At 40.5% G+C, this 72,089-nt stretch overlaps 9 pseudogenes; all 9 read right to left on the bottom strand.

The window, feature by feature from the left end:
* Positions 1-5,001: 5,001 nt before the first annotated feature.
* On the bottom strand, positions 5,002-6,205 carry LOC134610350 (4-hydroxyphenylpyruvate dioxygenase-like protein; annotated as a pseudogene).
* Positions 6,206-11,765: 5,560 nt separating this feature from the next.
* On the bottom strand, positions 11,766-12,948 carry LOC134612268 (4-hydroxyphenylpyruvate dioxygenase-like protein; annotated as a pseudogene).
* Positions 12,949-18,494: 5,546 nt separating this feature from the next.
* Positions 18,495-19,677, bottom strand: LOC134612269 (4-hydroxyphenylpyruvate dioxygenase-like protein; annotated as a pseudogene).
* A 5,587-nt stretch (positions 19,678-25,264) lies between these two features.
* Positions 25,265-26,447, bottom strand: LOC134612270 (4-hydroxyphenylpyruvate dioxygenase-like protein; annotated as a pseudogene).
* A 5,584-nt stretch (positions 26,448-32,031) lies between these two features.
* On the bottom strand, positions 32,032-33,214 carry LOC134612271 (4-hydroxyphenylpyruvate dioxygenase-like protein; annotated as a pseudogene).
* A 5,582-nt stretch (positions 33,215-38,796) lies between these two features.
* LOC134612272 (4-hydroxyphenylpyruvate dioxygenase-like protein) lies at positions 38,797-39,979 on the bottom strand (annotated as a pseudogene).
* Positions 39,980-45,560: 5,581 nt separating this feature from the next.
* Positions 45,561-46,743, bottom strand: LOC134612273 (4-hydroxyphenylpyruvate dioxygenase-like protein; annotated as a pseudogene).
* Positions 46,744-52,324: 5,581 nt separating this feature from the next.
* On the bottom strand, positions 52,325-53,507 carry LOC134612274 (4-hydroxyphenylpyruvate dioxygenase-like protein; annotated as a pseudogene).
* A 5,570-nt stretch (positions 53,508-59,077) lies between these two features.
* On the bottom strand, positions 59,078-60,260 carry LOC134612275 (4-hydroxyphenylpyruvate dioxygenase-like protein; annotated as a pseudogene).
* Between the last annotated feature and the right edge of the window lie 11,829 nt (positions 60,261-72,089).

Consider the following 72,089-nt stretch of genomic DNA (forward strand, 5'->3'; position numbering starts at 1 on the left):
GATTCCCTGTCTAATAGTTCCCCTAAAGAGCAGTGTTTTTAATTAATTTCTCTAATAGAGGGAGCACACCTTTCCCTGCCTCAACATTACTACCATATCTGCAAGATTTACTAGTTCCACAATACATTTGCAGTATGAACGGTTATGCCAACATTAATCCACTAAATTCAGGTTCTGGTTTTAGTTAGGTGCGCATAAGATCTTGTTAGGAAATCAACTTGCTGTAATTCTTGCTCATTCATAGCTACATTAGGATAGTGCAACTCTTCAACACGTGATTCTGGGACCTATATTCCTGTTGACTATTCTGATAAACACCACTAGATGGCATCAGTGAAGCGTATTTATAGGTTTTACCCTGATATCCCACCCAACTGTTGGCCCACAGATCTATGATAGGAAAACCTACTTATTTCTGGTTGCTCCCCATTCCCCAGTGGTGTATGGTTTAGGTTTGCGCCATGATTTTGTTGCATAGACACACAATCCCATGAAAGTAAAAAATAATAGAAATACAGTGAGAAAGTGTGTGGTAGCTAAACAGCCACAAGCCACCTAAGTGCGAACCCCTTCTACCACTTATATAGAAATACAAATAATACATACAATAGGTGGAACACACTTCTGTAAATTAAGCCTAGAGCCAAAATGACATGGCTATTATGTGCAGCACGGTGGGACTCAATAGGATGTCCCCATCCTTCTTGGTATTACTTCTTGTGTAGTTGGAAGGCAGCAGTAGGAAAATGCAGTATTCCAATGTGTTTTTCCAATAAGGAAATTTTATTGTTGATGGAAATAAATCTTCCCAGTTAAAATACTATATATATATATATATATATATATATATATATATGTAATAGACAAATTTGTCCAAATAAAAGTTCAAGATGTAGACTGTATATGTCCAAAATGCGTTTCGCCCTATGGTGGGGGCTTCCTCAGTTGGTATCAGTCGATATTATAAATACAGGCCTTTCAGCGTCTTTATATACTATAAATCTCTTTTACTTCCGGGTTTTCTCCGTGTGGAACGCATCATGCGTTCCACCGCTGGTTCCATGCGCGTCACTTCCGGTTCCTGTTCTCGGAATGCGCCAATGATATCCCGCCGTCGGTTTAGGCACGTCACTTCCGGTTTCTGTTCCTGGGACGCACCTATGACGTCACTGGAACGCATAGTACCGAATCTATGCGTTCCACTGCGGATAGATCAGTTTTCTATATTGTCCCAAGGCTACTATGCATATATCTATCTGAATCATGTAAATTAAGAAGCAATGTATCACCACAACGTTGTGTATTAAAAAGTACAGTATATACAATATACATTATATAGATATCCTGTGTAAAACATTTTATTGAACATAAATAGATATATAAACCATTAATTGATACCCACATGCAGTGTGTTTTATTGGAAGTGACAACTCAAAGTGTGAGTGCAAACATAAAATTCTCCCAATTTGAAACGGGTATAAAAACAATATATAAAAGGGGAACTAAAACCCAAGCATTAAAGTTAAATAAAATGACAGATCACAGTCTGAATTAAGACCATGGGGTATTAAAATCAAAGATGAATTTCATCTCTTCAGAGCCTATTTTTTTTTTTTTATTGTAATCTCCACCTCTCCAATCCTTTTTCACTTTTTAATGGGTAAAAGAGGTGTTCTGGATTAAGATTGTGATGGGTTTTGAAATGATTAGAAACACTATGGGTTTCTAGACCTTTTTTAAATGTTTCGAACATGTTCAGAGATTCGAACGTTTAAATTTCTAATGGTTCTACCTATATATAATAAATCACAGGGACATTTCAGTAAATAAATAACTCCTTTAGAGAAACAAGTTAGTTGATCTTTTAAAATAAAATCAATCTTCGTATGTTCGTTAAGATTATTTATGTGCCTTTTAGGATTTTTAGTTCTGCAGGCTAAACATGTCCCACGCCCAAAGAAACCTTTACTTTGATTTAAAAAATGTGATATATTTTTGGATGGGCCCTCACTACTGTGAACTAAAGATCTTCTTAGGTTAGCTGCGCCTCTATAAATAATTTTTGGTCCTGTTGGTAATAGGCTTTTTAGGATAGGATCTCTCTGTAAAATGTACCAGTGTTTATTAATGACTGTTTATTTTTATTTATTGTTCCCGTTGAAATTACATATAAAATGTGCTTCATTATTATTAGGATTTCTTTGATGTTTATAGACTAATAATCGTTCTCTAGGGGTATCTTGAATTTCCTTCATAGCTTCAATTAATTTGGTCTCTTCATAGCCCTTTTCTAAAAATTGTTTCTTAATCATATTCGCTTGGTTGATCTTGTTCGTTCGTACAATTTCGGCGAATTCGTAAGAACTGACCACACAATCCCATGAAACTGGTCTTAATATCTTAATTGCACTGATTTCTTCTGTGTATTGCTGAACTCTCTCTATTACCTTGTGTAAGCCCCTCCATTAATGTATTGATGGTTCTCTGAGCTCTTATACCTTTTGGGATTTAACATTCCCCTTTAGAGTGAAGTGTTGTAGTTCATGCTAAATATGTCAATTGAAGGGGGGAGGGGGGGGGGAGGGGGTGTAGCAAAAGCACATGGGGAAGAAAAGTTTTTTAAAAAACATGGCACAAAGAATTTATTTTTTAGGAATAGAAGTGCACTTACCGTTTCTTCACCACGTATTCAGTGCGGTTGTTCCCTCCAACAGTGTTCACCGCTGCCGCAATCTTCCTCCACATTTTGTTTTTCGTTGCACGTGTTGTCTTTTTGGCTGCTCCCCCAAACATACATTGGTAGTACTGGCAAAGCTTGTTTACCAGTACTGTATTCTCCTCTGCACCAAAGCTATCTGCGTACTTATTCTTCCTCCCAGGACATACTGATTTTAAGATTCTAGGCTTTCTTTGCCTTTTCTTGCTTCTCCTTCATCCTGGCCAGAGTGACCAATGCCCCCCTCCACTATATCCATGGGTGGATCACTTGAGGAGCTGGAGGAGGACATGACCACTTCTGGCAAGGTCCCTATGAAAGTGCCTAAAATGGCTGACAGGGTGGTGGTCTGGCTGAGCTCCAAAATGGCTGAATGGCTGGCCTATTGAAAATCTGGATAGATTTTGCATTGAAGGACTGCCTTGAGTTGATACTTTTATTTTTTACAGTTTTGTCTGGCAGTATGTAAAAGCCTATTTAATTGGCTCCTACTTTCCCACTCCCTGCTAAAATGATACTGTGTTGCCAGTACCACCTGTCAGGGAAGCATGATGACTCATGAGCCCCCAAAAACTAAGCAAAAGCAATGCATTGCATTTGCAATGTCATTCGACATGCGAATGACTATAGTAAGTGGTGTTTGGTAGTTTACTAATAGTGCCAATACATTTTCATGCGATTGGCAGCGTTCGTGCATTTGACGGTTCGGGAGTTTTAGGCGTAAATTAAACGAAATACAGCATTCAATGCCATGTTAGAGAAATGTACAAAATTTGAAACGAATGGGTTTTACTGAGTTCGGTTGAAGCTATTCGGTATTTAGGGATTAGGGAACATAGTTTTATGAATTCATTTGGTTCAATTAAAGGAACAAGCCGAATGAACAAACGAGTTTACCCGAAACGAAAATACTAACTAATATCGTACGAAAACTAATGGAATAATTGACGAATTTCGGTTCTGACTAAACTACTTTATTTTTCGTGCGAATACATTCGTACGAAACGAAAATTTCTGAAGTGCCCAAGTATAAATATATACCAGGTAGACCAAAAGTAGACCGACATACAGTGGCATCAATGAATGTCACAACAGGAGTCATTTTAATTGCAGGCATTTAAATATATGTGGCATTTGGAAAGAAAATAGTGGAGGGCAGGTATAAAAATGGATTCTGCAGCATATTCATTGATTTAACTGTATACCTACTTTTTGGCAACCCTATATAGAGCAAATGAGCATTGTGGTGTCATAGGGTTGTAGTTAAATATACACTGCACAAAGAAATGGAACACCAAAAGGACACATCCTAGATCTGAATGAATTAAATATTCTTCTGAAATTACTTTGTTCTTTACTTAGTTGAATGTGCTGACAACAAAACCACTGTCAGTCCCTTCGGGATCCATCCCTCATTCATCTTAATAAAGGTGAGGTAATCTAGACTTTTTTGACCTAGGCGACTTCTCTTCTCAGTGACAATACCTCCTGCTGCACTGAAGGTCCTTTCTGACAGGACACTTGAAGCGGGGCAGGCCAGAAGTTCTATCGCAAATTGGGATAGCACAGGCCGCAGGTCAAGCCTGCACACCCAGTAGTCAAGGGGTTCATTGCTCCTCAGTGTCTATCTGCAGTTAAGGCGAGGTAGTCTGCTACCTGTCGGTCGAGTCGTTCTCTGAGGGTGGATCCCGAAGGGCTGTGGCGATGCATAGGACTTAAAAAGCTCTGCATGTCCTCCATCAACAACACGTCTGTAAAGCGTCCTGTCCTTGCCGTCGTGGGAGGAGGAGGAGGATTACTTTCACCTCTTCCCCGTTAGATTCCCGTTGTGCTGTGACATCACCCTTATACGCTGTGTAAAGCATACTTTTTTTTTATAACAAATAAGGAGAGGTTTGAGGTTTTTTTTTTTAAAAATAAGAACATGTGGTGCGGGAAGAGCAACAAGACATTAATTAAGGAGTGTTGTTGAGTGCATCTCTCATGGATCAAATTGTAGAACATGCGGGCAATGTACTTATAACCGAAGAGGTCAGTTGGTCCATAAGTCGATTTGTCATCGATTTTCACATCCAATATAAAGCAGGATCTCTAGTTTAAGCCGGTTTGCCTTCAACATTCTCCTGGCCGCTAGAGTAAGTTCAAAGTCTTTGGAAGTAATGGTAATCTGAAGCAATCACGAAATGTCATTTTTATAAATCACCCCCATTTTTTCTGCTATAATAAAAAATGTCCATTTTTGGGAGAAGAAGGATGTAGAAAGTGTACTGTGTATGTAGATAAATAATTTTGCAGAATAAAGTAGACTAAGCAACAGTTGATCTAATTTTCTCATCGTCTTTCTGGGTGGATCCTTCAAGAAAGTCGTTTAGGGCTCTCCATAAAGCACGGACATTTCCCTCCCCAAAGCCGTCTGCTCCCCTACGCTCAATGAGTTCCAAATAGAATGAGTCCTTGCTCCAAAGGGGCTCGGCAAACACCTGCAAAAGGTATCCGTTTGGCATGTCGCTGTTTTGGGACTTTGCATCCAAAAGAATCCCAAACTGTGAGAGGATTTCTGCTTGTAGCCCTACACCCCGGATTTCCTCCTGCTTTGAGGGGTCAGAGTAATATGTTGGAGGTTGGCTAGTAAAACATACTCCCTGATTAGCCATGGACCGAGCAGTCTTGAAGATATCTGTGGCAAATAGGCCAACATGCTGAATACCTCCTTCTTTGTGATGATTTAGGAACAGATCTAACTGGTTGGTTCCTTCCTGTGGCAAAGATTCTGCCAACACCAACTTACTACATTTTCCAAGCTCTGGGGAATCCATTGCAGTCAAACGAAGACCGATGTTGGGCCCACTAATTTCAAAACCTCTATCGCAATCCTCTTCTTTGCTCAGAGGGAAATGTTTGAAACCAAAACATCGTTCATACCACTTTATTATGTGTGGTGAGCTCCCACGTGGACAGGCATAAGTGACATGGTCAATGCAGGTCAAGTCACCAGGAACAACAGGATTACTGTCGCTTCTCAGGTTCTGGAACTCCGGAAGAAAGTTGTCTCCGTAACTTGTGCGGTCAATTAATGTATGACGCACATTTCCAACCACAGATTTCACTACACAAAATGTAACCGAGCCATAGTCATCATGGACTTCTGTAGGAGGAACTAGCAGCTGGCATCTTTCGTTAAGTAGCTGCTGGCAAAAGCCTGGTACGTCCTCCACATCAAAGCTGACATTGCAAGCGGTATCTGGAGATGGCAATGGAACAGCCGCATCATACAGCATGGACGATCCTTTGGTAGTCTTCTGGTTGTTTTCATTAACCATGAACACCATTCCTCCATTTCTCAGGGCCACTTGGCTTGGACTTCTACCATCTAGCCCTCGAGCAGCAAATGGCTGAAATTGATACTTGGTCATCAACTCCTGGACAACTCTTCTGAGCATTGGATACCTGGAGGATGATGTGGCTTAACCGGATCAGACGAGACGTCATTGTAAAGGGTTTCTGGACTGGACTGGACTGGCCCCACGTGTGTCTGCTGGCTGAATCGTAAAGCATACTTTTTAATTTATTTTGCAAATGCTGCATCCTTTCCGACTTGTTGTAATTTGGTAATTAATCTCTGGAAGGTGACACAGACTAAAATGCAAACCCGTTTCAACTCGATAGGAGTCTTCAGTGCATAAAATGTTCAAACTGCTGCTATTTAAATCCGCTGCTTGAAAGACTGCCGGTCACATTGGGCGGAAGTTTCGGCTGTTCCGGCGTCAGTCATTTCTGACATTATGGCGCGAATTCATCATCCTTCATAATAGCCTTTCCCCATTCGAGGCAAAGTCCTCCATATTGCTTTGGGGCAACTATAGCTCATTACTGATTATAAACACATAATGTATATACATCAAACGAAAGTAAAACAAAAAACACAAATATAGACATTCAGCCCTAATTTAAACATATAGAGGTAGTTGTAAATTCAAATCTTCATTGTTTGTGCCATAGATAAAAACCTCTTGGGATCAAATGTATGGTGAGACAAATCTCTACAGTAAAATCACATATGTGGAAACTTAGACCTATACATATGAATGTACAAACGCATACATATAAAAAGTATATAGTGAAGACTGGATGGGCATAGGGGGCTTAGTATAAAGGTTTGTGTGTGTGTATGTATAAAGTGTATAATAAACTAGATTCTTGAACAAATATTACATGTACATATAAAAATATAATATTTACAAAGGGTCAATTCAAAGTCTAAATTGAGACCATTTGGGACAGTCTAACTCAAATAGCCACCTTACTCTCTTTTACTTAATTCTTTAAAATTGTCCTCGCCCCTCCAGTCTTTTTTTTTTTTTTTGACTGGTAGTAAAACTGATATGTGAAGGATTCCTGTTGTGATATTGTGCAGAAACGCTGTTTAGTATACCCCCTCTGTATGTTGCCCATATGCTCCCGTATACCTATTTTAAATGATCTAGTGGTCATCCCCCACGTATTGTAGTCCACAGGGGCACCAGAGGAGGTATCACATTGGTAAAATGGTACATCAGAATAGTTACTTTTATACTCTTTGCTAGTAGATTTAGAAATAAATTTAGTCTGCATGTCTTTTTTTTTTAAATTGTTTTTTTGACAAGCTGTGCACATCTTGCAGGGAAAAAAAACACTTTTGATTTAAAAACAGACTTATTTACTTTAATAATTTTTTTTTAACCAAAAAGGTCTGATTTTTTTTTTTTGGTACCCCTGTATACAAGTCTTGGTCTCTAATTATTAGGTCTTCCGTTTTTTTGTTTTTTAAAATATACCAGTATTTATTAATGATGGATCTTATTCGGTTGGCATCGCCATAAAAATCGAAAATTAAAAGCGGTTCTTCTGTTTTTAATAGTGGTCTCTTTATTCTTATATTGTAGCAGAGATTATCTCTTTTTCTCTACGAAAAATGTTTTAAGACGTTGGGCTTGTTTATTGTATCACTGCAATTTAACTGGCTTTTCGGTACATTACATAGCCATGGGTCGTAATGGCAGCTTGTAGTGGCAATATAACCATTGACATCCACTGGTTTAAAGAATGTCCTCGTGTGGATTTGGTTCTGAATATAAATTTCTAAATCAAAAAATTGCACTTTTGTTTGACGAATATGGCTAGTTTAAAATATTCCTATGCTTGCTGTTAAGGCCATCTAGAATTTTGTCTAGAGAGATCCTGGTACCCTTCCATGTAAAAAAAAGGTATCGTCTATGTATCTGCGATAGAGGACCAGACCCGCATCCCCATCGTCACGCCCTGGTAGGAAAGATTCCTCCCTATGGGACAAACAAATTGGCGTAACTGGGAGTGAATCTGATCCCCATCGCAGTACCAAGTTGTAAAAAGGAGCTGTCAAACTAGAAAGTTATTTGTTAAAATTAAACAAATACGCTCTATAATCACTTGACTGTCAATAAACTTTTTGCTCTGTATTAAAAAAATGTTTGGTAGCTTTGCAGCCCAACTCGTTTGAAATCGTGTATATAAACTAGATACGTCACACGTTACCAAATGAACACTTGGAACACTGCGGTTAGGATCGTTACAATGTATTCATAAGGCAAAGTATTCATTACCCTACATTGAAAGATTATATCCTTGAATATTCTGTTTTTGCAAGTATGCATCTGGTAGCTGTTTGAACATCTGTATGGGCTCTGATAAAACCACTTCTTCAGGCAGAGAATTCCACATCCTGATTGTTCTTACAGTAAAAAAACCTTTCCTTTGCCTTAGACGAAATCTTCTTTCTTCCAGTCTAAACGCATGACCTCTTGTCCTATGTAAAGTCCGGTTTGTGAATAGATTTCCACACAATGGATTGTATTGGCCCCAAATATATATTTGTATAATGTTATCATATCCCCTTTCAGGCGACGTTTTTCTAAACTAAATATGTTTAAATTTGTTAACCTTTCTTCATAGCTGATATGTTCCATTCCTTTTATTAATTTTGTAGCCCGCCTCTGCACTTTTTCTAGTGCCATAATATCCTTCTTTAGAACAGGTGCCCAAAATTGCACAGCATATTCAATATGTGGTCTTACCAGTGATTTTATAAAGAGGCAAAATGACATTCTCCTCCCGAGAATGAATACCCTACTGGCCTTGGCCACTGCTGATTGACATTGCACATTGTTGCATAGTTTGTCTATTACAATTGTCGTGACGACAAATGGTACCAAATTTTTGTAACACTATGAGGGCTTACGCAGAAGCCAGCATTTACTTATGCATTACAATACTTCGTATTTAGGCTGTTGCAGTTTACGCAAAAGCCTTCGTTAACATTGTATTACCGTGGCGGTTCGTGCGATCCCTGCAACATAATGTATTGTCACTTTTAGGTTTTACAACTTCATAACTTCATGAAGGGTTTAACACTAAGCAAAAAAAGGAAAAGGGGGGGCCTTTTCTTATTTTTAATCTCTTGTTTTACTTTTTCTACTAAGCCACATTGGTTTTAATTTGTTTCTTTTATATTTATTTCCCAATGGTACATACTGAGAAATGTACCTTTCTAATATTTGTTGGAAGATGATCCATTTATCCTCAGTGTTCTTTTCATTAAAGAGTTTATGCCAGTCAATATATTGTAAAGGCAAAAGCACATGGGGAAAAAAAAAGTTTTTTAAAAAACATGGCACAAAGAATTTATTTTTTAGGAATAGAAGTGCACTTACCGTTTCTTCACCACGTATTCAGTGCGGTTGTTCCCTCCAACAGTGTTCACCGCTGCCGCAATCTTCCTCCACATTTTGTTTTTCGTTGCACGTGTTGTCTTTTTGGCTGCTCCCCCAAACATACATTGGTAGTACTGGCAAAGCTTGTTTACCAGTACTGTATTCTCCTCTGCACCAAAGCTATCTGCGTACTTATTCTTCCTCCCAGGACATACTGATTTTAAGATTCTAGGCTTTCTTTGCCTTTTCTTGCTTCTCCTTCATCCTGGCCAGAGTGACCAATGCCCCCCTCCACTATATCCATGGGTGGATCACTTGAGGAGCTGGAGGAGGACATGACCACTTCTGGCAAGGTCCCTATGAAAGTGCCTAAAATGGCTGACAGGGTGGTGGTCTGGCTGAGCTCCAAAATGGCTGAATGGCTGGCCTATTGAAAATCTGGATAGATTTTGCATTGAAGGACTGCCTTGAGTTGATACTTTTATTTTTTACAGTTTTGTCTGGCAGTATGTAAAAGCCTATTTAATTGGCTCCTACTTTCCCACTCCCTGCTAAAATGATACTGTGTTGCCAGTACCACCTGTCAGGGAAGCATGATGACTCATGAGCCCCCAAAAACTAAGCAAAAGCAATGCATTGCATTTGCAATGTCATTCGACATGCGAATGACTATAGTAAGTGGTGTTTGGTAGTTTACTAATAGTGCCAATACATTTTCATGCGATTGGCAGCGTTCGTGCATTTGACGGTTCGGGAGTTTTAGGCGTAAATTAAACGAAATACAGCATTCAATGCCATGTTAGAGAAATGTACAAAATTTGAAACGAATGGGTTTTACTGAGTTCGGTTGAAGCTATTCGGTATTTAGGGATTAGGGAACATAGTTTTATGAATTCATTTGGTTCAATTAAAGGAACAAGCCGAATGAACAAACGAGTTTACCCGAAACGAAAATACTAACTAATATCGTACGAAAACTAATGGAATAATTGACGAATTTCGGTTCTGACTAAACTACTTTATTTTTCGTGCGAATACATTCGTACGAAACGAAAATTTCTGAAGTGCCCAAGTATAAATATATACCAGGTAGACCAAAAGTAGACCGACATACAGTGGCATCAATGAATGTCACAACAGGAGTCATTTTAATTGCAGGCATTTAAATATATGTGGCATTTGGAAAGAAAATAGTGGAGGGCAGGTATAAAAATGGATTCTGCAGCATATTCATTGATTTAACTGTATACCTACTTTTTGGCAACCCTATATAGAGCAAATGAGCATTGTGGTGTCATAGGGTTGTAGTTAAATATACACTGCACAAAGAAATGGAACACCAAAAGGACACATCCTAGATCTGAATGAATTAAATATTCTTCTGAAATTACTTTGTTCTTTACTTAGTTGAATGTGCTGACAACAAAACCACTGTCAGTCCCTTCGGGATCCATCCCTCATTCATCTTAATAAAGGTGAGGTAATCTAGACTTTTTTGACCTAGGCGACTTCTCTTCTCAGTGACAATACCTCCTGCTGCACTGAAGGTCCTTTCTGACAGGACACTTGAAGCGGGGCAGGCCAGAAGTTCTATCGCAAATTGGGATAGCACAGGCCGCAGGTCAAGCCTGCACACCCAGTAGTCAAGGGGTTCATTGCTCCTCAGTGTCTATCTGCAGTTAAGGCGAGGTAGTCTGCTACCTGTCGGTCGAGTCGTTCTCTGAGGGTGGATCCCGAAGGGCTGTGGCGATGCATAGGACTTAAAAAGCTCTGCATGTCCTCCATCAACAACACGTCTGTAAAGCGTCCTGTCCTTGCCGTCGTGGGAGGAGGAGGAGGTGTGTCCCGTTGTGCTGTGACATCACCCTTATACGCTGTGTAAAGCATACTTTTTTTATAACAAATAAGGAGAGGTTTGAGGTTTTTTTTTAAAAATAAGAACATGTGGTGAGGGAAGAGCAACAAGACATTAATTAAGGAGTGTTGTTGAGTGCATCTCTCATGGATCAAATTGTAGAACATGCGGGCAATGTACTTATAACCGAAGAGGTCAGTTGGTCCATAAGTCGATTTGTCATTGATTTTCACATCCAATATAAAGCAGGATCTCTAGTTTAAGCCGGTTTGCCTTCAACATTCTCCTGGCAGCTAGAGTAAGTTCAAAGTCTTTGGAAGTAATGGTAATCTGAAGCAATCACGAAATGTCATTTTTATAAATCACCCCCATTTTTTCTGCTATAATAAAAAATGTCCATTTTTGGGAGAAGAAGGATGTAGAAAGTGTACTGTGTATGTAGATAAATAATTTTGCAGAATAAAGTAGACTAAGCAACAGTTGATCTAATTTTCTCATCGTCTTTCTGGGTGGATCCTTCAAGAAAGTCGTTTAGGGCTCTCCATAAAGCACGGACATTTCCCTCCCCAAAGCCGTCTGCTCCCCTACGCTCAATGAGTTCCAAATAGAATGAGTCCTTGCTCCAAAGGGGCTCGGCAAACACCTGCAAAAGGTATCCGTTTGGCATGTCGCTGTTTTGGGACTTTGCATCCAAAAGAATCCCAAACTGTGAGAGGATTTCTGCTTGTAGCCCTACACCCCGGATTTCCTCCTGCTTTGAGGGGTCAGAGTAATATGTTGGAGGTTGGCTAGTAAAACATACTCCCTGATTAGCCATGGACCGAGCAGTCTTGAAGATATCTGTGGCAAATAGGCCAACATGCTGAATACCTCCTTCTTTGTGATGATTTAGGAACAGATCTAACTGGTTGGTTCCTTCCTGTGGCAAAGATTCTGCCAACACCAACTTACTACATTTTCCAAGCTCTGGGGAATCCATTGCAGTCAAACGAAGACCGATGTTGGGCCCACTAATTTCAAAACCTCTATCGCAATCCTCTTCTTTGCTCAGAGGGAAATGTTTGAAACCAAAACATCGTTCATACCACTTTATTATGTGTGGTGAGCTCCCACGTGGACAGGCATAAGTGACATGGTCAATGCAGGTCAAGTCACCAGGAACAACAGGATTACTGTCGCTTCTCAGGTTCTGGAACTCCGGAAGAAAGTTGTCTCCGTAACTTGTGCGGTCAATTAATGTATGACGCACATTTCCAACCACAGATTTCACTACACAAAATGTAACCGAGCCATAGTCATCATGGACTTCTGTAGGAGGAACTAGCAGCTGGCATCTTTCGTTAAGTAGCTGCTGGCAAAAGCCTGGTACGTCCTCCACATCAAAGCTGACATTGCAAGCGGTATCTGGAGATGGCAATGGAACAGCCGCATCATACAGCATGGACGATCCTTTGGTAGTCTTCTGGTTGTTTTCATTAACCATGAACACCATTCCTCCATTTCTCAGGGCCACTTGGCTTGGACTTCTACCATCTAGCCCTCGAGCAGCAAATGGCTGAAATTGATACTTGGTCATCAACTCCTGGACAACTCTTCTGAGCATTGGATACCTGGAGGATGATGTGGCTTAACCGGATCAGACGAGACGTCATTGTAAAGGGTTTCTGGACTGGACTGGACTGGCCCCACGTGTGTCTGCTGGCTGAATCGTAAAGCATACTTTTTAATTTATTTTGCAAATGCTGCATCCTTTCCGACTTGTTGTAATTTGGTAATTAATCTCTGGAAGGTGACACAGACTAAAATGCAAACCCGTTTCAACTCGATAGGAGTCTTCAGTGCATAAAATGTTCAAACTGCTGCTATTTAAATCCGCTGCTTGAAAGACTGCCGGTCACATTGGGCGGAAGTTTCGGCTGTTCCGGCGTCAGTCATTTCTGACATTATGGCGCGAATTCATCATCCTTCATAATAGCCTTTCCCCATTCGAGGCAAAGTCCTCCATATTGCTTTGGGGCAACTATAGCTCATTACTGATTATAAACACATAATGTATATACATCAAACGAAAGTAAAACAAAAAACACAAATATAGACATTCAGCCCTAATTTAAACATATAGAGGTAGTTGTAAATTCAAATCTTCATTGTTTGTGCCATAGATAAAAACCTCTTGGGATCAAATGTATGGTGAGACAAATCTCTACAGTAAAATCACATATGTGGAAACTTAGACCTATACATATGAATGTACAAACGCATACATATAAAAAGTATATAGTGAAGACTGGATGGGCATAGGGGGCTTAGTATAAAGGTTTGTGTGTGTGTATGTATAAAGTGTATAATAAACTAGATTCTTGAACAAATATTACATGTACATATAAAAATATAATATTTACAAAGGGTCAATTCAAAGTCTAAATTGAGACCATTTGGGACAGTCTAACTCAAATAGCCACCTTACTCTCTTTTACTTAATTCTTTAAAATTGTCCTCGCCCCTCCAGTCTTTTTTTTTTTTTTTGACTGGTAGTAAAACTGATATGTGAAGGATTCCTGTTGTGATATTGTGCAGAAACGCTGTTTAGTATACCCCCTCTGTATGTTGCCCATATGCTCCCGTATACCTATTTTAAATGATCTAGTGGTCATCCCCCACGTATTGTAGTCCACAGGGGCACCAGAGGAGGTATCACATTGGTAAAATGGTACATCAGAATAGTTACTTTTATACTCTTTGCTAGTAGATTTAGAAATAAATTTAGTCTGCATGTCGTTTTTTTGACAAGCTGTGCACATCTTGCAGGGAAAAAAAACACTTTTGATTTAAAAACAGACTTATTTACTTTAATAATTTTTTTTTAACCAAAAAGGTCTGATTTTTTTTTTTTGGTACCCCTGTATACAAGTCTTGGTCTCTAATTATTAGGTCTTCCGTTTTTTTGTTTTTTAAAATATACCAGTATTTATTAATGATGGATCTTATTCGGTTGGCATCGCCATAAAAATCGAAAATTAAAAGCGGTTCTTCTGTTTTTAATAGTGGTCTCTTTATTCTTATATTGTAGCAGAGATTATCTCTTTTTCTCTACGAAAAATGTTTTAAGACGTTGGGCTTGTTTATTGTATCACTGCAATTTAACTGGCTTTTCGGTACATTACATAGCCATGGGTCGTAATGGCAGCTTGTAGTGGCAATATAACCATTGACATCCACTGGTTTAAAGAATGTCCTCGTGTGGATTTGGTTCTGAATATAAATTTCTAAATCAAAAAATTGCACTTTTGTTTGACGAATATGGCTAGTTTAAAATATTCCTATGCTTGCTGTTAAGGCCATCTAGAATTTTGTCTAGAGAGATCCTGGTACCCTTCCATGTAAAAAAAAGGTATCGTCTATGTATCTGCGATAGAGGACCAGACCCGCATCCCCATCGTCACGCCCTGGTAGGAAAGATTCCTCCCTATGGGACAAACAAATTGGCGTAACTGGGAGTGAATCTGATCCCCATCGCAGTACCAAGTTGTAAAAAGGAGCTGTCAAACTAGAAAGTTATTTGTTAAAATTAAACAAATACGCTCTATAATCACTTGACTGTCAATAAACTTTTTGCTCTGTATTAAAAAAATGTTTGGTAGCTTTGCAGCCCAACTCGTTTGAAATCGTGTATATAAACTAGATACGTCACACGTTACCAAATGAACACTTGGAACACTGCGGTTAGGATCGTTACAATGTATTCATAAGGCAAAGTATTCATTACCCTACATTGAAAGATTATATCCTTGAATATTCTGTTTTTGCAAGTATGCATCTGGTAGCTGTTTGAACATCTGTATGGGCTCTGATAAAACCACTTCTTCAGGCAGAGAATTCCACATCCTGATTGTTCTTACAGTAAAAAAACCTTTCCTTTGCCTTAGACGAAATCTTCTTTCTTCCAGTCTAAACGCATGACCTCTTGTCCTATGTAAAGTCCGGTTTGTGAATAGATTTCCACACAATGGATTGTATTGGCCCCAAATATATATTTGTATAATGTTATCATATCCCCTTTCAGGCGACGTTTTTCTAAACTAAATATGTTTAAATTTGTTAACCTTTCTTCATAGCTGATATGTTCCATTCCTTTTATTAATTTTGTAGCCCGCCTCTGCACTTTTTCTAGTGCCATAATATCCTTCTTTAGAACAGGTGCCCAAAATTGCACAGCATATTCAATATGTGGTCTTACCAGTGATTTTATAAAGAGGCAAAATGACATTCTCCTCCCGAGAATGAATACCCTACTGGCCTTGGCCACTGCTGATTGACATTGCACATTGTTGCATAGTTTGTCTATTACAATTGTCGTGACGACAAATGGTACCAAATTTTTGTAACACTATGAGGGCTTACGCAGAAGCCAGCATTTACTTATGCATTACAATACTTCGTATTTAGGCTGTTGCAGTTTACGCAAAAGCCTTCGTTAACATTGTATTACCGTGGCGGTTCGTGCGATCCCTGCAACATAATGTATTGTCACTTTTAGGTTTTACAACTTCATAACTTCATGAAGGGTTTAACACTAAGCAAAAAAAGGAAAAGGGGGGGCCTTTTCTTATTTTTAATCTCTTGTTTTACTTTTTCTACTAAGCCACATTGGTTTTAATTTGTTTCTTTTATATTTATTTCCCAATGGTACATACTGAGAAATGTACCTTTCTAATATTTGTTGGAAGATGATCCATTTATCCTCAGTGTTCTTTTCATTAAAGAGTTTATGCCAGTCAATATATTGTAAAGGCAAAAGCACATGGGGAAAAAAAAAGTTTTTTAAAAAACATGGCACAAAGAATTTATTTTTTAGGAATAGAAGTGCACTTACCGTTTCTTCACCACGTATTCAGTGCGGTTGTTCCCTCCAACAGTGTTCACCGCTGCCGCAATCTTCCTCCACATTTTGTTTTTCGTTGCACGTGTTGTCTTTTTGGCTGCTCCCCCAAACATACATTGGTAGTACTGGCAAAGCTTGTTTACCAGTACTGTATTCTCCTCTGCACCAAAGCTATCTGCGTACTTATTCTTCCTCCCAGGACATACTGATTTTAAGATTCTAGGCTTTCTTTGCCTTTTCTTGCTTCTCCTTCATCCTGGCCAGAGTGACCAATGCCCCCCTCCACTATATCCATGGGTGGATCACTTGAGGAGCTGGAGGAGGACATGACCACTTCTGGCAAGGTCCCTATGAAAGTGCCTAAAATGGCTGACAGGGTGGTGGTCTGGCTGAGCTCCAAAATGGCTGAATGGCTGGCCTATTGAAAATCTGGATAGATTTTGCATTGAAGGACTGCCTTGAGTTGATACTTTTATTTTTTACAGTTTTGTCTGGCAGTATGTAAAAGCCTATTTAATTGGCTCCTACTTTCCCACTCCCTGCTAAAATGATACTGTGTTGCCAGTACCACCTGTCAGGGAAGCATGATGACTCATGAGCCCCCAAAAACTAAGCAAAAGCAATGCATTGCATTTGCAATGTCATTCGACATGCGAATGACTATAGTAAGTGGTGTTTGGTAGTTTACTAATAGTGCCAATACATTTTCATGCGATTGGCAGCGTTCGTGCATTTGACGGTTCGGGAGTTTTAGGCGTAAATTAAACGAAATACAGCATTCAATGCCATGTTAGAGAAATGTACAAAATTTGAAACGAATGGGTTTTACTGAGTTCGGTTGAAGCTATTCGGTATTTAGGGATTAGGGAACATAGTTTTATGAATTCATTTGGTTCAATTAAAGGAACAAGCCGAATGAACAAACGAGTTTACCCGAAACGAAAATACTAACTAATATCGTACGAAAACTAATGGAATAATTGACGAATTTCGGTTCTGACTAAACTACTTTATTTTTCGTGCGAATACATTCGTACGAAACGAAAATTTCTGAAGTGCCCAAGTATAAATATATACCAGGTAGACCAAAAGTAGACCGACATACAGTGGCATCAATGAATGTCACAACAGGAGTCATTTTAATTGCAGGCATTTAAATATATGTGGCATTTGGAAAGAAAATAGTGGAGGGCAGGTATAAAAATGGATTCTGCAGCATATTCATTGATTTAACTGTATACCTACTTTTTGGCAACCCTATATAGAGCAAATGAGCATTGTGGTGTCATAGGGTTGTAGTTAAATATACACTGCACAAAGAAATGGAACACCAAAAGGACACATCCTAGATCTGAATGAATTAAATATTCTTCTGAAATTACTTTGTTCTTTACTTAGTTGAATGTGCTGACAACAAAACCACTGTCAGTCCCTTCGGGATCCATCCCTCATTCATCTTAATAAAGGTGAGGTAATCTAGACTTTTTTGACCTAGGCGACTTCTCTTCTCAGTGACAATACCTCCTGCTGCACTGAAGGTCCTTTCTGACAGGACACTTGAAGCGGGGCAGGCCAGAAGTTCTATCGCAAATTGGGATAGCACAGGCCGCAGGTCAAGCCTGCACACCCAGTAGTCAAGGGGTTCATTGCTCCTCAGTGTCTATCTGCAGTTAAGGCGAGGTAGTCTGCTACCTGTCGGTCGAGTCGTTCTCTGAGGGTGGATCCCGAAGGGCTGTGGCGATGCATAGGACTTAAAAAGCTCTGCATGTCCTCCATCAACAACACGTCTGTAAAGCGTCCTGTCCTTGCCGTCGTGGGAGGAGGAGGAGGTGTGTCCCGTTGTGCTGTGACATCACCCTTATACGCTGTGTAAAGCATACTTTTTTTTATAACAAATAAGGAGAGGTTTGAGGTTTTTTTTTAAAAATAAGAACATGTGGTGAGGGAAGAGCAACAAGACATTAATTAAGGAGTGTTGTTGAGTGCATCTCTCATGGATCAAATTGTAGAACATGCGGGCAATGTACTTATAACCGAAGAGGTCAGTTGGTCCATAAGTCGATTTGTCATTGATTTTCACATCCAATATAAAGCAGGATCTCTAGTTTAAGCCGGTTTGCCTTCAACATTCTCCTGGCCGCTAGAGTAAGTTCAAAGTCTTTGGAAGTAATGGTAATCTGAAGCAATCACGAAATGTCATTTTTATAAATCACCCCCATTTTTTCTGCTATAATAAAAAATGTCCATTTTTGGGAGAAGAAGGATGTAGAAAGTGTACTGTGTATGTAGATAAATAATTTTGCAGAATAAAGTAGACTAAGCAACAGTTGATCTAATTTTCTCATCGTCTTTCTGGGTGGATCCTTCAAGAAAGTCGTTTAGGGCTCTCCATAAAGCACGGACATTTCCCTCCCCAAAGCCGTCTGCTCCCCTACGCTCAATGAGTTCCAAATAGAATGAGTCCTTGCTCCAAAGGGGCTCGGCAAACACCTGCAAAAGGTATCCGTTTGGCATGTCGCTGTTTTGGGACTTTGCATCCAAAAGAATCCCAAACTGTGAGAGGATTTCTGCTTGTAGCCCTACACCCCGGATTTCCTCCTGCTTTGAGGGGTCAGAGTAATATGTTGGAGGTTGGCTAGTAAAACATACTCCCTGATTAGCCATGGACCGAGCAGTCTTGAAGATATCTGTGGCAAATAGGCCAACATGCTGAATACCTCCTTCTTTGTGATGATTTAGGAACAGATCTAACTGGTTGGTTCCTTCCTGTGGCAAAGATTCTGCCAACACCAACTTACTACATTTTCCAAGCTCTGGGGAATCCATTGCAGTCAAACGAAGACCGATGTTGGGCCCACTAATTTCAAAACCTCTATCGCAATCCTCTTCTTTGCTCAGAGGGAAATGTTTGAAACCAAAACATCGTTCATACCACTTTATTATGTGTGGTGAGCTCCCACGTGGACAGGCATAAGTGACATGGTCAATGCAGGTCAAGTCACCAGGAACAACAGGATTACTGTCGCTTCTCAGGTTCTGGAACTCCGGAAGAAAGTTGTCTCCGTAACTTGTGCGGTCAATTAATGTATGACGCACATTTCCAACCACAGATTTCACTACACAAAATGTAACCGAGCCATAGTCATCATGGACTTCTGTAGGAGGAACTAGCAGCTGGCATCTTTCGTTAAGTAGCTGCTGGCAAAAGCCTGGTACGTCCTCCACATCAAAGCTGACATTGCAAGCGGTATCTGGAGATGGCAATGGAACAGCCGCATCATACAGCATGGACGATCCTTTGGTAGTCTTCTGGTTGTTTTCATTAACCATGAACACCATTCCTCCATTTCTCAGGGCCACTTGGCTTGGACTTCTACCATCTAGCCCTCGAGCAGCAAATGGCTGAAATTGATACTTGGTCATCAACTCCTGGACAACTCTTCTGAGCATTGGATACCTGGAGGATGATGTGGCTTAACCGGATCAGACGAGACGTCATTGTAAAGGGTTTCTGGACTGGACTGGACTGGCCCCACGTGTGTCTGCTGGCTGAATCGTAAAGCATACTTTTTAATTTATTTTGCAAATGCTGCATCCTTTCCGACTTGTTGTAATTTGGTAATTAATCTCTGGAAGGTGACACAGACTAAAATGCAAACCCGTTTCAACTCGATAGGAGTCTTCAGTGCATAAAATGTTCAAACTGCTGCTATTTAAATCCGCTGCTTGAAAGACTGCCGGTCACATTGGGCGGAAGTTTCGGCTGTTCCGGCGTCAGTCATTTCTGACATTATGGCGCGAATTCATCATCCTTCATAATAGCCTTTCCCCATTCGAGGCAAAGTCCTCCATATTGCTTTGGGGCAACTATAGCTCATTACTGATTATAAACACATAATGTATATACATCAAACGAAAGTAAAACAAAAAACACAAATATAGACATTCAGCCCTAATTTAAACATATAGAGGTAGTTGTAAATTCAAATCTTCATTGTTTGTGCCATAGATAAAAACCTCTTGGGATCAAATGTATGGTGAGACAAATCTCTACAGTAAAATCACATATGTGGAAACTTAGACCTATACATATGAATGTACAAACGCATACATATAAAAAGTATATAGTGAAGACTGGATGGGCATAGGGGGCTTAGTATAAAGGTTTGTGTGTGTGTATGTATAAAGTGTATAATAAACTAGATTCTTGAACAAATATTACATGTACATATAAAAATATAATATTTACAAAGGGTCAATTCAAAGTCTAAATTGAGACCATTTGGGACAGTCTAACTCAAATAGCCACCTTACTCTCTTTTACTTAATTCTTTAAAATTGTCCTCGCCCCTCCAGTCTTTTTTTTTTTTTTTGACTGGTAGTAAAACTGATATGTGAAGGATTCCTGTTGTGATATTGTGCAGAAACGCTGTTTAGTATACCCCCTCTGTATGTTGCCCATATGCTCCCGTATACCTATTTTAAATGATCTAGTGGTCATCCCCCACGTATTGTAGTCCACAGGGGCACCAGAGGAGGTATCACATTGGTAAAATGGTACATCAGAATAGTTACTTTTATACTCTTTGCTAGTAGATTTAGAAATAAATTTAGTCTGCATGTCTTTTTTTTTTAAATTGTTTTTTTGACAAGCTGTGCACATCTTGCAGGGAAAAAAAACACTTTTGATTTAAAAACAGACTTATTTACTTTAATAATTTTTTTTTAACCAAAAAGGTCTGATTTTTTTTTTTTGGTACCCCTGTATACAAGTCTTGGTCTCTAATTATTAGGTCTTCCGTTTTTTTGTTTTTTAAAATATACCAGTATTTATTAATGATGGATCTTATTCGGTTGGCATCGCCATAAAAATCGAAAATTAAAAGCGGTTCTTCTGTTTTTAATAGTGGTCTCTTTATTCTTATATTGTAGCAGAGATTATCTCTTTTTCTCTACGAAAAATGTTTTAAGACGTTGGGCTTGTTTATTGTATCACTGCAATTTAACTGGCTTTTCGGTACATTACATAGCCATGGGTCGTAATGGCAGCTTGTAGTGGCAATATAACCATTGACATCCACTGGTTTAAAGAATGTCCTCGTGTGGATTTGGTTCTGAATATAAATTTCTAAATCAAAAAATTGCACTTTTGTTTGACTAATATGGCTAGTTTAAAATATTCCTATGCTTGCTGTTAAGGCCATCTAGAATTTTGTCTAGAGAGATCCTGGTACCCTTCCATGTAAAAAAAAGGTATCGTCTATGTATCTGCGATAGAGGACCAGACCCGCATCCCCATCGTCACGCCCTGGTAGGAAAGATTCCTCCCTATGGGACAAACAAATTGGCGTAACTGGGAGTGAATCTGATCCCCATCGCAGTACCAAGTTGTAAAAAGGAGCTGTCAAACTAGAAAGTTATTTGTTAAAATTAAACAAATACGCTCTATAATCACTTGACTGTCAATAAACTTTTTGCTCTGTATTAAAAAAATGTTTGGTAGCTTTGCAGCCCAACTCGTTTGAAATCGTGTATATAAACTAGATACGTCACACGTTACCAAATGAACACTTGGAACACTGCGGTTAGGATCGTTACAATGTATTCATAAGGCAAAGTATTCATTACCCTACATTGAAAGATTATATCCTTGAATATTCTGTTTTTGCAAGTATGCATCTGGTAGCTGTTTGAACATCTGTATGGGCTCTGATAAAACCACTTCTTCAGGCAGAGAATTCCACATCCTGATTGTTCTTACAGTAAAAAAACCTTTCCTTTGCCTTAGACGAAATCTTCTTTCTTCCAGTCTAAACGCATGACCTCTTGTCCTATGTAAAGTCCGGTTTGTGAATAGATTTCCACACAATGGATTGTATTGGCCCCAAATATATATTTGTATAATGTTATCATATCCCCTTTCAGGCGACGTTTTTCTAAACTAAATATGTTTAAATTTGTTAACCTTTCTTCATAGCTGATATGTTCCATTCCTTTTATTAATTTTGTAGCCCGCCTCTGCACTTTTTCTAGTGCCATAATATCCTTCTTTAGAACAGGTGCCCAAAATTGCACAGCATATTCAATATGTGGTCTTACCAGTGATTTTATAAAGAGGCAAAATGACATTCTCCTCCCGAGAATGAATACCCTACTGGCCTTGGCCACTGCTGATTGACATTGCACATTGTTGCATAGTTTGTCTATTACAATTGTCGTGACGACAAATGGTACCAAATTTTTGTAACACTATGAGGGCTTACGCAGAAGCCAGCATTTACTTATGCATTACAATACTTCGTATTTAGGCTGTTGCAGTTTACGCAAAAGCCTTCGTTAACATTGTATTACCGTGGCGGTTCGTGCGATCCCTGCAACATAATGTATTGTCACTTTTAGGTTTTACAACTTCATAACTTCATGAAGGGTTTAACACTAAGCAAAAAAAGGAAAAGGGGGGGCCTTTTCTTATTTTTAATCTCTTGTTTTACTTTTTCTACTAAGCCACATTGGTTTTAATTTGTTTCTTTTATATTTATTTCCCAATGGTACATACTGAGAAATGTACCTTTCTAATATTTGTTGGAAGATGATCCATTTATCCTCAGTGTTCTTTTCATTAAAGAGTTTATGCCAGTCAATATATTGTAAAGGCAAAAGCACATGGGGAAAAAAAAAGTTTTTTAAAAAACATGGCACAAAGAATTTATTTTTTAGGAATAGAAGTGCACTTACCGTTTCTTCACCACGTATTCAGTGCGGTTGTTCCCTCCAACAGTGTTCACCGCTGCCGCAATCTTCCTCCACATTTTGTTTTTCGTTGCACGTGTTGTCTTTTTGGCTGCTCCCCCAAACATACATTGGTAGTACTGGCAAAGCTTGTTTACCAGTACTGTATTCTCCTCTGCACCAAAGCTATCTGCGTACTTATTCTTCCTCCCAGGACATACTGATTTTAAGATTCTAGGCTTTCTTTGCCTTTTCTTGCTTCTCCTTCATCCTGGCCAGAGTGACCAATGCCCCCCTCCACTATATCCATGGGTGGATCACTTGAGGAGCTGGAGGAGGACATGACCACTTCTGGCAAGGTCCCTATGAAAGTGCCTAAAATGGCTGACAGGGTGGTGGTCTGGCTGAGCTCCAAAATGGCTGAATGGCTGGCCTATTGAAAATCTGGATAGATTTTGCATTGAAGGACTGCCTTGAGTTGATACTTTTATTTTTTACAGTTTTGTCTGGCAGTATGTAAAAGCCTATTTAATTGGCTCCTACTTTCCCACTCCCTGCTAAAATGATACTGTGTTGCCAGTACCACCTGTCAGGGAAGCATGATGACTCATGAGCCCCCAAAAACTAAGCAAAAGCAATGCATTGCATTTGCAATGTCATTCGACATGCGAATGACTATAGTAAGTGGTGTTTGGTAGTTTACTAATAGTGCCAATACATTTTCATGCGATTGGCAGCGTTCGTGCATTTGACGGTTCGGGAGTTTTAGGCGTAAATTAAACGAAATACAGCATTCAATGCCATGTTAGAGAAATGTACAAAATTTGAAACGAATGGGTTTTACTGAGTTCGGTTGAAGCTATTCGGTATTTAGGGATTAGGGAACATAGTTTTATGAATTCATTTGGTTCAATTAAAGGAACAAGCCGAATGAACAAACGAGTTTACCCGAAACGAAAATACTAACTAATATCGTACGAAAACTAATGGAATAATTGACGAATTTCGGTTCTGACTAAACTACTTTATTTTTCGTGCGAATACATTTGTACGAAACGAAAATTTCTGAAGTGCCCAAGTATAAATATATACCAGGTAGACCAAAAGTAGACCGACATACAGTGGCATCAATGAATGTCACAACAGGAGTCATTTTAATTGCAGGCATTTAAATATATGTGGCATTTGGAAAGAAAATAGTGGAGGGCAGGTATAAAAATGGATTCTGCAGCATATTCATTGATTTAACTGTATACCTACTTTTTGGCAACCCTATATAGAGCAAATGAGCATTGTGGTGTCATAGGGTTGTAGTTAAATATACACTGCACAAAGAAATGGAACACCAAAAGGACACATCCTAGATCTGAATGAATTAAATATTCTTCTGAAATTACTTTGTTCTTTACTTAGTTGAATGTGCTGACAACAAAACCACTGTCAGTCCCTTCGGGATCCATCCCTCATTCATCTTAATAAAGGTGAGGTAATCTAGACTTTTTTGACCTAGGCGACTTCTCTTCTCAGTGACAATACCTCCTGCTGCACTGAAGGTCCTTTCTGACAGGACACTTGAAGCGGGGCAGGCCAGAAGTTCTATCGCAAATTGGGATAGCACAGGCCGCAGGTCAAGCCTGCACACCCAGTAGTCAAGGGGTTCATTGCTCCTCAGTGTCTATCTGCAGTTAAGGCGAGGTAGTCTGCTACCTGTCGGTCGAGTCGTTCTCTGAGGGTGGATCCCGAAGGGCTGTGGCGATGCATAGGACTTAAAAAGCTCTGCATGTCCTCCATCAACAACACGTCTGTAAAGCGTCCTGTCCTTGCCGTCGTGGGAGGAGGAGGAGGATTACTTTCACCTCTTCCCCGTTAGATTCCCGTTGTGCTGTGACATCACCCTTATACGCTGTGTAAAGCATACTTTTTTTTATAACAAATAAGGAGAGGTTTGAGTTTTTTTTTTTTAAAAAATAAGAACATGTGGTGAGGGAAGAGCAACAAGACATTAATTAAGGAGTGTTGTTGAGTGCATCTCTCATGGATCAAATTGTAGAACATGCGGGCAATGTACTTATAACCGAAGAGGTCAGTTGGTCCATAAGTCGATTTGTCATCGATTTTCACATCCAATATAAAGCAGGATCTCTAGTTTAAGCCGGTTTGCCTTCAACATTCTCCTGGCAGCTAGAGTAAGTTCAAAGTCTTTGGAAGTAATGGTAATCTGAAGCAATCACGAAATGTCATTTTTATAAATCACCCCCATTTTTTCTGCTATAATAAAAAATGTCCATTTTTGGGAGAAGAAGGATGTAGAAAGTGTACTGTGTATGTAGATAAATAATTTTGCAGAATAAAGTAGACTAAGCAACAGTTGATCTAATTTTCTCATCGTCTTTCTGGGTGGATCCTTCAAGAAAGTCGTTTAGGGCTCTCCATAAAGCACGGACATTTCCCTCCCCAAAGCCGTCTGCTCCCCTACGCTCAATGAGTTCCAAATAGAATGAGTCCTTGCTCCAAAGGGGCTCGGCAAACACCTGCAAAAGGTATCCGTTTGGCATGTCGCTGTTTTGGGACTTTGCATCCAAAAGAATCCCAAACTGTGAGAGGATTTCTGCTTGTAGCCCTACACCCCGGATTTCCTCCTGCTTTGAGGGGTCAGAGTAATATGTTGGAGGTTGGCTAGTAAAACATACTCCCTGATTAGCCATGGACCGAGCAGTCTTGAAGATATCTGTGGCAAATAGGCCAACATGCTGAATACCTCCTTCTTTGTGATGATTTAGGAACAGATCTAACTGGTTGGTTCCTTCCTGTGGCAAAGATTCTGCCAACACCAACTTACTACATTTTCCAAGCTCTGGGGAATCCATTGCAGTCAAACGAAGACCGATGTTGGGCCCACTAATTTCAAAACCTCTATCGCAATCCTCTTCTTTGCTCAGAGGGAAATGTTTGAAACCAAAACATCGTTCATACCACTTTATTATGTGTGGTGAGCTCCCACGTGGACAGGCATAAGTGACATGGTCAATGCAGGTCAAGTCACCAGGAACAACAGGATTACTGTCGCTTCTCAGGTTCTGGAACTCCGGAAGAAAGTTGTCTCCGTAACTTGTGCGGTCAATTAATGTATGACGCACATGTCCAACCACAGATTTCACTACACAAAATGTAACCGAGCCATAGTCATCATGGACTTCTGTAGGAGGAACTAGCAGCTGGCATCTTTCGTTAAGTAGCTGCTGGCAAAAGCCTGGTACGTCCTCCACATCAAAGCTGACATTGCAAGCGGTATCTGGAGATGGCAATGGAACAGCCGCATCATACAGCATGGACGATCCTTTGGTAGTCTTCTGGTTGTTTTCATTAACCATGAACACCATTCCTCCATTTCTCAGGGCCACTTGGCTTGGACTTCTACCATCTAGCCCTCGAGCAGCAAATGGCTGAAATTGATACTTGGTCATCAACTCCTGGACAACTCTTCTGAGCATTGGATACCTGGAGGATGATGTGGCTTAACCGGATCAGACGAGACGTCATTGTAAAGGGTTTCTGGACTGGACTGGACTGGCCCCACGTGTGTCTGCTGGCTGAATCGTAAAGCATACTTTTTAATTTATTTTGCAAATGCTGCATCCTTTCCGACTTGTTGTAATTTGGTAATTAATCTCTGGAAGGTGACAGACTAAAATGCAAACCCGTTTCAACTCGATAGGAGTCTTCAGTGCATAAAATGTTCAAACTGCTGCTATTTAAATCCGCTGCTTGAAAGACTGCCGGTCACATTGGGCGGAAGTTTCGGCTGTTCCGGCGTCAGTCATTTCTGACATTATGGCGCGAATTCATCATCCTTCATAATAGCCTTTCCCCATTCGAGGCAAAGTCCTCCATATTGCTTTGGGGCAACTATAGCTCATTACTGATTATAAACACATAATGTATATACATCAAACGAAAGTAAAACAAAAAACACAAATATAGACATTCAGCCCTAATTTAAACATATAGAGGTAGTTGTAAATTCAAATCTTCATTGTTTGTGCCATAGATAAAAACCTCTTGGGATCAAATGTATGGTGAGACAAATCTCTACAGTAAAATCACATATGTGGAAACTTAGACCTATACATATGAATGTACAAACGCATACATATAAAAAGTATATAGTGAAGACTGGATGGGCATAGGGGGCTTAGTATAAAGGTTTGTGTGTGTGTATGTATAAAGTGTATAATAAACTAGATTCTTGAACAAATATTACATGTACATATAAAAATATAATATTTACAAAGGGTCAATTCAAAGTCTAAATTGAGACCATTTGGGACAGTCTAACTCAAATAGCCACCTTACTCTCTTTTACTTAATTCTTTAAAATTGTCCTCGCCCCTCCAGTCTTTTTTTTTTTTTTTGACTGGTAGTAAAACTGATATGTGAAGGATTCCTGTTGTGATATTGTGCAGAAACGCTGTTTAGTATACCCCCTCTGTATGTTGCCCATATGCTCCCGTATACCTATTTTAAATGATCTAGTGGTCATCCCCCACGTATTGTAGTCCACAGGGGCACCAGAGGAGGTATCACATTGGTAAAATGGTACATCAGAATAGTTACTTTTATACTCTTTGCTAGTAGATTTAGAAATAAATTTAGTCTGCATGTCTTTTTTTTTTAAATTGTTTTTTTGACAAGCTGTGCACATCTTGCAGGGAAAAAAAACACTTTTGATTTAAAAACAGACTTATTTACTTTAATAATTTTTTTTTAACCAAAAAGGTCTGATTTTTTTTTTTTGGTACCCCTGTATACAAGTCTTGGTCTCTAATTATTAGGTCTTCCGTTTTTTTGTTTTTTAAAATATACCAGTATTTATTAATGATGGATCTTATTCGGTTGGCATCGCCATAAAAATCGAAAATTAAAAGCGGTTCTTCTGTTTTTAATAGTGGTCTCTTTATTCTTATATTGTAGCAGAGATTATCTCTTTTTCTCTACGAAAAATGTTTTAAGACGTTGGGCTTGTTTATTGTATCACTGCAATTTAACTGGCTTTTCGGTACATTACATAGCCATGGGTCGTAATGGCAGCTTGTAGTGGCAATATAACCATTGACATCCACTGGTTTAAAGAATGTCCTCGTGTGGATTTGGTTCTGAATATAAATTTCTAAATCAAAAAATTGCACTTTTGTTTGACTAATATGGCTAGTTTAAAATATTCCTATGCTTGCTGTTAAGGCCATCTAGAATTTTGTCTAGAGAGATCCTGGTACCCTTCCATGTAAAAAAAAGGTATCGTCTATGTATCTGCGATAGAGGACCAGACCCGCATCCCCATCGTCACGCCCTGGTAGGAAAGATTCCTCCCTATGGGACAAACAAATTGGCGTAACTGGGAGTGAATCTGATCCCCATCGCAGTACCAAGTTGTAAAAAGGAGCTGTCAAACTAGAAAGTTATTTGTTAAAATTAAACAAATACGCTCTATAATCACTTGACTGTCAATAAACTTTTTGCTCTGTATTAAAAAAATGTTTGGTAGCTTTGCAGCCCAACTCGTTTGAAATCGTGTATATAAACTAGATACGTCACACGTTACCAAATGAACACTTGGAACACTGCGGTTAGGATCGTTACAATGTATTCATAAGGCAAAGTATTCATTACCCTACATTGAAAGATTATATCCTTGAATATTCTGTTTTTGCAAGTATGCATCTGGTAGCTGTTTGAACATCTGTATGGGCTCTGATAAAACCACTTCTTCAGGCAGAGAATTCCACATCCTGATTGTTCTTACAGTAAAAAAACCTTTCCTTTGCCTTAGACGAAATCTTCTTTCTTCCAGTCTAAACGCATGACCTCTTGTCCTATGTAAAGTCCGGTTTGTGAATAGATTTCCACACAATGGATTGTATTGGCCCCAAATATATATTTGTATAATGTTATCATATCCCCTTTCAGGCGACGTTTTTCTAAACTAAATATGTTTAAATTTGTTAACCTTTCTTCATAGCTGATATGTTCCATTCCTTTTATTAATTTTGTAGCCCGCCTCTGCACTTTTTCTAGTGCCATAATATCCTTCTTTAGAACAGGTGCCCAAAATTGCACAGCATATTCAATATGTGGTCTTACCAGTGATTTTATAAAGAGGCAAAATGACATTCTCCTCCCGAGAATGAATACCCTACTGGCCTTGGCCACTGCTGATTGACATTGCACATTGTTGCATAGTTTGTCTATTACAATTGTCGTGACGACAAATGGTACCAAATTTTTGTAACACTATGAGGGCTTACGCAGAAGCCAGCATTTACTTATGCATTACAATACTTCGTATTTAGGCTGTTGCAGTTTACGCAAAAGCCTTCGTTAACATTGTATTACCGTGGCGGTTCGTGCGATCCCTGCAACATAATGTATTGTCACTTTTAGGTTTTACAACTTCATAACTTCATGAAGGGTTTAACACTAAGCAAAAAAAGGAAAAGGGGGGGCCTTTTCTTATTTTTAATCTCTTGTTTTACTTTTTCTACTAAGCCACATTGGTTTTAATTTGTTTCTTTTATATTTATTTCCCAATGGTACATACTGAGAAATGTACCTTTCTAATATTTGTTGGAAGATGATCCATTTATCCTCAGTGTTCTTTTCATTAAAGAGTTTATGCCAGTCAATATATTGTAAAGGCAAAAGCACATGGGGAAAAAAAAAGTTTTTTAAAAAACATGGCACAAAGAATTTATTTTTTAGGAATAGAAGTGCACTTACCGTTTCTTCACCACGTATTCAGTGCGGTTGTTCCCTCCAACAGTGTTCACCGCTGCCGCAATCTTCCTCCACATTTTGTTTTTCGTTGCACGTGTTGTCTTTTTGGCTGCTCCCCCAAACATACATTGGTAGTACTGGCAAAGCTTGTTTACCAGTACTGTATTCTCCTCTGCACCAAAGCTATCTGCGTACTTATTCTTCCTCCCAGGACATACTGATTTTAAGATTCTAGGCTTTCTTTGCCTTTTCTTGCTTCTCCTTCATCCTGGCCAGAGTGACCAATGCCCCCCTCCACTATATCCATGGGTGGATCACTTGAGGAGCTGGAGGAGGACATGACCACTTCTGGCAAGGTCCCTATGAAAGTGCCTAAAATGGCTGACAGGGTGGTGGTCTGGCTGAGCTCCAAAATGGCTGAATGGCTGGCCTATTGAAAATCTGGATAGATTTTGCATTGAAGGACTGCCTTGAGTTGATACTTTTATTTTTTACAGTTTTGTCTGGCAGTATGTAAAAGCCTATTTAATTGGCTCCTACTTTCCCACTCCCTGCTAAAATGATACTGTGTTGCCAGTACCACCTGTCAGGGAAGCATGATGACTCATGAGCCCCAAAAAACTAAGCAAAAGCAATGCATTGCATTTGCAATGTCATTCGACATGCGAATGACTATAGTAAGTGGTGTTTGGTAGTTTACTAATAGTGCCAATACATTTTCATGCGATTGGCAGCGTTCGTGCATTTGACGGTTCGGGAGTTTTAGGCGTAAATTAAACGAAATACAGCATTCAATGCCATGTTAGAGAAATGTACAAAATTTGAAACGAATGGGTTTTACTGAGTTCGGTTGAAGCTATTCGGTATTTAGGGATTAGGGAACATAGTTTTATGAATTCATTTGGTTCAATTAAAGGAACAAGCCGAATGAACAAACGAGTTTACCCGAAACGAAAATACTAACTAATATCGTACGAAAACTAATGGAATAATTGACGAATTTCGGTTCTGACTAAACTACTTTATTTTTCGTGCGAATACATTCGTACGAAACGAAAATTTCTGAAGTGCCCAAGTATAAATATATACCAGGTAGACCAAAAGTAGACCGACATACAGTGGCATCAATGAATGTCACAACAGGAGTCATTTTAATTGCAGGCATTTAAATATATGTGGCATTTGGAAAGAAAATAGTGGAGGGCAGGTATAAAAATGGATTCTGCAGCATATTCATTGATTTAACTGTATACCTACTTTTTGGCAACCCTATATAGAGCAAATGAGCATTGTGGTGTCATAGGGTTGTAGTTAAATATACACTGCACAAAGAAATGGAACACCAAAAGGACACATCCTAGATCTGAATGAATTAAATATTCTTCTGAAATTACTTTGTTCTTTACTTAGTTGAATGTGCTGACAACAAAACCACTGTCAGTCCCTTCGGGATCCATCCCTCATTCATCTTAATAAAGGTGAGGTAATCTAGACTTTTTTGACCTAGGCGACTTCTCTTCTCAGTGACAATACCTCCTGCTGCACTGAAGGTCCTTTCTGACAGGACACTTGAAGCGGGGCAGGCCAGAAGTTCTATCGCAAATTGGGATAGCACAGGCCGCAGGTCAAGCCTGCACACCCAGTAGTCAAGGGGTTCATTGCTCCTCAGTGTCTATCTGCAGTTAAGGCGAGGTAGTCTGCTACCTGTCGGTCGAGTCGTTCTCTGAGGGTGGATCCCGAAGGGCTGTGGCGATGCATAGGACTTAAAAAGCTCTGCATGTCCTCCATCAACAACACGTCTGTAAAGCGTCCTGTCCTTGCCGTCGTGGGAGGAGGAGGAGGATTACTTTCACCTCTTCCCCGTTAGATTCCCGTTGTGCTGTGACATCACCCTTATACGCTGTGTAAAGCATACTTTTTTTTATAACAAATAAGGAGAGGTTTGAGTTTTTTTTTTTAAAAAATAAGAACATGTGGTGAGGGAAGAGCAACAAGACATTAATTAAGGAGTGTTGTTGAGTGCATCTCTCATGGATCAAATTGTAGAACATGCGGGCAATGTACTTATAACCGAAGAGGTCAGTTGGTCCATAAGTCGATTTGTCATCGATTTTCACATCCAATATAAAGCAGGATCTCTAGTTTAAGCCGGTTTGCCTTCAACATTCTCCTGGCAGCTAGAGTAAGTTCAAAGTCTTTGGAAGTAATGGTAATCTGAAGCAATCACGAAATGTCATTTTTATAAATCACCCCCATTTTTTCTGCTATAATAAAAAATGTCCATTTTTGGGAGAAGAAGGATGTAGAAAGTGTACTGTGTATGTAGATAAATAATTTTGCAGAATAAAGTAGACTAAGCAACAGTTGATCTAATTTTCTCATCGTCTTTCTGGGTGGATCCTTCAAGAAAGTCGTTTAGGGCTCTCCATAAAGCACGGACATTTCCCTCCCCAAAGCCGTCTGCTCCCCTACGCTCAATGAGTTCCAAATAGAATGAGTCCTTGCTCCAAAGGGGCTCGGCAAACACCTGCAAAAGGTATCCGTTTGGCATGTCGCTGTTTTGGGACTTTGCATCCAAAAGAATCCCAAACTGTGAGAGGATTTCTGCTTGTAGCCCTACACCCCGGATTTCCTCCTGCTTTGAGGGGTCAGAGTAATATGTTGGAGGTTGGCTAGTAAAACATACTCCCTGATTAGCCATGGACCGAGCAGTCTTGAAGATATCTGTGGCAAATAGGCCAACATGCTGAATACCTCCTTCTTTGTGATGATTTAGGAACAGATCTAACTGGTTGGTTCCTTCCTGTGGCAAAGATTCTGCCAACACCAACTTACTACATTTTCCAAGCTCTGGGGAATCCATTGCAGTCAAACGAAGACCGATGTTGGGCCCACTAATTTCAAAACCTCTATCGCAATCCTCTTCTTTGCTCAGAGGGAAATGTTTGAAACCAAAACATCGTTCATACCACTTTATTATGTGTGGTGAGCTCCCACGTGGACAGGCATAAGTGACATGGTCAATGCAGGTCAAGTCACCAGGAACAACAGGATTACTGTCGCTTCTCAGGTTCTGGAACTCCAGAAGAAAGTTGTCTCCGTAACTTGTGCGGTCAATTAATGTATGACGCACATGTCCAACCACAGATTTCACTACACAAAATGTAACCGAGCCATAGTCATCATGGACTTCTGTAGGAGTAACTAGCAGCTGGCATCTTTCGTTAAGTAGCTGCTGGCAAAAGCCTGGTACGTCCTCCACATCAAAGCTGACATTGCAAGCGGTATCTGGAGATGGCAATGGAACAGCCGCATCATACAGCATGGACGATCCTTTGGTAGTCTTCTGGTTGTTTTCATTAACCATGAACACCATTCCTCCATTTCTCAGGGCCACTTGGCTTGGACTTCTACCATCTAGCCCTCGAGCAGCAAATGGCTGAAATTGATACTTGGTCATCAACTCCTGGACAACTCTTCTGAGCATTGGATACCTGGAGGATGATGTGGCTTAACCGGATCAGACGAGACGTCATTGTAAAGGGTTTCTGGACTGGACTGGACTGGCCCCACGTGTGTCTGCTGGCTGAATCGTAAAGCATACTTTTTAATTTATTTTGCAAATGCTGCATCCTTTCCGACTTGTTGTAATTTGGTAATTAATCTCTGGAAGGTGACACAGACTAAAATGCAAACCCGTTTCAACTCGATAGGAGTCTTCAGTGCATAAAATGTTCAAACTGCTGCTATTTAAATCCGCTGCTTGAAAGACTGCCGGTCACATTGGGCGGAAGTTTCGGCTGTTCCGGCGTCAGTCATTTCTGACATTATGGCGCGAATTCATCATCCTTCATAATAGCCTTTCCCCATTCGAGGCAAAGTCCTCCATATTGCTTTGGGGCAACTATAGCTCATTACTGATTATAAACACATAATGTATATACATCAAACGAAAGTAAAACAAAAAACACAAATATAGACATTCAGCCCTAATTTAAACATATAGAGGTAGTTGTAAATTCAAATCTTCATTGTTTGTGCCATAGATAAAAACCTCTTGGGATCAAATGTATGGTGAGACAAATCTCTACAGTAAAATCACATATGTGGAAACTTAGACCTATACATATGAATGTACAAACGCATACATATAAAAAGTATATAGTGAAGACTGGATGGGCATAGGGGGCTTAGTATAAAGGTTTGTGTGTGTGTATGTATAAAGTGTATAATAAACTAGATTCTTGAACAAATATTACATGTACATATAAAAATATAATATTTACAAAGGGTCAATTCAAAGTCTAAATTGAGACCATTTGGGACAGTCTAACTCAAATAGCCACCTTACTCTCTTTTACTTAATTCTTTAAAATTGTCCTCGCCCCTCCAGTCTTTTTTTTTTTTTTGACTGGTAGTAAAACTGATATGTGAAGGATTCCTGTTGTGATATTGTGCAGAAACGCTGTTTAGTATACCCCCTCTGTATGTTGCCCATATGCTCCCGTATACCTATTTTAAATGATCTAGTGGTCATCCCCCACGTATTGTAGTCCACAGGGGCACCAGAGGAGGTATCACATTGGTAAAATGGTACATCAGAATAGTTACTTTTATACTCTTTGCTAGTAGATTTAGAAATAAATTTAGTCTGCATGTCTTTTTTTTTTAAATTGTTTTTTTGACAAGCTGTGCACATCTTGCAGGGAAAAAAAACACTTTTGATTTAAAAACAGACTTATTTACTTTAATAATTTTTTTTTAACCAAAAAGGTCTGATTTTTTTTTTTTGGTACCCCTGTATACAAGTCTTGGTCTCTAATTATTAGGTCTTCCGTTTTTTTGTTTTTTAAAATATACCAGTATTTATTAATGATGGATCTTATTCGGTTGGCATCGCCATAAAAATCGAAAATTAAAAGCGGTTCTTCTGTTTTTAATAGTGGTCTCTTTATTCTTATATTGTAGCAGAGATTATCTCTTTTTCTCTACGAAAAATGTTTTAAGACGTTGGGCTTGTTTATTGTATCACTGCAATTTAACTGGCTTTTCGGTACATTACATAGCCATGGGTCGTAATGGCAGCTTGTAGTGGCAATATAACCATTGACATCCACTGGTTTAAAGAATGTCCTCGTGTGGATTTGGTTCTGAATATAAATTTCTAAATCAAAAAATTGCACTTTTGTTTGACTAATATGGCTAGTTTAAAATATTCCTATGCTTGCTGTTAAGGCCATCTAGAATTTTGTCTAGAGAGATCCTGGTACCCTTCCATGTAAAAAAAAGGTATCGTCTATGTATCTGCGATAGAGGACCAGACCCGCATCCCCATCGTCACGCCCTGGTAGGAAAGATTCCTCCCTATGGGACAAACAAATTGGCGTAACTGGGAGTGAATCTGATCCCCATCGCAGTACCAAGTTGTAAAAAGGAGCTGTCAAACTAGAAAGTTATTTGTTAAAATTAAACAAATACGCTCTATAATCACTTGACTGTCAATAAACTTTTTGCTCTGTATTAAAAAAATGTTTGGTAGCTTTGCAGCCCAACTCGTTTGAAATCGTGTATATAAACTAGATACGTCACACGTTACCAAATGAACACTTGGAACACTGCGGTTAGGATCGTTACAATGTATTCATAAGGCAAAGTATTCATTACCCTACATTGAAAGATTATATCCTTGAATATTCTGTTTTTGCAAGTATGCATCTGGTAGCTGTTTGAACATCTGTATGGGCTCTGATAAAACCACTTCTTCAGGCAGAGAATTCCACATCCTGATTGTTCTTACAGTAAAAAAACCTTTCCTTTGCCTTAGACGAAATCTTCTTTCTTCCAGTCTAAACGCATGACCTCTTGTCCTATGTAAAGTCCGGTTTGTGAATAGATTTCCACACAATGGATTGTATTGGCCCCAAATATATATTTGTATAATGTTATCATATCCCCTTTCAGGCGACGTTTTTCTAAACTAAATATGTTTAAATTTGTTAACCTTTCTTCATAGCTGATATGTTCCATTCCTTTTATTAATTTTGTAGCCCGCCTCTGCACTTTTTCTAGTGCCATAATATCCTTCTTTAGAACAGGTGCCCAAAATTGCACAGCATATTCAATATGTGGTCTTACCAGTGATTTTATAAAGAGGCAAAATGACATTCTCCTCCCGAGAATGAATACCCTACTGGCCTTGGCCACTGCTGATTGACATTGCACATTGTTGCATAGTTTGTCTATTACAATTGTCGTGACGACAAATGGTACCAAATTTTTGTAACACTATGAGGGCTTACGCAGAAGCCAGCATTTACTTATGCATTACAATACTTCGTATTTAGGCTGTTGCAGTTTACGCAAAAGCCTTCGTTAACATTGTATTACCGTGGCGGTTCGTGCGATCCCTGCAACATAATGTATTGTCACTTTTAGGTTTTACAACTTCATAACTTCATGAAGGGTTTAACACTAAGCAAAAAAAGGAAAAGGGGGGGCCTTTTCTTATTTTTAATCTCTTGTTTTACTTTTTCTACTAAGCCACATTGGTTTTAATTTGTTTCTTTTATATTTATTTCCCAATGGTACATACTGAGAAATGTACCTTTCTAATATTTGTTGGAAGATGATCCATTTATCCTCAGTGTTCTTTTCATTAAAGAGTTTATGCCAGTCAATATATTGTAAAGGCAAAAGCACATGGGGAAAAAAAAAGTTTTTTAAAAAACATGGCACAAAGAATTTATTTTTTAGGAATAGAAGTGCACTTACCGTTTCTTCACCACGTATTCAGTGCGGTTGTTCCCTCCAACAGTGTTCACCGCTGCCGCAATCTTCCTCCACATTTTGTTTTTCGTTGCACGTGTTGTCTTTTTGGCTGCTCCCCCAAACATACATTGGTAGTACTGGCAAAGCTTGTTTACCAGTACTGTATTCTCCTCTGCACCAAAGCTATCTGCGTACTTATTCTTCCTCCCAGGACATACTGATTTTAAGATTCTAGGCTTTCTTTGCCTTTTCTTGCTTCTCCTTCATCCTGGCCAGAGTGACCAATGCCCCCCTCCACTATATCCATGGGTGGATCACTTGAGGAGCTGGAGGAGGACATGACCACTTCTGGCAAGGTCCCTATGAAAGTGCCTAAAATGGCTGACAGGGTGGTGGTCTGGCTGAGCTCCAAAATGGCTGAATGGCTGGCCTATTGAAAATCTGGATAGATTTTGCATTGAAGGACTGCCTTGAGTTGATACTTTTATTTTTTACAGTTTTGTCTGGCAGTATGTAAAAGCCTATTTAATTGGCTCCTACTTTCCCACTCCCTGCTAAAATGATACTGTGTTGCCAGTACCACCTGTCAGGGAAGCATGATGACTCATGAGCCCCAAAAAACTAAGCAAAAGCAATGCATTGCATTTGCAATGTCATTCGACATGCGAATGACTATAGTAAGTGGTGTTTGGTAGTTTACTAATAGTGCCAATACATTTTCATGCGATTGGCAGCGTTCGTGCATTTGACGGTTCGGGAGTTTTAGGCGTAAATTAAACGAAATACAGCATTCAATGCCATGTTAGAGAAATGTACAAAATTTGAAACGAATGGGTTTTACTGAGTTCGGTTGAAGCTATTCGGTATTTAGGGATTAGGGAACATAGTTTTATGAATTCATTTGGTTCAATTAAAGGAACAAGCCGAATGAACAAACGAGTTTACCCGAAACGAAAATACTAACTAATATCGTACGAAAACTAATGGAATAATTGACGAATTTCGGTTCTGACTAAACTACTTTATTTTTCGTGCGAATACATTCGTACGAAACGAAAATTTCTGAAGTGCCCAAGTATAAATATATACCAGGTAGACCAAAAGTAGACCGACATACAGTGGCATCAATGAATGTCACAACAGGAGTCATTTTAATTGCAGGCATTTAAATATATGTGGCATTTGGAAAGAAAATAGTGGAGGGCAGGTATAAAAATGGATTCTGCAGCATATTCATTGATTTAACTGTATACCTACTTTTTGGCAACCCTATATAGAGCAAATGAGCATTGTGGTGTCATAGGGTTGTAGTTAAATATACACTGCACAAAGAAATGGAACACCAAAAGGACACATCCTAGATCTGAATGAATTAAATATTCTTCTGAAATTACTTTGTTCTTTACTTAGTTGAATGTGCTGACAACAAAACCACTGTCAGTCCCTTCGGGATCCATCCCTCATTCATCTTAATAAAGGTGAGGTAATCTAGACTTTTTTGACCTAGGCGACTTCTCTTCTCAGTGACAATACCTCCTGCTGCACTGAAGGTCCTTTCTGACAGGACATTTGAAGCGGGGCAGGCCAGAAGTTCTATCGCAAATTGGGATAGCACAGGCCGCAGGTCAAGCCTGCACACCCAGTAGTCAAGGGGTTCATTGCTCCTCAGTGTCTATCTGCAGTTAAGGCGAGGTAGTCTGCTACCTGTCGGTCGAGTCGTTCTCTGAGGGTGGATCCCGAAGGGCTGTGGCGATGCATAGGACTTAAAAAGCTCTGCATGTCCTCCATCAACAACACGTCTGTAAAGCGTCCTGTCCTTGCCGTCGTGGGAGGAGGAGGAGGATTACTTTCACCTCTTCCCCGTTAGATTCCCGTTGTGCTGTGACATCACCCTTATACGCTGTGTAAAGCATACTTTTTTTATAACAAATAAGGAGAGGTTTGAGGTTTTTTTTTAAAAATAAGAACATGTGGTGAGGGAAGAGCAACAAGACATTAATTAAGGAGTGTTGTTGAGTGCATCTCTCATGGATCAAATTGTAGAACATGCGGGCAATGTACTTATAACCAAAGAGGTCAGTTGGTCCATAAGTCGATTTGTCATTGATTTTCACATCCAATATAAAGCAGGATCTCTAGTTTAAGCCGGTTTGCCTTCAACATTCTCCTGGCAGCTAGAGTAAGTTCAAAGTCTTTGGAAGTAATGGTAATCTGAAGCAATCACGAAATGTCATTTTTATAAATCACCCCCATTTTTTCTGCTATAATAAAAAATGTCCATTTTTGGGAGAAGAAGGATGTAGAAAGTGTACTGTGTATGTAGATAAATAATTTTGCAGAATAAAGTAGACTAAGCAACAGTTGATCTAATTTTCTCATCGTCTTTCTGGGTGGATCCTTCAAGAAAGTCGTTTAGGGCTCTCCATAAAGCACGGACATTTCCCTCCCCAAAGCCGTCTGCTCCCCTACGCTCAATGAGTTCCAAATAGAATGAGTCCTTGCTCCAAAGGGGCTCGGCAAACACCTGCAAAAGGTATCCGTTTGGCATGTCGCTGTTTTGGGACTTTGCATCCAAAAGAATCCCAAACTGTGAGAGGATTTCTGCTTGTAGCCCTACACCCCGGATTTCCTCCTGCTTTGAGGGGTCAGAGTAATATGTTGGAGGTTGGCTAGTAAAACATACTCCCTGATTAGCCATGGACCGAGCAGTCTTGAAGATATCTGTGGCAAATAGGCCAACATGCTGAATACCTCCTTCTTTGTGATGATTTAGGAACAGATCTAACTGGTTGGTTCCTTCCTGTGGCAAAGATTCTGCCAACACCAACTTACTACATTTTCCAAGCTCTGGGGAATCCATTGCAGTCAAACGAAGACCGATGTTGGGCCCACTAATTTCAAAACCTCTATCGCAATCCTCTTCTTTGCTCAGAGGGAAATGTTTGAAACCAAAACATCGTTCATACCACTTTATTATGTGTGGTGAGCTCCCACGTGGACAGGCATAAGTGACATGGTCAATGCAGGTCAAGTCACCAGGAACAACAGGATTACTGTCGCTTCTCAGGTTCTGGAACTCCGGAAGAAAGTTGTCTCCGTAACTTGTGCGGTCAATTAATGTATGACGCACATGTCCAACCACAGATTTCACTACACAAAATGTAACCGAGCCATAGTCATCATGGACTTCTGTAGGAGGAACTAGCAGCTGGCATCTTTCGTTAAGTAGCTGCTGGCAAAAGCCTGGTACGTCCTCCACATCAAAGCTGACATTGCAAGCGGTATCTGGAGATGGCAATGGAACAGCCGCATCATACAGCATGGACGATCCTTTGGTAGTCTTCTGGTTGTTTTCATTAACCATGAACACCATTCCTCCATTTCTCAGGGCCACTTGGCTTGGACTTCTACCATCTAGCCCTCGAGCAGCAAATGGCTGAAATTGATACTTGGTCATCAACTCCTGGACAACTCTTCTGAGCATTGGATACCTGGAGGATGATGTGGCTTAACCGGATCAGACGAGACGTCATTGTAAAGGGTTTCTGGACTGGACTGGACTGGCCCCACGTGTGTCTGCTGGCTGAATCGTAAAGCATACTTTTTAATTTATTTTGCAAATGCTGCATCCTTTCCGACTTGTTGTAATTTGGTAATTAATCTCTGGAAGGTGACACAGACTAAAATGCAAACCCGTTTCAACTCGATAGGAGTCTTCAGTGCATAAAATGTTCAAACTGCTGCTATTTAAATCCGCTGCTTGAAAGACTGCCGGTCACATTGGGCGGAAGTTTCGGCTGTTCCGGCGTCAGTCATTTCTGACATTATGGCGCGAATTCATCATCCTTCATAATAGCCTTTCCCCATTCGAGGCAAAGTCCTCCATATTGCTTTGGGGCAACTATAGCTCATTACTGATTATAAACACATAATGTATATACATCAAACGAAAGTAAAACAAAAAACACAAATATAGACATTCAGCCCTAATTTAAACATATAGAGGTAGTTGTAAATTCAAATCTTCATTGTTTGTGCCATAGATAAAAACCTCTTGGGATCAAATGTATGGTGAGACAAATCTCTACAGTAAAATCACATATGTGGAAACTTAGACCTATACATATGAATGTACAAACGCATACATATAAAAAGTATATAGTGAAGACTGGATGGGCATAGGGGGCTTAGTATAAAGGTTTGTGTGTGTGTATGTATAAAGTGTATAATAAACTAGATTCTTGAACAAATATTACATGTACATATAAAAATATAATATTTACAAAGGGTCAATTCAAAGTCTAAATTGAGACCATTTGGGACAGTCTAACTCAAATAGCCACCTTACTCTCTTTTACTTAATTCTTTAAAATTGTCCTCGCCCCTCCAGTCTTTTTTTTTTTTTGACTGGTAGTAAAACTGATATGTGAAGGATTCCTGTTGTGATATTGTGCAGAAACGCTGTTTAGTATACCCCCTCTGTATGTTGCCCATATGCTCCCGTATACCTATTTTAAATGATCTAGTGGTCATCCCCCACGTATTGTAGTCCACAGGGGCACCAGAGGAGGTATCACATTGGTAAAATGGTACATCAGAATAGTTACTTTTATACTCTTTGCTAGTAGATTTAGAAATAAATTTAGTCTGCATGTCTTTTTTTTTTAAATTGTTTTTTTGACAAGCTGTGCACATCTTGCAGGGAAAAAAAACACTTTTGATTTAAAAACAGACTTATTTACTTTAATAATTTTTTTTTAACCAAAAAGGTCTGATTTTTTTTTTTTGGTACCCCTGTATACAAGTCTTGGTCTCTAATTATTAGGTCTTCCGTTTTTTTGTTTTTTAAAATATACCAGTATTTATTAATGATGGATCTTATTCGGTTGGCATCGCCATAAAAATCGAAAATTAAAAGCGGTTCTTCTGTTTTTAATAGTGGTCTCTTTATTCTTATATTGTAGCAGAGATTATCTCTTTTTCTCTACGAAAAATGTTTTAAGACGTTGGGCTTGTTTATTGTATCACTGCAATTTAACTGGCTTTTCGGTACATTACATAGCCATGGGTCGTAATGGCAGCTTGTAGTGGCAATATAACCATTGACATCCACTGGTTTAAAGAATGTCCTCGTGTGGATTTGGTTCTGAATATAAATTTCTAAATCAAAAAATTGCACTTTTGTTTGACTAATATGGCTAGTTTAAAATATTCCTATGCTTGCTGTTAAGGCCATCTAGAATTTTGTCTAGAGAGATCCTGGTACCCTTCCATGTAAAAAAAAGGTATCGTCTATGTATCTGCGATAGAGGACCAGACCCGCATCCCCATCGTCACGCCCTGGTAGGAAAGATTCCTCCCTATGGGACAAACAAATTGGCGTAACTGGGAGTGAATCTGATCCCCATCGCAGTACCAAGTTGTAAAAAGGAGCTGTCAAACTAGAAAGTTATTTGTTAAAATTAAACAAATACGCTCTATAATCACTTGACTGTCAATAAACTTTTTGCTCTGTATTAAAAAAATGTTTGGTAGCTTTGCAGCCCAACTCGTTTGAAATCGTGTATATAAACTAGATACGTCACACGTTACCAAATGAACACTTGGAACACTGCGGTTAGGATCGTTACAATGTATTCATAAGGCAAAGTATTCATTACCCTACATTGAAAGATTATATCCTTGAATATTCTGTTTTTGCAAGTATGCATCTGGTAGCTGTTTGAACATCTGTATGGGCTCTGATAAAACCACTTCTTCAGGCAGAGAATTCCACATCCTGATTGTTCTTACAGTAAAAAAACCTTTCCTTTGCCTTAGACGAAATCTTCTTTCTTCCAGTCTAAACGCATGACCTCTTGTCCTATGTAAAGTCCGGTTTGTGAATAGATTTCCACACAATGGATTGTATTGGCCCCAAATATATATTTGTATAATGTTATCATATCCCCTTTCAGGCGACGTTTTTCTAAACTAAATATGTTTAAATTTGTTAACCTTTCTTCATAGCTGATATGTTCCATTCCTTTTATTAATTTTGTAGCCCGCCTCTGCACTTTTTCTAGTGCCATAATATCCTTCTTTAGAACAGGTGCCCAAAATTGCACAGCATATTCAATATGTGGTCTTACCAGTGATTTTATAAAGAGGCAAAATGACATTCTCCTCCCGAGAATGAATACCCTACTGGCCTTGGCCACTGCTGATTGACATTGCACATTGTTGCATAGTTTGTCTATTACAATTGTCGTGACGACAAATGGTACCAAATTTTTGTAACACTATGAGGGCTTACGCAGAAGCCAGCATTTACTTATGCATTACAATACTTCGTATTTAGGCTGTTGCAGTTTACGCAAAAGCCTTCGTTAACATTGTATTACCGTGGCGGTTCGTGCGATCCCTGCAACATAATGTATTGTCACTTTTAGGTTTTACAACTTCATAACTTCATGAAGGGTTTAACACTAAGCAAAAAAAGGAAAAGGGGGGGCCTTTTCTTATTTTTAATCTCTTGTTTTACTTTTTCTACTAAGCCACATTGGTTTTAATTTGTTTCTTTTATATTTATTTCCCAATGGTACATACTGAGAAATGTACCTTTCTAATATTTGTTGGAAGATGATCCATTTATCCTCAGTGTTCTTTTCATTAAAGAGTTTATGCCAGTCAATATATTGTAAAGGCAAAAGCACATGGGGAAAAAAAAAGTTTTTTAAAAAACATGGCACAAAGAATTTATTTTTTAGGAATAGAAGTGCACTTACCGTTTCTTCACCACGTATTCAGTGCGGTTGTTCCCTCCAACAGTGTTCACCGCTGCCGCAATCTTCCTCCACATTTTGTTTTTCGTTGCACGTGTTGTCTTTTTGGCTGCTCCCCCAAACATACATTGGTAGTACTGGCAAAGCTTGTTTACCAGTACTGTATTCTCCTCTGCACCAAAGCTATCTGCGTACTTATTCTTCCTCCCAGGACATACTGATTTTAAGATTCTAGGCTTTCTTTGCCTTTTCTTGCTTCTCCTTCATCCTGGCCAGAGTGACCAATGCCCCCCTCCACTATATCCATGGGTGGATCACTTGAGGAGCTGGAGGAGGACATGACCACTTCTGGCAAGGTCCCTATGAAAGTGCCTAAAATGGCTGACAGGGTGGTGGTCTGGCTGAGCTCCAAAATGGCTGAATGGCTGGCCTATTGAAAATCTGGATAGATTTTGCATTGAAGGACTGCCTTGAGTTGATACTTTTATTTTTTACAGTTTTGTCTGGCAGTATGTAAAAGCCTATTTAATTGGCTCCTACTTTCCCACTCCCTGCTAAAATGATACTGTGTTGCCAGTACCACCTGTCAGGGAAGCATGATGACTCATGAGCCCCAAAAAACTAAGCAAAAGCAATGCATTGCATTTGCAATGTCATTCGACATGCGAATGACTATAGTAAGTGGTGTTTGGTAGTTTACTAATAGTGCCAATACATTTTCATGCGATTGGCAGCGTTCGTGCATTTGACGGTTCGGGAGTTTTAGGCGTAAATTAAACGAAATACAGCATTCAATGCCATGTTAGAGAAATGTACAAAATTTGAAACGAATGGGTTTTACTGAGTTCGGTTGAAGCTATTCGGTATTTAGGGATTAGGGAACATAGTTTTATGAATTCATTTGGTTCAATTAAAGGAACAAGCCGAATGAACAAACGAGTTTACCCGAAACGAAAATACTAACTAATATCGTACGAAAACTAATGGAATAATTGACGAATTTCGGTTCTGACTAAACTACTTTATTTTTCGTGCGAATACATTCGTACGAAACGAAAATTTCTGAAGTGCCCAAGTATAAATATATACCAGGTAGACCAAAAGTAGACCGACATACAGTGGCATCAATGAATGTCACAACAGGAGTCATTTTAATTGCAGGCATTTAAATATATGTGGCATTTGGAAAGAAAATAGTGGAGGGCAGGTATAAAAATGGATTCTGCAGCATATTCATTGATTTAACTGTATACCTACTTTTTGGCAACCCTATATAGAGCAAATGAGCATTGTGGTGTCATAGGGTTGTAGTTAAATATACACTGCACAAAGAAATGGAACACCAAAAGGACACATCCTAGATCTGAATGAATTAAATATTCTTCTGAAATTACTTTGTTCTTTACTTAGTTGAATGTGCTGACAACAAAACCACTGTCAGTCCCTTCGGGATCCATCCCTCATTCATCTTAATAAAGGTGAGGTAATCTAGACTTTTTTGACCTAGGCGACTTCTCTTCTCAGTGACAATACCTCCTGCTGCACTGAAGGTCCTTTCTGACAGGACATTTGAAGCGGGGCAGGCCAGAAGTTCTATCGCAAATTGGGATAGCACAGGCCGCAGGTCAAGCCTGCACACCCAGTAGTCAAGGGGTTCATTGCTCCTCAGTGTCTATCTGCAGTTAAGGCGAGGTAGTCTGCTACCTGTCGGTCGAGTCGTTCTCTGAGGGTGGATCCCGAAGGGCTGTGGCGATGCATAGGACTTAAAAAGCTCTGCATGTCCTCCATCAACAACACGTCTGTAAAGCGTCCTGTCCTTGCCGTCGTGGGAGGAGGAGGAGGATTACTTTCACCTCTTCCCCGTTAGATTCCCGTTGTGCTGTGACATCACCCTTATACGCTGTGTAAAGCATACTTTTTTTATAACAAATAAGGAGAGGTTTGAGGTTTTTTTTTAAAAATAAGAACATGTGGTGAGGGAAGAGCAACAAGACATTAATTAAGGAGTGTTGTTGAGTGCATCTCTCATGGATCAAATTGTAGAACATGCGGGCAATGTACTTATAACCAAAGAGGTCAGTTGGTCCATAAGTCGATTTGTCATTGATTTTCACATCCAATATAAAGCAGGATCTCTAGTTTAAGCCGGTTTGCCTTCAACATTCTCCTGGCAGCTAGAGTAAGTTCAAAGTCTTTGGAAGTAATGGTAATCTGAAGCAATCACGAAATGTCATTTTTATAAATCACCCCCATTTTTTCTGCTATAATAAAAAATGTCCATTTTTGGGAGAAGAAGGATGTAGAAAGTGTACTGTGTATGTAGATAAATAATTTTGCAGAATAAAGTAGACTAAGCAACAGTTGATCTAATTTTCTCATCGTCTTTCTGGGTGGATCCTTCAAGAAAGTCGTTTAGGGCTCTCCATAAAGCACGGACATTTCCCTCCCCAAAGCCGTCTGCTCCCCTACGCTCAATGAGTTCCAAATAGAATGAGTCCTTGCTCCAAAGGGGCTCGGCAAACACCTGCAAAAGGTATCCGTTTGGCATGTCGCTGTTTTGGGACTTTGCATCCAAAAGAATCCCAAACTGTGAGAGGATTTCTGCTTGTAGCCCTACACCCCGGATTTCCTCCTGCTTTGAGGGGTCAGAGTAATATGTTGGAGGTTGGCTAGTAAAACATACTCCCTGATTAGCCATGGACCGAGCAGTCTTGAAGATATCTGTGGCAAATAGGCCAACATGCTGAATACCTCCTTCTTTGTGATGATTTAGGAACAGATCTAACTGGTTGGTTCCTTCCTGTGGCAAAGATTCTGCCAACACCAACTTACTACATTTTCCAAGCTCTGGGGAATCCATTGCAGTCAAACGAAGACCGATGTTGGGCCCACTAATTTCAAAACCTCTATCGCAATCCTCTTCTTTGCTCAGAGGGAAATGTTTGAAACCAAAACATCGTTCATACCACTTTATTATGTGTGGTGAGCTCCCACGTGGACAGGCATAAGTGACATGGTCAATGCAGGTCAAGTCACCAGGAACAACAGGATTACTGTCGCTTCTCAGGTTCTGGAACTCCGGAAGAAAGTTGTCTCCGTAACTTGTGCGGTCAATTAATGTATGACGCACATGTCCAACCACAGATTTCACTACACAAAATGTAACCGAGCCATAGTCATCATGGACTTCTGTAGGAGGAACTAGCAGCTGGCATCTTTCGTTAAGTAGCTGCTGGCAAAAGCCTGGTACGTCCTCCACATCAAAGCTGACATTGCAAGCGGTATCTGGAGATGGCAATGGAACAGCCGCATCATACAGCATGGACGATCCTTTGGTAGTCTTCTGGTTGTTTTCATTAACCATGAACACCATTCCTCCATTTCTCAGGGCCACTTGGCTTGGACTTCTACCATCTAGCCCTCGAGCAGCAAATGGCTGAAATTGATACTTGGTCATCAACTCCTGGACAACTCTTCTGAGCATTGGATACCTGGAGGATGATGTGGCTTAACCGGATCAGACGAGACGTCATTGTAAAGGGTTTCTGGACTGGACTGGACTGGCCCCACGTGTGTCTGCTGGCTGAATCGTAAAGCATACTTTTTAATTTATTTTGCAAATGCTGCATCCTTTCCGACTTGTTGTAATTTGGTAATTAATCTCTGGAAGGTGACACAGACTAAAATGCAAACCCGTTTCAACTCGATAGGAGTCTTCAGTGCATAAAATGTTCAAACTGCTGCTATTTAAATCCGCTGCTTGAAAGACTGCCGGTCACATTGGGCGGAAGTTTCGGCTGTTCCGGCGTCAGTCATTTCTGACATTATGGCGCGAATTCATCATCCTTCATAATAGCCTTTCCCCATTCGAGGCAAAGTCCTCCATATTGCTTTGGGGCAACTATAGCTCATTACTGATTATAAACACATAATGTATATACATCAAACGAAAGTAAAACAAAAAACACAAATATAGACATTCAGCCCTAATTTAAACATATAGAGGTAGTTGTAAATTCAAATCTTCATTGTTTGTGCCATAGATAAAAACCTCTTGGGATCAAATGTATGGTGAGACAAATCTCTACAGTAAAATCACATATGTGGAAACTTAGACCTATACATATGAATGTACAAACGCATACATATAAAAAGTATATAGTGAAGACTGGATGGGCATAGGGGGCTTAGTATAAAGGTTTGTGTGTGTGTATGTATAAAGTGTATAATAAACTAGATTCTTGAACAAATATTACATGTACATATAAAAATATAATATTTACAAAGGGTCAATTCAAAGTCTAAATTGAGACCATTTGGGACAGTCTAACTCAAATAGCCACCTTACTCTCTTTTACTTAATTCTTTAAAATTGTCCTCGCCCCTCCAGTCTTTTTTTTTTTTTGACTGGTAGTAAAACTGATATGTGAAGGATTCCTGTTGTGATATTGTGCAGAAACGCTGTTTAGTATACCCCCTCTGTATGTTGCCCATATGCTCCCGTATACCTATTTTAAATGATCTAGTGGTCATCCCCCACGTATTGTAGTCCACAGGGGCACCAGAGGAGGTATCACATTGGTAAAATGGTACATCAGAATAGTTACTTTTATACTCTTTGCTAGTAGATTTAGAAATAAATTTAGTCTGCATGTCTTTTTTTTTTAAATTGTTTTTTTGACAAGCTGTGCACATCTTGCAGGGAAAAAAAACACTTTTGATTTAAAAACAGACTTATTTACTTTAATAATTTTTTTTTAACCAAAAAGGTCTGATTTTTTTTTTTTGGTACCCCTGTATACAAGTCTTGGTCTCTAATTATTAGGTCTTCCGTTTTTTTGTTTTTTAAAATATACCAGTATTTATTAATGATGGATCTTATTCGGTTGGCATCGCCATAAAAATCGAAAATTAAAAGCGGTTCTTCTGTTTTTAATAGTGGTCTCTTTATTCTTATATTGTAGCAGAGATTATCTCTTTTTCTCTACGAAAAATGTTTTAAGACGTTGGGCTTGTTTATTGTATCACTGCAATTTAACTGGCTTTTCGGTACATTACATAGCCATGGGTCGTAATGGCAGCTTGTAGTGGCAATATAACCATTGACATCCACTGGTTTAAAGAATGTCCTCGTGTGGATTTGGTTCTGAATATAAATTTCTAAATCAAAAAATTGCACTTTTGTTTGACTAATATGGCTAGTTTAAAATATTCCTATGCTTGCTGTTAAGGCCATCTAGAATTTTGTCTAGAGAGATCCTGGTACCCTTCCATGTAAAAAAAAGGTATCGTCTATGTATCTGCGATAGAGGACCAGACCCGCATCCCCATCGTCACGCCCTGGTAGGAAAGATTCCTCCCTATGGGACAAACAAATTGGCGTAACTGGGAGTGAATCTGATCCCCATCGCAGTACCAAGTTGTAAAAAGGAGCTGTCAAACTAGAAAGTTATTTGTTAAAATTAAACAAATACGCTCTATAATCACTTGACTGTCAATAAACTTTTTGCTCTGTATTAAAAAAATGTTTGGTAGCTTTGCAGCCCAACTCGTTTGAAATCGTGTATATAAACTAGATACGTCACACGTTACCAAATGAACACTTGGAACACTGCGGTTAGGATCGTTACAATGTATTCATAAGGCAAAGTATTCATTACCCTACATTGAAAGATTATATCCTTGAATATTCTGTTTTTGCAAGTATGCATCTGGTAGCTGTTTGAACATCTGTATGGGCTCTGATAAAACCACTTCTTCAGGCAGAGAATTCCACATCCTGATTGTTCTTACAGTAAAAAAACCTTTCCTTTGCCTTAGACGAAATCTTCTTTCTTCCAGTCTAAACGCATGACCTCTTGTCCTATGTAAAGTCCGGTTTGTGAATAGATTTCCACACAATGGATTGTATTGGCCCCAAATATATATTTGTATAATGTTATCATATCCCCTTTCAGGCGACGTTTTTCTAAACTAAATATGTTTAAATTTGTTAACCTTTCTTCATAGCTGATATGTTCCATTCCTTTTATTAATTTTGTAGCCCGCCTCTGCACTTTTTCTAGTGCCATAATATCCTTCTTTAGAACAGGTGCCCAAAATTGCACAGCATATTCAATATGTGGTCTTACCAGTGATTTTATAAAGAGGCAAAATGACATTCTCCTCCCGAGAATGAATACCCTACTGGCCTTGGCCACTGCTGATTGACATTGCACATTGTTGCATAGTTTGTCTATTACAATTGTCGTGACGACAAATGGTACCAAATTTTTGTAACACTATGAGGGCTTACGCAGAAGCCAGCATTTACTTATGCATTACAATACTTCGTATTTAGGCTGTTGCAGTTTACGCAAAAGCCTTCGTTAACATTGTATTACCGTGGCGGTTCGTGCGATCCCTGCAACATAATGTATTGTCACTTTTAGGTTTTACAACTTCATAACTTCATGAAGGGTTTAACACTAAGCAAAAAAAGGAAAAGGGGGGGCCTTTTCTTATTTTTAATCTCTTGTTTTACTTTTTCTACTAAGCCACATTGGTTTTAATTTGTTTCTTTTATATTTATTTCCCAATGGTACATACTGAGAAATGTACCTTTCTAATATTTGTTGGAAGATGATCCATTTATCCTCAGTGTTCTTTTCATTAAAGAGTTTATGCCAGTCAATATATTGTAAAGGCAAAAGCACATGGGGAAAAAAAAAGTTTTTTAAAAAACATGGCACAAAGAATTTATTTTTTAGGAATAGAAGTGCACTTACCGTTTCTTCACCACGTATTCAGTGCGGTTGTTCCCTCCAACAGTGTTCACCGCTGCCGCAATCTTCCTCCACATTTTGTTTTTCGTTGCACGTGTTGTCTTTTTGGCTGCTCCCCCAAACATACATTGGTAGTACTGGCAAAGCTTGTTTACCAGTACTGTATTCTCCTCTGCACCAAAGCTATCTGCGTACTTATTCTTCCTCCCAGGACATACTGATTTTAAGATTCTAGGCTTTCTTTGCCTTTTCTTGCTTCTCCTTCATCCTGGCCAGAGTGACCAATGCCCCCCTCCACTATATCCATGGGTGGATCACTTGAGGAGCTGGAGGAGGACATGACCACTTCTGGCAAGGTCCCTATGAAAGTGCCTAAAATGGCTGACAGGGTGGTGGTCTGGCTGAGCTCCAAAATGGCTGAATGGCTGGCCTATTGAAAATCTGGATAGATTTTGCATTGAAGGACTGCCTTGAGTTGATACTTTTATTTTTTACAGTTTTGTCTGGCAGTATGTAAAAGCCTATTTAATTGGCTCCTACTTTCCCACTCCCTGCTAAAATGATACTGTGTTGCCAGTACCACCTGTCAGGGAAGCATGATGACTCATGAGCCCCAAAAAACTAAGCAAAAGCAATGCATTGCATTTGCAATGTCATTCGACATGCGAATGACTATAGTAAGTGGTGTTTGGTAGTTTACTAATAGTGCCAATACATTTTCATGCGATTGGCAGCGTTCGTGCATTTGACGGTTCGGGAGTTTTAGGCGTAAATTAAACGAAATACAGCATTCAATGCCATGTTAGAGAAATGTACAAAATTTGAAACGAATGGGTTTTACTGAGTTCGGTTGAAGCTATTCGGTATTTAGGGATTAGGGAACATAGTTTTATGAATTCATTTGGTTCAATTAAAGGAACAAGCCGAATGAACAAACGAGTTTACCCGAAACGAAAATACTAACTAATATCGTACGAAAACTAATGGAATAATTGACGAATTTCGGTTCTGACTAAACTACTTTATTTTTCGTGCGAATACATTCGTACGAAACGAAAATTTCTGAAGTGCCCAAGTATAAATATATACCAGGTAGACCAAAAGTAGACCGACATACAGTGGCATCAATGAATGTCACAACAGGAGTCATTTTAATTGCAGGCATTTAAATATATGTGGCATTTGGAAAGAAAATAGTGGAGGGCAGGTATAAAAATGGATTCTGCAGCATATTCATTGATTTAACTGTATACCTACTTTTTGGCAACCCTATATAGAGCAAATGAGCATTGTGGTGTCATAGGGTTGTAGTTAAATATACACTGCACAAAGAAATGGAACACCAAAAGGACACATCCTAGATCTGAATGAATTAAATATTCTTCTGAAATTACTTTGTTCTTTACTTAGTTGAATGTGCTGACAACAAAACCACTGTCAGTCCCTTCGGGATCCATCCCTCATTCATCTTAATAAAGGTGAGGTAATCTAGACTTTTTTGACCTAGGCGACTTCTCTTCTCAGTGACAATACCTCCTGCTGCACTGAAGGTCCTTTCTGACAGGACATTTGAAGCGGGGCAGGCCAGAAGTTCTATCGCAAATTGGGATAGCACAGGCCGCAGGTCAAGCCTGCACACCCAGTAGTCAAGGGGTTCATTGCTCCTCAGTGTCTATCTGCAGTTAAGGCGAGGTAGTCTGCTACCTGTCGGTCGAGTCGTTCTCTGAGGGTGGATCCCGAAGGGCTGTGGCGATGCATAGGACTTAAAAAGCTCTGCATGTCCTCCATCAACAACACGTCTGTAAAGCGTCCTGTCCTTGCCGTCGTGGGAGGAGGAGGAGGATTACTTTCACCTCTTCCCCGTTAGATTCCCGTTGTGCTGTGACATCACCCTTATACGCTGTGTAAAGCATACTTTTTTTATAACAAATAAGGAGAGGTTTGAGGTTTTTTTTTAAAAATAAGAACATGTGGTGAGGGAAGAGCAACAAGACATTAATTAAGGAGTGTTGTTGAGTGCATCTCTCATGGATCAAATTGTAGAACATGCGGGCAATGTACTTATAACCAAAGAGGTCAGTTGGTCCATAAGTCGATTTGTCATTGATTTTCACATCCAATATAAAGCAGGATCTCTAGTTTAAGCCGGTTTGCCTTCAACATTCTCCTGGCAGCTAGAGTAAGTTCAAAGTCTTTGGAAGTAATGGTAATCTGAAGCAATCACGAAATGTCATTTTTATAAATCACCCCCATTTTTTCTGCTATAATAAAAAATGTCCATTTTTGGGAGAAGAAGGATGTAGAAAGTGTACTGTGTATGTAGATAAATAATTTTGCAGAATAAAGTAGACTAAGCAACAGTTGATCTAATTTTCTCATCGTCTTTCTGGGTGGATCCTTCAAGAAAGTCGTTTAGGGCTCTCCATAAAGCACGGACATTTCCCTCCCCAAAGCCGTCTGCTCCCCTACGCTCAATGAGTTCCAAATAGAATGAGTCCTTGCTCCAAAGGGGCTCGGCAAACACCTGCAAAAGGTATCCGTTTGGCATGTCGCTGTTTTGGGACTTTGCATCCAAAAGAATCCCAAACTGTGAGAGGATTTCTGCTTGTAGCCCTACACCCCGGATTTCCTCCTGCTTTGAGGGGTCAGAGTAATATGTTGGAGGTTGGCTAGTAAAACATACTCCCTGATTAGCCATGGACCGAGCAGTCTTGAAGATATCTGTGGCAAATAGGCCAACATGCTGAATACCTCCTTCTTTGTGATGATTTAGGAACAGATCTAACTGGTTGGTTCCTTCCTGTGGCAAAGATTCTGCCAACACCAACTTACTACATTTTCCAAGCTCTGGGGAATCCATTGCAGTCAAACGAAGACCGATGTTGGGCCCACTAATTTCAAAACCTCTATCGCAATCCTCTTCTTTGCTCAGAGGGAAATGTTTGAAACCAAAACATCGTTCATACCACTTTATTATGTGTGGTGAGCTCCCACGTGGACAGGCATAAGTGACATGGTCAATGCAGGTCAAGTCACCAGGAACAACAGGATTACTGTCGCTTCTCAGGTTCTGGAACTCCGGAAGAAAGTTGTCTCCGTAACTTGTGCGGTCAATTAATGTATGACGCACATGTCCAACCACAGATTTCACTACACAAAATGTAACCGAGCCATAGTCATCATGGACTTCTGTAGGAGGAACTAGCAGCTGGCATCTTTCGTTAAGTAGCTGCTGGCAAAAGCCTGGTACGTCCTCCACATCAAAGCTGACATTGCAAGCGGTATCTGGAGATGGCAATGGAACAGCCGCATCATACAGCATGGACGATCCTTTGGTAGTCTTCTGGTTGTTTTCATTAACCATGAACACCATTCCTCCATTTCTCAGGGCCACTTGGCTTGGACTTCTACCATCTAGCCCTCGAGCAGCAAATGGCTGAAATTGATACTTGGTCATCAACTCCTGGACAACTCTTCTGAGCATTGGATACCTGGAGGATGATGTGGCTTAACCGGATCAGACGAGACGTCATTGTAAAGGGTTTCTGGACTGGACTGGACTGGCCCCACGTGTGTCTGCTGGCTGAATCGTAAAGCATACTTTTTTAATTTATTTTGCAAATGCTGCATCCTTTCCGACTTGTTGTAATTTGGTAATTAATCTCTGGAAGGTGACACAGACTAAAATGCAAACCCGTTTCAACTCGATAGGAGTCTTCAGTGCATAAAATGTTCAAACTGCTGCTATTTAAATCCGCTGCTTGAAAGACTGCCGGTCACATTGGGCGGAAGTTTCGGCTGTTCCGGCGTCAGTCATTTCTGACATTATGGCGCGAATTCATCATCCTTCATAATAGCCTTTCCCCATTCGAGGCAAAGTCCTCCATATTGCTTTGGGGCAACTATAGCTCATTACTGATTATAAACACATAATGTATATACATCAAACGAAAGTAAAACAAAAAACACAAATATAGACATTCAGCCCTAATTTAAACATATAGAGGTAGTTGTAAATTCAAATCTTCATTGTTTGTGCCATAGATAAAAACCTCTTGGGATCAAATGTATGGTGAGACAAATCTCTACAGTAAAATCACATATGTGGAAACTTAGACCTATACATATGAATGTACAAACGCATACATATAAAAAGTATATAGTGAAGACTGGATGGGCATAGGGGGCTTAGTATAAAGGTTTGTGTGTGTGTATGTATAAAGTGTATAATAAACTAGATTCTTGAACAAATATTACATGTACATATAAAAATATAATATTTACAAAGGGTCAATTCAAAGTCTAAATTGAGACCATTTGGGACAGTCTAACTCAAATAGCCACCTTACTCTCTTTTACTTAATTCTTTAAAATTGTCCTCGCCCCTCCAGTCTTTTTTTTTTTTTGACTGGTAGTAAAACTGATATGTGAAGGATTCCTGTTGTGATATTGTGCAGAAACGCTGTTTAGTATACCCCCTCTGTATGTTGCCCATATGCTCCCGTATACCTATTTTAAATGATCTAGTGGTCATCCCCCACGTATTGTAGTCCACAGGGGCACCAGAGGAGGTATCACATTGGTAAAATGGTACATCAGAATAGTTACTTTTATACTCTTTGCTAGTAGATTTAGAAATAAATTTAGTCTGCATGTCGTTTTTTTGACAAGCTGTGCACATCTTGCAGGGAAAAAAAACACTTTTGATTTAAAAACAGACTTATTTACTTTAATAATTTTTTTTTAACCAAAAAGGTCTGATTTTTTTTTTTTGGTACCCCTGTATACAAGTCTTGGTCTCTAATTATTAGGTCTTCCGTTTTTTTGTTTTTTAAAATATACCAGTATTTATTAATGATGGATCTTATTCGGTTGGCATCGCCATAAAAATCGAAAATTAAAAGCGGTTCTTCTGTTTTTAATAGTGGTCTCTTTATTCTTATATTGTAGCAGAGATTATCTCTTTTTCTCTACGAAAAATGTTTTAAGACGTTGGGCTTGTTTATTGTATCACTGCAATTTAACTGGCTTTTCGGTACATTACATAGCCATGGGTCGTAATGGCAGCTTGTAGTGGCAATATAACCATTGACATCCACTGGTTTAAAGAATGTCCTCGTGTGGATTTGGTTCTGAATATAAATTTCTAAATCAAAAAATTGCACTTTTGTTTGACTAATATGGCTAGTTTAAAATATTCCTATGCTTGCTGTTAAGGCCATCTAGAATTTTGTCTAGAGAGATCCTGGTACCCTTCCATGTAAAAAAAAGGTATCGTCTATGTATCTGCGATAGAGGACCAGACCCGCATCCCCATCGTCACGCCCTGGTAGGAAAGATTCCTCCCTATGGGACAAACAAATTGGCGTAACTGGGAGTGAATCTGATCCCCATCGCAGTACCAAGTTGTAAAAAGGAGCTGTCAAACTAGAAAGTTATTTGTTAAAATTAAACAAATACGCTCTATAATCACTTGACTGTCAATAAACTTTTTGCTCTGTATTAAAAAAATGTTTGGTAGCTTTGCAGCCCAACTCGTTTGAAATCGTGTATATAAACTAGATACGTCACACGTTACCAAATGAACACTTGGAACACTGCGGTTAGGATCGTTACAATGTATTCATAAGGCAAAGTATTCATTACCCTACATTGAAAGATTATATCCTTGAATATTCTGTTTTTGCAAGTATGCATCTGGTAGCTGTTTGAACATCTGTATGGGCTCTGATAAAACCACTTCTTCAGGCAGAGAATTCCACATCCTGATTGTTCTTACAGTAAAAAAACCTTTCCTTTGCCTTAGACGAAATCTTCTTTCTTCCAGTCTAAACGCATGACCTCTTGTCCTATGTAAAGTCCGGTTTGTGAATAGATTTCCACACAATGGATTGTATTGGCCCCAAATATATATTTGTATAATGTTATCATATCCCCTTTCAGGCGACGTTTTTCTAAACTAAATATGTTTAAATTTGTTAACCTTTCTTCATAGCTGATATGTTCCATTCCTTTTATTAATTTTGTAGCCCGCCTCTGCACTTTTTCTAGTGCCATAATATCCTTCTTTAGAACAGGTGCCCAAAATTGCACAGCATATTCAATATGTGGTCTTACCAGTGATTTTATAAAGAGGCAAAATGACATTCTCCTCCCGAGAATGAATACCCTACTGGCCTTGGCCACTGCTGATTGACATTGCACATTGTTGCATAGTTTGTCTATTACAATTGTCGTGACGACAAATGGTACCAAATTTTTGTAACACTATGAGGGCTTACGCAGAAGCCAGCATTTACTTATGCATTACAATACTTCGTATTTAGGCTGTTGCAGTTTACGCAAAAGCCTTCGTTAACATTGTATTACCGTGGCGGTTCGTGCGATCCCTGCAACATAATGTATTGTCACTTTTAGGTTTTACAACTTCATAACTTCATGAAGGGTTTAACACTAAGCAAAAAAAGGAAAAGGGGGGGCCTTTTCTTATTTTTAATCTCTTGTTTTACTTTTTCTACTAAGCCACATTGGTTTTAATTTGTTTCTTTTATATTTATTTCCCAATGGTACATACTGAGAAATGTACCTTTCTAATATTTGTTGGAAGATGATCCATTTATCCTCAGTGTTCTTTTCATTAAAGAGTTTATGCCAGTCAATATATTGTAAAGGCAAAAGCACATGGGGAAAAAAAAAGTTTTTTAAAAAACATGGCACAAAGAATTTATTTTTTAGGAATAGAAGTGCACTTACCGTTTCTTCACCACGTATTCAGTGCGGTTGTTCCCTCCAACAGTGTTCACCGCTGCCGCAATCTTCCTCCACATTTTGTTTTTCGTTGCACGTGTTGTCTTTTTGGCTGCTCCCCCAAACATACATTGGTAGTACTGGCAAAGCTTGTTTACCAGTACTGTATTCTCCTCTGCACCAAAGCTATCTGCGTACTTATTCTTCCTCCCAGGACATACTGATTTTAAGATTCTAGGCTTTCTTTGCCTTTTCTTGCTTCTCCTTCATCCTGGCCAGAGTGACCAATGCCCCCCTCCACTATATCCATGGGTGGATCACTTGAGGAGCTGGAGGAGGACATGACCACTTCTGGCAAGGTCCCTATGAAAGTGCCTAAAATGGCTGACAGGGTGGTGGTCTGGCTGAGCTCCAAAATGGCTGAATGGCTGGCCTATTGAAAATCTGGATAGATTTTGCATTGAAGGACTGCCTTGAGTTGATACTTTTATTTTTTACAGTTTTGTCTGGCAGTATGTAAAAGCCTATTTAATTGGCTCCTACTTTCCCACTCCCTGCTAAAATGATACTGTGTTGCCAGTACCACCTGTCAGGGAAGCATGATGACTCATGAGCCCCAAAAAACTAAGCAAAAGCAATGCATTGCATTTGCAATGTCATTCGACATGCGAATGACTATAGTAAGTGGTGTTTGGTAGTTTACTAATAGTGCCAATACATTTTCATGCGATTGGCAGCGTTCGTGCATTTGACGGTTCGGGAGTTTTAGGCGTAAATTAAACGAAATACAGCATTCAATGCCATGTTAGAGAAATGTACAAAATTTGAAACGAATGGGTTTTACTGAGTTCGGTTGAAGCTATTCGGTATTTAGGGATTAGGGAACATAGTTTTATGAATTCATTTGGTTCAATTAAAGGAACAAGCCGAATGAACAAACGAGTTTACCCGAAACGAAAATACTAACTAATATCGTACGAAAACTAATGGAATAATTGACGAATTTCGGTTCTGACTAAACTACTTTATTTTTCGTGCGAATACATTCGTACGAAACGAAAATTTCTGAAGTGCCCAAGTATAAATATATACCAGGTAGACCAAAAGTAGACCGACATACAGTGGCATCAATGAATGTCACAACAGGAGTCATTTTAATTGCAGGCATTTAAATATATGTGGCATTTGGAAAGAAAATAGTGGAGGGCAGGTATAAAAATGGATTCTGCAGCATATTCATTGATTTAACTGTATACCTACTTTTTGGCAACCCTATATAGAGCAAATGAGCATTGTGGTGTCATAGGGTTGTAGTTAAATATACACTGCACAAAGAAATGGAACACCAAAAGGACACATCCTAGATCTGAATGAATTAAATATTCTTCTGAAATTACTTTGTTCTTTACTTAGTTGAATGTGCTGACAACAAAACCACTGTCAGTCCCTTCGGGATCCATCCCTCATTCATCTTAATAAAGGTGAGGTAATCTAGACTTTTTTGACCTAGGCGACTTCTCTTCTCAGTGACAATACCTCCTGCTGCACTGAAGGTCCTTTCTGACAGGACACTTGAAGCGGGGCAGGCCAGAAGTTCTATCGCAAATTGGGATAGCACAGGCCGCAGGTCAAGCCTGCACACCCAGTAGTCAAGGGGTTCATTGCTCCTCAGTGTCTATCTGCAGTTAAGGCGAGGTAGTCTGCTACCTGTCGGTCGAGTCGTTCTCTGAGGGTGGATCCCGAAGGGCTGTGGCGATGCATAGGACTTAAAAAGCTCTGCATGTCCTCCATCAACAACACGTCTGTAAAGCGTCCTGTCCTTGCCGTCGTGGGAGGAGGAGGAGGATTACTTTCACCTCTTCCCCGTTAGATTCCCGTTGTGCTGTGACATCACCCTTATACGCTGTGTAAAGCATACTTTTTTTTATAACAAATAAGGAGAGGTTTGAGTTTTTTTTTTTAAAAAATAAGAACATGTGGTGAGGGAAGAGCAACAAGACATTAATTAAGGAGTGTTGTTGAGTGCATCTCTCATAGATCAAATTGTAGAACATGCGGGCAATGTACTTATAACCGAAGAGGTCAGTTGGTCCATAAGTCGATTTGTCATTGATTTTCACATCCAATATAAAGCAGGATCTCTAGTTTAAGCCGGTTTGCCTTCAACATTCTCCTGGCAGCTAGAGTAAGTTCAAAGTCTTTGGAAGTAATGGTAATCTGAAGCAATCACGAAATGTCATTTTTATAAATCACCCCCATTTTTTCTGCTATAATAAAAAATGTCCATTTTTGGGAGAAGAAGGATGTAGAAAGTGTACTGTGTATGTAGATAAATAATTTTGCAGAATAAAGTAGACTAAGCAACAGTTGATCTAATTTTCTCATCGTCTTTCTGGGTGGATCCTTCAAGAAAGTCGTTTAGGGCTCTCCATAAAGCACGGACATTTCCCTCCCCAAAGCCGTCTGCTCCCCTACGCTCAATGAGTTCCAAATAGAATGAGTCCTTGCTCCAAAGGGGCTCGGCAAACACCTGCAAAAGGTATCCGTTTGGCATGTCGCTGTTTTGGGACTTTGCATCCAAAAGAATCCCAAACTGTGAGAGGATTTCTGCTTGTAGCCCTACACCCCGGATTTCCTCCTGCTTTGAGGGGTCAGAGTAATATGTTGGAGGTTGGCTAGTAAAACATACTCCCTGATTAGCCATGGACCGAGCAGTCTTGAAGATATCTGTGGCAAATAGGCCAACATGCTGAATACCTCCTTCTTTGTGATGATTTAGGAACAGATCTAACTGGTTGGTTCCTTCCTGTGGCAAAGATTCTGCCAACACCAACTTACTACATTTTCCAAGCTCTGGGGAATCCATTGCAGTCAAACGAAGACCGATGTTGGGCCCACTAATTTCAAAACCTCTATCGCAATCCTCTTCTTTGCTCAGAGGGAAATGTTTGAAACCAAAACATCGTTCATACCACTTTATTATGTGTGGTGAGCTCCCACGTGGACAGGCATAAGTGACATGGTCAATGCAGGTCAAGTCACCAGGAACAACAGGATTACTGTCGCTTCTCAGGTTCTGGAACTCCGGAAGAAAGTTGTCTCCGTAACTTGTGCGGTCAATTAATGTATGACGCACATTTCCAACCACAGATTTCACTACACAAAATGTAACCGAGCCATAGTCATCATGGACTTCTGTAGGAGTAACTAGCAGCTGGCATCTTTCGTTAAGTAGCTGCTGGCAAAAGCCTGGTACGTCCTCCACATCAAAGCTGACATTGCAAGCGGTATCTGGAGATGGCAATGGAACAGCCGCATCATACAGCATGGACGATCCTTTGGTAGTCTTCTGGTTGTTTTCATTAACCATGAACACCATTCCTCCATTTCTCAGGGCCACTTGGCTTGGACTTCTACCATCTAGCCCTCGAGCAGCAAATGGCTGAAATTGATACTTGGTCATCAACTCCTGGACAACTCTTCTGAGCATTGGATACCTGGAGGATGATGTGGCTTAACCGGATCAGACGAGACGTCATTGTAAAGGGTTTCTGGACTGGACTGGACTGGCCCCACGTGTGTCTGCTGGCTGAATCGTAAAGCATACTTTTTAATTTATTTTGCAAATGCTGCATCCTTTCCGACTTGTTGTAATTTGGTAATTAATCTCTGGAAGGTGACACAGACTAAAATGCAAACCCGTTTCAACTCGATAGGAGTCTTCAGTGCATAAAATGTTCAAACTGCTGCTATTTAAATCCGCTGCTTGAAAGACTGCCGGTCACATTGGGCGGAAGTTTCGGCTGTTCCGGCGTCAGTCATTTCTGACATTATGGCGCGAATTCATCATCCTTCATAATAGCCTTTCCCCATTCGAGGCAAAGTCCTCCATATTGCTTTGGGGCAACTATAGCTCATTACTGATTATAAACACATAATGTATATACATCAAACGAAAGTAAAACAAAAAACACAAATATAGACATTCAGCCCTAATTTAAACATATAGAGGTAGTTGTAAATTCAAATCTTCATTGTTTGTGCCATAGATAAAAACCTCTTGGGATCAAATGTATGGTGAGACAAATCTCTACAGTAAAATCACATATGTGGAAACTTAGACCTATACATATGAATGTACAAACGCATACATATAAAAAGTATATAGTGAAGACTGGATGGGCATAGGGGGCTTAGTATAAAGGTTTGTGTGTGTGTATGTATAAAGTGTATAATAAACTAGATTCTTGAACAAATATTACATGTACATATAAAAATATAATATTTACAAAGGGTCAATTCAAAGTCTAAATTGAGACCATTTGGGACAGTCTAACTCAAATAGCCACCTTACTCTCTTTTACTTAATTCTTTAAAATTGTCCTCGCCCCTCCAGTCTTTTTTTTTTTTTTTGACTGGTAGTAAAACTGATATGTGAAGGATTCCTGTTGTGATATTGTGCAGAAACGCTGTTTAGTATACCCCCTCTGTATGTTGCCCATATGCTCCCGTATACCTATTTTAAATGATCTAGTGGTCATCCCCCACGTATTGTAGTCCACAGGGGCACCAGAGGAGGTATCACATTGGTAAAATGGTACATCAGAATAGTTACTTTTATACTCTTTGCTAGTAGATTTAGAAATAAATTTAGTCTGCATGTCTTTTTTTTTTAAATTGTTTTTTTGACAAGCTGTGCACATCTTGCAGGGAAAAAAAACACTTTTGATTTAAAAACAGACTTATTTACTTTAATAATTTTTTTTTAACCAAAAAGGTCTGATTTTTTTTTTTTGGTACCCCTGTATACAAGTCTTGGTCTCTAATTATTAGGTCTTCCGTTTTTTTTGTTTTTTAAAATATACCAGTATTTATTAATGATGGATCTTATTCGGTTGGCATCGCCATAAAAATCGAAAATTAAAAGCGGTTCTTCTGTTTTTATTAGTGGTCTCTTTATTCTTATATTGTAGCAGAGATTATCTCTTTTTCTCTACGAAAAATGTTTTAAGACGTTGGGCTTGTTTATTGTATCACTGCAATTTAACTGGCTTTTCGGTACATTACATAGCCATGGGTCGTAATGGCAGCTTGTAGTGGCAATATAACCATTGACATCCACTGGTTTAAAGAATGTCCTCGTGTGGATTTGGTTCTGAATATAAATTTCTAAATCAAAAAATTGCACTTTTGTTTGACTAATATGGCTAGTTTAAAATATTCCTATGCTTGCTGTTAAGGCCATCTAGAATTTTGTCTAGAGAGATCCTGGTACCCTTCCATGTAAAAAAAAAGGTATCGTCTATGTATCTGCGATAGAGGACCAGACCCGCATCCCCATCGTCACGCCCTGGTAGGAAAGATTCCTCCCTATGGGACAAACAAATTGGCGTAACTGGGAGTGAATCTGATCCCCATCGCAGTACCAAGTTGTAAAAAGGAGCTGTCAAACTAGAAAGTTATTTGTTAAAATTAAACAAATACGCTCTATAATATTCACTTGACTGTCAATAAACTTTTTAAATAGGTGACAACGAGCACCCTGGGATGCCTGTTGTGGTTGGTCTTCCTCCTCCTCAAAGCCACATTCCTCCTCTGACTCCTCTTCCTCACAATACTCTTCCAGCGTTGCCGCAGGTCCAGCAAGCGATGCTGATAAGGCTGTTTCTGGTGGTGATGGTGACCACAACTCTTCCTCTTCACGCTCATCTACGGCCTGATCCAGCACTCTTCGCAGGGCACGCTCCAGGAAGAAAACAAATGGTATGATGGTGCCTTCGGTGCGACTGACTAGGTTTGTCACCTCCTCAAAAGGACGCATGAGCCTACAGGCATTGCGCATGAGCGTCCAGTAACGTGGCAAAAAAATTTCCCAGCTCCCTAGAGGCTGTCCTAGCACCCCGGTTATACAAATATTCATTAATGGCTTTTTCTTGTTGGAGCAGGCGGTCGAACATTAGGAGTGTTGAATTCCAACGTGTCGGGCTGTCGCAAATCAAGCACCTCACTGGCATGTATTTTCGCCGCTGGATATCTGCAAAGTGCGCCATGGCCGTGTAAGCGCCTGAAATGGCCACACACCTTCCTGGCCTGCTTCAGGACGCCCTGTAATTGGAGGGAAGGAGCGAAGGCGCACCGCTCAATCGAACGCTCTTTAGTAAGACCGTTTGATTTGGTTTGGAGTCAGGCGGGGTCCTGTGTAAATAGCCCTAGCCGGACACCGAGGTCTTGTCTAGACTAGCGTTCTAGGGTGTATATTACGTTCGCTAGGTCGGAGGGACCGGGAGACTAAGCGGCGCCTGTGTAAATTCGGTTCGCTAGCTCTCAACCTATCTTGGCTAAGTAGGAAGGCGTGTAAATTTGGAACCCACTAGATTTTTGATAGTAATCGACTAAGAGGCGCCTGTGTAAATTCGGTCCTCTAGCTCGCTATATGTGGTGCTTGGGCAGTGTGGCTAACCAAAACGGGTGTACATAGTTTTAGGTAGTCCATTCAAGGTACTGGCCAATAGTTTAGTTGGGAATTGTAAATGTGTTAAAGATTGTTTAGTAAAGTGTATATCTTGTTAGATAGCGCGAGCTCAGCCGTCTAGCGAGAGTGTTAATAGTGTGTTGCTGTATCAGTGCACGGTACCATAACCCTGTATATTTACTGACACTGTATATAAGTACTAATCATTGTCGTCTATTGCATGTTTAACACCATAACCACTAATAATTGTATTGTGACCTTAAATTGTGCTTTGACCTATGCTAACCGTACTATTTGTAAAAGACGATGTTACTGGGGTGTGTTATAGACGGGTAATTCGTATATAGAGAATTATAGCGTGGGTGACTGTATAGTTTCGCCAAAGGGCATAATATTGATTATCTAGTGACTGGTGTAACAGCTGTGTGTGTACGGGAATTCCCTGAGTGTTTATTGTGTTATTGTGTACGTTTCACTTGGTAACTATACCACGTGGTGCTGTTGCCAGAGGAAACGGGTGTGACTGTTGAATAGTACGCGTGCATAGTATTCGTTGTCAGCGACGTTCCATTGATAAGTATGGGCGCGTCGGAGTCAATGATTCCGGATCCCTTAGGTTGTATGGTGAAGAATTTTAAAAAGTGATTCAAAACATGTGATTTTGGGGTTAAAATGTCTCCTGTACGTTTGGTCACTTTGTGTACTAGGGAGTGGCCCACTTTGGTTGCGGCATGGCCGCCACGTGGCAGTTTGGATCCAACTCTGGTACAGCGCTTACACGTGGCTGTATCGGGTAGGCCTGAACTTTACGGGCAGTTTCCTTATATTGATTGTTGGAGACAGGCCGTAAATGACTCTCCAAAATGGATTCAGACATGCCACGAGGAGCAATGTCGCCTCATGGTGGCTAGGACTTGTTTGTCCACTAGGACTGGTGTTAGGCCCATTTTGGACACGCCCCCTGAGTCCGAGATCCCTTTGCCGCCCCCTTACTTTCCTTTAAGAGGAAGTGACGCGAATGCAGGAAGTCCTGCACCCCTTCCCTCATTGCCCTCATCCACTTCCGCTTCTTCCTCCAGTACAGAATCCACCCCCTCTCGTACTAAATCTCCCCTTCCGGAGCCAGAGCCAACCCCCATTAGATCTGAATATCCTGATTTGGCGCCACTTCAGACTTCCGGTCAAGCTTCTTCTAGCTCGGCTCGAAGTGTTTTATTTACGAATTTTTCCCAAAACCAAGCTCCCACATCCTCATGTTTTATTACCCCCCGACCGGAACCTCTAACTGACGCCCCTCCACGTAGCCCTATACTAACCCGACAACTGACCGGTACCCAACAATTAAAACATTATCAGATGCCTCTTCGTCTGAATCCCGGGTCAGCCTATATCGATGCCGCAGGTCAAATGGCACATGCTGACCCAGTCTTCGTATATGTCCCGTTCACGACAACCGATCTCTTGAATTGGAAGACCCACAATTCCTCGTATACTGAGAAACCACAAGCTATGACTGATCTGTTCACCTCGATAGTTCAGACACATAACCCGACATGGGCTGATTGCCAGCAGTTATTAATGACTTTGTTTAACAATGAGGAAAGGACAAGGATTAACCAAGCGGCCATTAAAGCGCTAGAGGATAAAGCCCGTGCTTTGAATCAAGCCAATCCATCAGCATGGGCCGCAACACATTATCCTAACACCGATCCCAACTGGAATGTTAATGGCGCAGATATGGTCCAACTTAAAGCCTATAGAGACGCTATAATTGCTGGCATGAAAGCCGGAGGAAAGAAAGCCATTAATATGTCAAAGACAGTAGAGGTGATTCAGAAAAGTGATGAAGCGCCCAGTGTCTTTTATGACCGATTATTGGAGGCATACCGCTTGTATACCCCCTTTAATCCGGAAGACGCAGATAATTCCCGAATGGTGAACTCCGCCTTTGTCAGCCAAGCTTACGGAGATATTAATCGCAAGCTACAGAAGTTAGAAGGGTTTGCAGGTATGTCCATCACCCAACTAATGGAGGTAGCGAATAAAGTATACATGAACAGGGAAACAGAAAGTAAGAAAGAGGAAGAGCGCAAGATGCGTAGAAAGGCAGATATGCTAGCGGTTGCAATCGCAGGCGTAGATAGACGGGGCCCAGATAGAGGCGATAGTAGATGGAATAGGGAGCCTTTGAGTAGGAATCAGTGAGCGTATTGCAAGGAAGAAGGGCATTGGAGGAACGAGTGTCCACAAAGAGAGCAGTACGAGAGAGACCAACCCAGGGCAGGTTATGGAAACTTTAGAGGCAGAGCGAGAGGTAGGGGAGGCCCCGGAGGGAGTAATGGTAATAGAGGGAGCAATGGGAACAGAGGAAGTGTTAGGGAAGATAGGTATTTCCCAGCAGCGCAAAGGTCCCGCGATAGAGAAGGCAGGGACTTTGTAGGATTGGCTGACACGGTCATGGAGGACTATTGATACCGACCGGGCTCCATCCCCCTTGGTCGATGTATCAATAGGGGGAAAAAGGAGTGCGTTCATGATCGACACTGGTGCTGAACAGTCAGTGGTGACTAATCTAGTTGCTCCTCCATCTGGAAGGACTATTACTGTAATAGGAGCAACTGGAAGAAGTGCTGAAAAACCGGTTCTTAAAAGTCGACTCTGTACATTGGGAGGCCACGTAGTAAAACATCAATTCCTTTATATGCCTGAATGTCCAGTCCAATTGCTGGGACGTGATATGCTATCTAAATTACAAGCGCAGATTACGTTCCTACCAAATGGAACAACATCCTTAAAGTTTAATGGACCTTCAGGTATTATGACATTATCCGTACCAAAGGAAGAAGAGTGGCGACTTTATACAGCGTTGACTAGCCAAAACCCTAGGAGTGATGAGTCCTTATTCAACATACCAGGAGTTTGGGCAGAGAACAACCCACCAGGACTGGCCCGCAATATTCCACCTATTAAAATTGAACTAAAACTTGGGGTTTATCCAGTGAGCCTAAGACAATATCACATCCCGCAGAAGGCTAAGAAGAACATACAATCTTATCTGGATAAGTTCATACGGTATGGTATCCTAAAATTCTGTTCTTCCCCCTGGAACACCCCATTGCTGCCTGTTCAAAAGCCCGGTACAGATGAGTATCGACCTGTGCAGGACTTGAGAGCAGTCAATGATGCGGTTGTTAGTATACATCCAGTTGTACCCAATCCATATAACCTGCTTGCTTTAATTCCGGGCGGGGCTACTTACTTTACAGTCTTAGACCTCAAAGATGCCTTCTTTTGCCTCCGAATTGCCGCAGAAAGTCAATGTATTTTCGCTTTCCAATGGGAGAACGCTGTAACGGGCTCAAAACGCCAAATGACCTGGACAAGACTGCCCCAAGGGTTTAAAAATTCACCTACCCTATTTGGTTCAGCTCTAAGCCAAGATCTACTGGATTTCGAGTCCATCCCAGGAGAGTGTGTATTGTTACAGTATGTAGATGACTTGTTGATAGCAGCAGTTACAAAGGAAATATGTCAGCAAGCAATGCACGATCTACTACACATTCTCTGGAAGGCAGGATACAAGGTGTCTAGAAAGAAGGCTCAGTTGTGTTTGCCAACTGTCAAATATCTGGGATTCCATATCTCTGAAGGTCAAAGAATTATGGGGCCAGAGAGAAAAGAAGCTGTGTGCCAAATACCAATACCCAAGAATAGAAGACAAGTGCGAGAATTCTTGGGGGCAGCAGGCTTCTGTAGGATATGGATTCCCAGCTACGCGATACTGGCAAAACCTCTGTATGCAGCTATCAAAGGTACAGAGCACGACCCCTTCTTATGGACTCAAGAACAGCAAACGGCATTTGAAGATGTGAAGAAGGCTTTGATGAGTGCCCCGGCATTAGGTCTACCTGATCACACACGACCATTCTACCTGTATGTACATGAGCAAAGAAGAATGGCTGTGGGAGTATTGACACAGTACTTGGGATCATGGCAAAGACCTGTTGCCTACATGTCTAAGCAATTGGATGCAGTGGCCAGCGGACTTCCACCTTGTCTAAGAGCTGTAGCTGCAGCCGCCCTGCTAGTAGCTGAAGCCGATAAACTCACTCTGGGTCAAGAACTTTATGTACGAGTCCCACATGCAGTACAACTATCAAGCAATGTTGTGTGAAAACCCAAGAGTGCATTTAGAGACTGTAAACACCTTAAATCCAGCTACCCTTTTGCCACAACCTACTGAAAGTCAACATGATTGTTTGGAAGTAATGGATGAAGTATTTTCAAGTAGACCAGATCTTTGTGATTTTCCCATCCAGAACCCCGATGTTCAATATTATACCGACGGCAGTAGTTATGTGAAAGAAGGGATCCGCTATGCAGGATATGCAGTAACAACAATAGACAAGGTGATAGAAGCTCGGCCACTGGCAAAAGGAACATCAGCACAAAAGGCAGAATTAATAGCACTAACACGAGCGTTACAATTGGCTGAAGGTTTAAGAGTGAATATCTATACGGACTCTAAGTATGCGTTTTTAACCACTCATGCCCACGGAGCTTTGTATAAAGAAAGAGGACTATTGAATTCAGAAGGCAAAGAAATCAAGTACGCAGCTGAAATCCTACAACTATTGGAAGCAGTGTGGGAGCCGAAAGAAGTCGGTATCATACATTGTCGAGCGCATCTGAGAGGAGATGGTGATGTAACTAAAGGAAATCGGATGGCAGACAGTACAGCTAAGCGTGCCGCTGAATCGGGAAGACAGGAATATGTGGGGCATATAGCTGCCCTTATACCAACTCCACTGTCTCAATGGACTCCAGTTTATACAGCTCAAGAATAGGATTGGTTAAAGACTGAACCTGGAAAGTATTTGGAGAACAAATGGTATCAGTTAGAAGATGGTACCTTTGGTTATAGAACCCCTATTTATATGCTCAACCGTATTATAAGATTACAGGCGGTGGTTGAGATTATTACTAACGAGACATCACAAGCGCTCAATCTGCTAGCGAAGCATAATACCAGGATGAGGACAGCAGTCTACCAAAATAGATTAGCCTTAGATTACCGTTTGGCAGTAGAGGGAGGTGTATGTGGGAAGTTTAACCTGAGCAATTGCGGTCTTCAAATAGATGACGAAGGGCAAGCAATAGCTGAGCTTACTAGCCATATGGTTAAACTAGCGCATGTGCCTACTCAGGTATGGAAAGGGTATAATCCAAGTAGTTGGTTTGGTAGCTGGTATGAGTGGTTTGGAGGGCTTAAGGCAGTGGTAGGTGGAGTCCTACTGATTTTAATGTTGTGTCTACTCCTGCCGTGTCTTATACCCTTAGTAGTTAGGTCTGTGCAAAGCCTGATAGAAAATATAGCAGAGAGGAAGGCTGCTGCACAGATAATGGCAATTTATAAATATGAGGCTCTAGATCAGGGAGAACCAATGCAGGAAGATGAGTGTTGAAGATTCACATCATAAGTTAAGTCTGGTCTGGTTCAAGGTAACTTGCGGTGTATGCAAACTAAGGTTAAGTGATGCCTCAAGTAATTGTGAAATATCAAGAGGCATCAAAGGGGGGAATGTGGTGGAATCTCGGTAAAAATAAATTTAGTAGGCCGAGATTACCACGTGGCATGTGTACGTGCATATGCTGACGTATCGATCAGTTGGTTGCACGAGGCAAGATACGATCAGTAGTGTACGGAGCATGTGCAAGAATACAGGATGTAGTATTCCCCTCCTCCATTGTGCTGGACAGGCCATGCGGTCAAGCAGGAAGTTAATTCTTATTTGTATTGATTGGTCAAGAGAATGTGCGGGTGGAGCTTAATATGGGAGGAGTTATGTGCCTATATAAGGAGCCTGCACTATTGTCCGGGGCTCAGAACTTGCTGTATTTTGGTGACGTCCCTCTGAGTCCCGATCGGTGATCCAATAAAGAATCTCTTCCTTCCTGAAGAAACCTGTGTCCATCTCTCTGTGCTTCGCTTCCGTCAGTTTCTCCGGTATCACCTGAACGCCACCTTCCTCCTCTGACTCCTCTTCTTCAGACTCCTCTCTCTGCGTTGCCTCTCTGCGTTTAGTATGTTAAGTAGTACTATTCTTATCAGTTTAATCCCTGTTGCGTCCCCTATCAGTGGACATGTATGTGGCAGCGATTTTAGGAACCGTGAGAGAAAAAGATGCTTCGGTCCTCCTAACTGGAGACTGTGTTGCTGAACTGGTGGCAGGTGGAGCCATTTATAAAGTACCCACTGCCAAGGTACATTTGAATTGTGGAGCGGGCAACGGAAACATGGAGGTGGGGCAGGCAGGACCTACCTGCTGACGTTATTTTGGGCAACGACCTGGGGGAGCTGACTTCAGCTTTTGTTCCTCAAACCGCAGTACAAGAGGCGTATCCGGTTGTGACCTGGCAGCAGGCCCGCACCATAGCTCCGCCTAACCACTCTGAGGCTCAGGTAAGCAATGTACCCCCCATGCCCAATGTCACACCCTTGACATCCCCCCCCTCCTAGAATTCGATTCTGAAGTGGCCCTAGATCCCTCCTGGCAGATCTACAAAGATCGTATTAATAAAGACCAGGCAGGATTAGAAGGGGAAAGGTACACCTGGGACAAGGGGCTGCTGTAGAAAAAATAGTGTCCGGATCCATTCCCTTACCCATAAAGCAATTGATAGTGCCGAGAAAATATAGACTGGAGTTATTGCGCATCGCCCACGACATTCCCCTGTCTGGGCACTTAAGGATCAGCCGTACTAAGCACAGGCTGACCCAGAACTTCTTCTGGCTAGGTATCTCACAGGACGTCAGGCGATACTGCCAGACCTGTGATACCTGCCAGAGGGTATGGAAGAGGGGAGACTGATACAAAGCCCGGCTCCGTTCTCTTCCCATATTTGAGGAACCGTTCAGTAAGGTAGCGGTAGATATTATAGGACCCCTATCCAAGCCCAGCCCCTCCGGCAAGAAATATGTACTGACTGTGGTGGTCTATGCCACCAGGTACCCAGAAGCAATAGCTTTGACTAATGTGCACGCAGAGACGGTAGCGGATGCCCTGATGCGAATATTTTCCCGGGTGTGATTTCCCAAGGAAATTATTTTGGATAGGGGCACCCAGTTTACCGCCGAAGTCACACAACAACTCTGGAAGATATGTGGGGTTCAGCAAATACTGAACTCCGCTTATCACCCCCAGTCCAATGGGCTCTGTGAACGGTTTAATGGAACACTTAAACAGATGATTCGTACATTCATAGACACTCAGACTTGGAAAGGTTCCTACCCCACTTGATGTTTGCCTATAGGGAAGTACCTCAGGAATATACCGAGTTCTCTCCTTTCAAACTATTATTTGGGAGGAGTGAGGGGCCCCCTATATTTAATTGGGGAACACTGGGAGGGAGACCAGACTGTTACCGGCACCCCCATCGTACCCTATGTGCTAGAGTTTAGTGACCGCCTGGAGATGCTGACGCAGAACGTACGCGACAACCTCCAGGCGGCCCAACACAGGAAGTGCAGATGGTACGATAAGGGAGCCAGGGACCGCAGCTTTAAGGTGGGGCAAAAGGTGCTAATTTGGCGACCTGTCCACAAGGACAAGCTGCAGGCTTCCTGGCAGGGCCCATACAAGGTGGTAGAGCAGGTTTGTGATACCACCTTTGTGATCGGTCTGGTCACAGGCACGGGAGGCAAGCGCATGCTCAAGCCATACCACGAGTGCATGGAAGAGGTAACTGCGATCTGTGCACCTGCCACTGAAGATTATGATAATTTGCCACTCCCAGATCTCCTAGACCAAGAAGGCCAGAGCGGAGACCTGGGAGAAGTACAGTTAGGAGAATGGTTAGACCCCCAGGAGCGAACCCAGGTCCAAAGACTAATCCAGGACAAGGGGGCCACGTTTCCCAACCTACCTGGTACACTCCGTTAACCACTCAAAGTTGAAACCTTAGACCAGATCCCCCTTCGCCAAACCGCCTATCGCATACCCGAAGCAGTTAAAGAAAATATGCGGAAAGAAATTGAGGAAATGCTGCAGTTCGGGGTGATGGAACACTCTGACAGCCCCAGGGCCTCCCCGGTAGTACTAGTACCGAAACGGGACGGCACGACCCGTTTCTATGTGGACTACTGGAGGCTAAACAATAAAACAACCTCAGACGCCAACCCTATGCCCCGGATAGACGAGATCCTAGACAAAATGGCCAGAGGCCAGTACCTCACCACAATAGATCTGTGCAAGGGGTACTGGCAAATTCCATTAGCCGAGGACGCCATCCCCAAGTCAGAATTTGTCACCCTGTTTGGCCTGTATCAGTTTAAGGTCATGCCATTCGGGATGAAGAATGCCCCGGCTAACTTTCAGAGGATGGTAGATCGGCTACTGGATGGGTTTCGGGAGTATGCCTGCGCCTACTTGGATGATATACCCATTTTTAGCTGCTGCTGGGCCGAACACCTGACCCACATAGGAGCCGGACTAGACCAGATTAGGGAGGCTGGACTGACCCTAAAGCCCAGTAAGTGCCATATAGGAATGGCAGAAGTTCAATACTTAGGGCACAGAGTCGGGAGCCTGCTACAGAAACCAGAACCCGCTAAAATAGAGGCAGTCACCAAGTGGTCAACACCCCCGCACTAAAACCCAGGTCCTCGCGATCCTGGGTACCGCAGGGTACTACAGGAAATTCGTAGGTAATTACAGCATCCTAGCTAAAGCTCTCACATATCTAACACTTAAAAACCTCCCCAAGATAGTAGTATGGGCCCCAGAGTGCGAACAGACCTTCCAACAGCTCAAGACTGCGCTCATTAAATCACCTGTACTTTCTGCTCCTGATCCAACTAAACGCTTTCTCGTCCATACAGACGCTTCTATGTTTG

The sequence above is a fragment of the Pelobates fuscus genome, chromosome 5 (genome assembly GCF_036172605.1).
Source record: "Pelobates fuscus isolate aPelFus1 chromosome 5, aPelFus1.pri, whole genome shotgun sequence".
Classification (NCBI taxonomy): Eukaryota; Metazoa; Chordata; class Amphibia; order Anura; family Pelobatidae; genus Pelobates; species Pelobates fuscus.